Raw genomic sequence first — 59,016 nt, forward strand, 5'->3', positions numbered from 1 at the left:
GTTTTTAGAGACAGGATTCCTCTGTAGCTTTGGAGCCTATCTGAAATTCACTCTGTAGACCAAGCTGGCCTCGAACTCACAGAGATCTGCCTGCCTACCCTTGAGTGCTGGGATTTCCACACAAGAATTTTTAACTAAATACCTCATCACCTTTTCACCTGGGCCCACGTGAGTGAGGGATAAAAGCAAGTCTTTTGATATCAAGAGGCCAAAATAATACCTTGGATCACACTAATCCTACAACCTGTTCAGCACAAAGCCCATGGAGAACCATGAATATTAATTACCACTGCCCAGACCCATAAGAGTCTTCTGTGTGGTCACATTCCCTAGTGTGTCAGCCTCTTCTGTCAATCCATGTCTGTGTGTGTATGCCATGTATGTACAGGACCCCTGAGGACCAGGAGAGAGAAGGCATCAGATTCACAGAGCTGGGAGACAGCCATTGTGAGCACCCTGACATAAATGCTGGGAACTGAACCTGGGTATTGGAGCTGCAGGCTCTGTTAACCACTGGGCCATCTCTCCAGTCCTCAGTCCTACTTCTTTATGTCATAAATAGAAATATCGCCTGGTGGTGGTGGCAGATGCCTTTAATTCCAACACGAGGGAGGCAGAGGCAAGCGGATCTCTGTGAGTTCGAGGCTAGCCTGGTCTACAAAGCAAGTTCCAGGACAGCCAAGGCTACACAGAGAAACCCTGTCTCGAAAAACCAAATTAAATACAAATTAAATAAATAAATAGCGGCATCCGGTACTTGGAGAGGCAGGAGCCCCCTCCCCCCATATCTGGATGCTCATCCACTCTGCAAATATACCGCTCCTCGTAAAATTCTTCAGTGGCTGTCAGAGTGTGGTGGCTGAACAGCCCTGGTCCACTCAGACTCAGGCCCCTTCTATGAAGTGGTATTGCATTTGCATATAACCCGTGCACTGCCTCCATGGGCCTGATTATCAATAGGCAACCCGTCAGACACAGTACAGACCAAATGCTGGATAGGTTTTTACGGTATGCTCTGGGTACAACCATGAGAGTCTATACGTACACAATACAGAAGCTATTTTCAAATGACCTGTTTTGTTCGCCACACAGGGTCTCTAGTAGCTTAGGCTGGCCTCAAGCTCGTCAGCAGCCAAAAACGACCTTGAACTCCTGATCCTCCTGCTTCTACCTTCCAAGTGCTAGGATTAAAGATAAACACCGTTACAACCATTTGTTCATTGCTAGAGGTAGAACCTGGGGCCTTGGGCATGCTAGGCAAATGCTCTACCCTCTGCACCACATCCCAAGACCATCTGACATCGGTATCATTGTTTTTAAACAATTTCTTGTAGCCAGGCTGATCTCAGGCTCTCAGTGCTCCTACCTCAGCCCCCATGAGTTCCTGGGGATTACTTTTTAAAAATATTTGTGATCCCCAGTTGCTTTGCTGACTGGTTGAATTCACCGTGTAGGGCCCACCAAGGGTCAACTGCGTTTATCCTGAGAACAAGGCACACTGAGAAAGATTTTGTGGTGTGTTCCAAGCCTCTCTCTACCCAGATTATGGAGTTTGTGTGCAAGATGGGCATCCAAGCCCACGACTGAAGATAACCGGGATCCTTCCCACATACAGTCCAGGGAAATATGCTCCCTTTCCTTAACAAGGGCGCACTGGGGCCAGTGGGATGGGCAGGCAGGATGGGGCCTGAGAGTTCTAGCTCTTGTGGGTGCCTTTATCCAAGACGTGGAGTGGGAACTATTATTACCAGAGCTTTACAGGTCAAAGCCTGGGTCTTAGCAATCCCAACAAGCAAGACTCATCCAATTGACCCAAACACACCAATTGAAAAGACAGGCTATTGAAAAACATAGGAAATCGGGCTGGAGAGATGGTTCAGTGGTTAAGAGCACTGGCTGCTCTTCCAGAGGTCCTGAGTTCAATTCCCAGCAACCACATGGTGGCTCGCAACCATCTGAGAGGACTGAGCAGACACCATAAACAGGCTGCCCAGTCTTCTCAGAGATCAGGCCTCATTTTCACTTTGCTGAGACTGAACAAGCACTTTCTGAAGAAAAGCCACGAATAAAGGACAATCAATCTCCGACACCCCAATAGTGAGGAGGAGGCCTGGTACACGCAGTGCTAGGCCAGGCTGGGCCTGAGCCAATGTCCGTGGCAGCTCGCGGACAGGGCCTGGGACTTGTCCAGACCTGCCCAAAAAACTGCAGCCCTGACTAACTCCTGACTAGCCCTAGCAATTACAACATGCTAATGTGATTTCCACTTGCTTAAACCAATGATATCTAAAATGCCTAACTTCCTTAGATACTCCCCTCTGTAAAGGCTTAAAAGAAGCCCCCACCTCCTTCTTGGGGTCGCAGCCATCTTGTCTTTGTGTAGGCTGGTCAGCCCCAGCATGATGGAATAGTAATAAACTCTTCGCTTCCGCATAGGATCTGGTCTCTTGGTGGTCTTTGGGGGTCCTGACTCTGGGTACAACACACCTGTAATGGGATCCAGCGCCCTCTTCTGTCATGTAGGTATATGTATATGCAAGCAGAGCATTCGTGCACAAAACACATGAACAAGAACATAGACAGGAGGCTTATCAGTGTGACCGCACTGGGAAGAGGAAAAGGAAACAGGCCAGTGACCCTCAGTGTAACCTTGGGGAATTGGCATGGTGTTTAGGAGAGATTAGTTTGTTTATGTATTTATTTATTTTACTTATTTTCTAAGTGTATGTCTGTGTGTGGCTATGTGTGCATGCATTCAGAGGGCAACAGGTGCTAAAGCTACAGGCACTGTGACCCGTCCAACATATAAACAAGAGGTATTTATATCGAAGCAGTCTGGGTCAAGATGTGGTCCAGCCTGTCTCCACAAGGGCTCTGTAAAGCTGGCAGAACTATGTGAAATCCCTGTCTGTGGATTTGGTTCCTTCCACTGTTGGCTCCAGAGCTCCTGGATGAGGGGGTCATTTAAATTAATTGAGGCCAATTGTTTCAAAGGCCTATAAGTAGAAGGGAGAACCACAAGTGACCTTTTTTCTTTTTTACAATATCCCCTCCCCCACCAGGATGATGTGGATCTGCACAGCTTAGCCAGAGTACTAGTATGTGGCATTGATTGATGACTGGTTGATTGGTTGGTTGATTGATTGAGACAGAGTTTTTCTATGTAGTCCTGACTGTGCTGGCAGATGTGTGTGTGTGTGTGTGTGTGTGTGTGTGTGTGTGTGTGAGAGAGAGAGAGAGAGAGAGAGAGAGAGAGAGAGAGAGAGAGAGGAGAAAGAGAGAGAACCATTTCTCATTTTTTTTCAGTGTTGGGCCTCATATTTTTGGTGTTTTGGTGTTTCTCTGTATAACAGTTCTGGTTGTCCTGGAACTCACTCTGTAGACCAGGCTGGCCTCGAACTCACAGAGATCTGCCTGCCTCTGCCTCCCGAGTGCTGGGATTAAAGGTGTGAGCCACCACTCACCACTGCCAGGCTAACAGTTTCTTCTTCTTCTTTTTCTTTTTCTTCTTCTTTTTCTTCTTCTTCTTCTTCTTTTTCTTCTTCTTCTTCTTCTTCTTCTTCTTTTTCTTCTTCTTCTTCTTCTTCTTCTTCTTCTTCTTCTTCTTCTTTTCTTTTGGTTTTTTTTCAAGACAGGGTTTCTCTGTAGCTTTGGAGCCTGTCCTGGAACTAGCTCTTGTAGACCAGGCTGGCCTCAGCCTCTGCCTCCAAAGTGCTGAAATTAAAGATGTGAGCCATCACCGCCTGGCCAACTTCACATCTTAAAGCAATTCCTTGTGAAATGTGTCTGTACATATAGCCTCTATCCCTTTGACCAGGAAAACTTGGATGAGTGCTTTTTGTTGCTGTTGTTTTGTTTTGTTTTACCGTGGTGAAGTAAGCTGACAGTGGCCCTCTTAGCCACTGCAGTTCAATGACATTAAAAACGTCCACTGCCCAGATTTTCTTATCACCTTGGTTAGAAAGTCAGCATTCATTAAGTAAACCAACGGTCAGAAGAGATGGCTGTGCAGTTAACAGCACTGGCTGTTCTTCCAGAGGTCCTAGGTTCAATTCCCCTCACCCACATGCAGCTCACAATCATCTGTAGCTCCAGTTCCAGAAGATCTGCCACCTCTCTGTCCTGCCTGAGTACAGGTACACATGTGGTACACAAACACACATGCAGACAGAAAAAACACCCATATCTATAAAATAATAAAATTTTAATTTAAAAAAAAACCTAACCCCAATTTTTCTCCTTCCCCTTGACCTTGATCATCTCAATCCTAATTCTGTTTGATGAATTAATCTTTTCTATAAGTTTCCTATGAGGGTGAAAGACCCTCAACAAGGACCTCTTTTCGGGAGGAGACCTCCCCAACGCCAAGGAACAGGCCGAGACCACACGGATGCAAATCGCAAGAGGTTTATTGAGTAGACACAGGTACCTGTGGGCAGCAAGATCTCTCGGAAGATTTGCGCACCTGCCAACTGGAGGGCGGGCTTTTTATAGGGAAGAGCAAAAAGCAAGTTTACAGAAGCAAAAGCGTGGTTATCGATCGACTGGAATGAGGCTGGGGCATGAATGGTTTCCCCTCTCAGCATGGGTGTCAGCAAGAAGCAAGTTTACAGAAGCAAAAGCGTGGTTATCGGAATGCGGCGAGGGGCATGAAAGGTTTCCTCTCTCAGCATGGATGCCTGGCAACAATCATCCTGTTCCTATCTTATAGCTAACCTGCTTTGTTGACATCCTATCTTATTGACATCTTGCCTTGTAGTCTTCCTATCTCTATCTCCTGCTCTCTCAGGCACATGGGATGTTCTTACGGGAGCAGGCTGGCTGCTGATCCGGAGATTTGTTTAAAACAAACAGGACGTTCCCCCGGGAGCATGCTAGCTGCGGGTTTTGAGGAGGGGGTCTGTAGGGTCTTTCAAGGGGATCCTGTGGAATTTGCCCTCTTGTGTCTGGTTTTTCCAGGCATGCCACCCTCGGGGTCACCTTGCAGCAGCAGCAGAGGAAGAAGGAAAAGGAGGAGGAGGAGGAGGAAAAAGAAGAGGAGGAGGAGGAGGAGGAGGAGGAAAAGGAGAAGAAGAAGAAGAAGAAAAAGAAGAAGAAGAAGAAGAAGAAGAAGAAGAAGAAGAAGAAGAAGAAGGAGAAGAAGAAGAAGGAGAATTCACATTTTACTTGTGGCTTCAAAGCATTCTGTCAATTTTTTTTTACAAGGCCTAAAAGAAATTATTGGCCAGAATCATTATCTAGATTTTTTTTTTCTAACAGGCCTGGGAAACATTTATATCAAATATATTTACATCTCTTTGAAAATGTAAATATCAAGGAAGACCCCTGTCCCTGCCTCCCTGTCACCAGGGGGAGTTTAGCTGGATTCTTTGTTCCTAACTGCAACCACCTGTGTGATAAAGATTTGAAACGTTTTATTATTTCTTGATGCACAGCACAGTAGGCCAAGTTGGTGGGTCCCAGATGACTAAGCTAGTTTAGCATGGAGGTGTGAACGTGTCTCAAAGGAGGTCACGCCTTCTACCCAAGGGCAAGATATTGTGAGCCATAGGAATTGGCAAACAAAAGCTGGGTTCTGTGGGTAGCGCTGTCTGTATGCAGGGTGGGGTTGCTCCTGCCGTCTGCACACTTGCTACTCTGTCGTCTCGTGATCACCTCGTCTGTGACGGTGGCTCACTCTGTCACCTATGATCACCTCATCTGTGATGGTGGCTCACTCTTTAATACTTGTTCGATAACAATACTGGTTTCCTCGTCTGTAAAGGACATTCTGACTGGCAGATGTTTCTTTTCCTATCTCTGCAATGATCAACTTTGATCATCTCTGCTCATCCATGATTGGTGGCAGGCGGGCTGCCCACGGAAGGGACCCTCCTGACCAGCTCAGGGATCAGCAGCTCCCAGCTACAGGAAGGATGGCTGAGAATGGTTTACCCAGGTCTAAGCAGCACCAACGATGCCTTGCAACAGCTTAGGATCAAAGTGTCCAGCGCCACAGAAGGAACCAGGCAGAAGCAGAGGCCAGAGAGAGATGCGGTCTTTGGGAGCCATTTTTCTTTGAGAGTCCAGACTGGAGCCAAGTATCCTCAGCTCTAAGTATGTTATGACTGTACAGCTGGCTTCTGTTCCACCAGTGTGGGACCTACAGGGAGGTCCTCTATCCTACCTCAAATGAGAGCACCTGCAACCACAACCACTCTGGCTTGGATGCAGTACTGCACAACCTATGTGAATCTACTCATTTAACACCCCATCTGCTGCAGTAGGCAGGTGGGCCTTCTTCCCATTTTACAGATGGGAAAAACCGAGCCTCACGAAGGCTAGGTAACTTTTGCTAGCTCAACAACTGGTTAGATCTGTGCCTTCTGCACGAGTTTCAATTCTGTGGCTTTGATAAAATACTGTGATTAAGAAGCACCTCAGGGGGCTGGAGAGATGGCTCAGAGGTTAAGAGCATTGCCTGCTCTTCCAAAGGTCCTGAGTTCAATTCCCAGCAACCACGTGGTGGCCCTCTTCTGGCCTGCAGGCATACACACAGACAGAATATTGTATACATAATAAATAAGTAAATATTTAAAAAAAAAGAAGCACCTCAGGGGATAAAGGCTTTAAGCCACAATTCCAGGTAACAAGGAAGTCATAGCAGCAGGAATCTGAGACAGCTCCACAGGCAAGAGCAGAGAGAAATGAATGCATACCTGCTCGCTGTGCTCAGCGGGATTTCTCCACTCTTGCACAGTTCAGGACACACACACACCCCTTGCCTAGGAATGGTATCACCCACAGTGGGCTGGGCCTTCTCACACCAGTTAACTTAAAAGGTAAACCCTCCTCTATTCAAGTCACACCACAGGCTAACCTAATATGGAAAGTCCTTCACAGAAACTCTCCTCACCGGCGATTCTAGTCTGTGACAAATTTGATAGTAAAAACTATCACCCAGTTCATAGAAGACAATTATGAAGGATCTGCCACATGTGAGGTCTTTGCCAAAGAAGTTGGAATCCAGAAGGAGTCTTCTGGTCCTGAAGGGGCTTCAGATCAGAAAGGAGACACATGCTGAACAACGGAAGGGATTGTGGGAGTGAAAACATTGGCGAGGAGAGGAAGGCGGAGATCAGAGAAGCCGGGCCAGAGGGTCAGCAGCCGGGGAAAGGGAGTCGAGACTGAAAGTGCTTCCCAAGCAAGGAGAGGCATCCAGGAGGAGGATCCCAGTGGGGGGAAGGAGATAACAGCTATCTGGGCTCTGCTTGCACTGGAGGAGGGAGGACGGCCCCAGCCACGGACAGGAGATATTTGTTCCTCTGTAACAATGTCAGGGATTTCAGATTTATTTCTAAGGACAGTAGAGAACCATAGCTGGTTTGGAGGGATCCACCGAGTCGTTTCAAAAGGTTCTAACCCAGAAGATCTGAGTTAAGGGGAGTTCTTTACTGTGGCCTTTGTAAACCCTAGTCAGAGGACACATTCTTGATATTCAAGGACTCTGATTTTATGATATCTATGGTCCCGTAGACAGGATCTAACAGTGAACTGAACTCAGTTTTTCTTTTTTTCACTTGATTTTCACAAAAGAGAGATGGAGATTGCTCAGCAGGTAAAGGTGCTTGATGCTAAGCCAGATGACCTGAGTTCCATCCCCCGGACCCAATGGTGGAAGGACAGAGCCAACTCCTCCTGCAAGCTGTCCTCTGCCCTCCATATACACGTACCACCCACACATGAGCACACAAAATAAAGTGTGAATAAAAGGTGTTGCTGAAGATGAGACCCGAGGTTCTCCTCTGGCCCTCACACACATACACACATGCATTAGGAAAATAATAAAGCAAAGGCAAGCACTGAAACTACCCACTTACACCCAGTGACAAAAACCTGCTTTGGGGGTTCAAATCCAGGACGCAACCAGGGACTCACGTTTTTTTGCTTTTCTTAACTGCAGAATGGGTATGTGTATGGTAATTATTGTTTTGCCAGTGAGGGCATAAATGGCCCCAAGTATGAAGGATTGTTGAGTGGAAGACAACTGAAAATGGACACCATAATCTCTAATGTCACACAGTCACACACAGGAATGCTTCCCACTATGCTTTGATCAGCCTAAAATCTAAAAGGACTTAGATTCAGGGTTAATACTATTCTCCACATAAGCAGAGGGCTAGAAATAGGACTTCCCAAAAGGCAAATAGTATGCTTGACCCAGCACCCACCTGAGAGTGAGTTAGTCCTGGGAAAGGCCAAATTATTTTCAGAAAGTGCTTAACACAGATAATAGATAACCATTTTTGACAACTTAATTTGGGGACTAGGGGTGTAGCTCAGTAGAGTGCAAGCCTAACCTGCACAAAACACTGAGTTCCGCCCAAGAGGTGGAGGCAGGGAACCAGAAGTTCAAGGTCATGCTCCAACTCGTCTTTCAAAAGCATCCTGAACTACTGGAGACTGTCTCACACTGTAACTCAGCTCTTGATTCTTCTGCCTCAGTCTCCTCAGCTGGGATTACAGAGTAAATCATCATGGCCGGCTTTAATTTTTAGTTATTGTGTGTGTTTGTACATTCACGTCATGAAATGAAGGTGGAGGTCAGAGGACAACTTGCGTGAGTCAGTTCCTCCTCCTACTATGCGGGTTCTGGGATTGGAACTCTGGCTGGCACGCTTTCCTGCTGAATCATCCCACCGGCTCCCCACTCCCGACTTCACTTATTTATTTACGAGACAGGGTTTCTCTGTGCATCTCTGGCTGTCCTGGAACTCGCTCTGTAAACTAGGCAGACTTCGAACTCAAAGATCCACCTGCCTCTGCCTCCCTGGGTGTGCTGGGATTAAGGGAGTGCGTTGCCACCACTTGCCCCACACCGCTTCACGAATTTGCGAGTCATCCTTGCGCAGGGGTTCTGCTAATCCTCTGTGTATCGATCCCGTTTTCGTAAATGTGCAGCCAAAACGAGCACCTAGCCTAATTTTTTTTATGCTAATGCTGTTGGGATATTCAGAACCAGGAGAGCAGTCTCCGCAGCTTGAGTCTTTCCTTCCCAGGGCTCCAGGGGACCTGCTATGGGCGGGGCTCCAGGAGCCACGCCCCGGGTGGGCGGGACGGAGTTTCGTGAGCTCCCCATCGCGCCCGCGCGCGCGCGCCCGCGGAGCGGCCCCTCAGGTACGCGGACAAGATGGCGGCGGTAGCGGGGGATAGCGCTATGGAGGTGGTGCCGGCGCTGGCCGAGGAGGCCGCAGCCGAGGCGGCGGGCCCCAGCTGCCTGGTGCAGCTGCCGGGCGAGGTGCTGGAGTACATCCTCTGCAGCGGCTCCCTCACGGCGCTCGACATCGGCCGCGTGTCCAGCACCTGCCGTCGCCTGCGCGAGGTGTGCCAGAGCAGCGGCCAGGTGTGGAAGGAGCAGTTCCGGGTGAGGTGAGCCGTCCGCTCCGTTCCCGCAGCGCCCCGGGCCCGGGCCTGGCGTGGGCTCCACCCGCCACCCTCCCGCGCTCGCGCCGCCCCCTCTCAGGCCCCGCTTCCCACGGCCGCAGACAAAGGCCTGGGCCGGGGCCTCCGGAGCCCCGATGGGGTCGCCTCCGCCGCCCGCGACCCGGCCTCCCGCTCGGCCCCGCGGCTGCGGCCTCCCGCGCCTCCCGGCTCCGCGGCGCGCATCTTTTGTGGCCCGCTCGGTACAGGATGTTTACGTGCCGGCGGTAGTGCGTGCATTCCCGGCTGGCTGGGATGCCGGGATCGGACCTGCCATCCCATCTCGTGACCTTGGGGGAGGAAAGGGTGCCGTCCACCTCCCTTCTCGGCAGCCTGGGTCTTCCATTCCGTGATTAGACACCTTCCCCCTGTTTTGCTGCGTGGGGGAATCTAATGAGATTCCGTCCCGGATTGCGGGGCCTGGTGCTGAGGAGGCGCGCCATCAGTGCAAACCGTTAGCATCATCGCCGTGATTGTGTCCACCACGGAATGGGAGGGTGGGGGTGGAAACACTGTCTTCCCGTCACCAAGCCAAGGTCACCGCATCGAGTAGTGAGGCAGTGCGTGGATGCCCGATGGAGATTGCACCTAGAGCCGCTGCTCGCCCCCCCCCCTTTCCCGCAGGCTCTTCAGCTGTCAGGGGTTCTGCAGTCTCCGCTGCGCTGAGAAAGGTGTTTTCTCCCCTTTATAGGTGGCCCTCTCTGATGAAGCACTACAGTCCCACCGACTACGTCAATTGGTTAGAGGAATATAAAGTTCGGCAGAAAGCTGGCTTAGAAGCCCGGAAGATTGTAGCCTCCTTCTCCAAACGGTTCTTTTCAGAGCATGTAAGCACCTGTTATGTGGCTCAGGTTGTGTGTGTGTGTGTGCGTGCGTGTGCGTGTGTACACACATGTGTACACGCGCGTTAGCTGCTCGACTCTTACTGCCAGTTCCCTTTACGATGCTCACACAATCCCTTGCTTACACGGCTGTAAGAGTCATTGTGTCCTCTTCCCTCCCATCCAACAACACGGAGCCATTTGTCCCTGCCAGCCCTACTTTTCTAAAGTGAGAGACAGTGGGCTGTGAGGACGGGGAGGGATACACAGGGCGGTGTCCACTGGGTCCAGATAAGCCTTATTTTTTCTCAAGATTGTTACACAGGCTTTGTGCAAACCCCCCCCCCCCCCCCCCCCCCCCCCCCCCCGGCGTGATTTGAGAGCCATCAATGATTGGATACTCCAAAGCTCTTACACTTGTTTTCCCAGGAAGGCTGCCGAAATAAATGCGGCCCAAACTAAGTAGTGAACTGCGTTGTTTGTTAAGGTGCTGGGGTTAAAAACTGCCTATAGCCCACCGGCTAGCATCGGTTGCTCCCAGCAATTGAGAATTTTTGTTATCACTGCTGTTCTTTGTTCTGAGGGGAGTTTCACCATGTACCCCAGGCTGCACTTAAACTCTTGTCCAGCCTCCTGAGGACTGGAATTATGAGGAATCATCGCCAGACCTGGCTCAAGCTGCTTTTTCTTCATTGGCTTAAATCTTTTCCGTTTTGGAGTCGGTTGTTTGCCCCTTGTTCAGAATGTCCCATGGAAATCCGTGTCTGTTCCTGATGCTGCTTTCCCTAGGGCTTTCCCGGTTCTCCACAGACTGGACATCCAGTGGAGCTGACACTCTTAGTTCTACTCTTCTGGTGTGATGGAGGGTGTTTTCTGAAGATTACTTCTCATTTTCCACTCTGCTGTTAACGGAATTTATGAACAGTGTTTTCAAGGTGTTTCAAGTTTCGAAAGGGCAGATTTGACTTTCAACACATTCTAACTCAGTCCCCTATGGGACTGCATATAGACATTCTCCAATTTGTTTATATAAAATGCTTATTAGTAGCAGCATGAACCAAGGTTTTGTTCACCCTGCAACAGTGCCCTAGCCAGTCTATAATCACACGTGTTCAGTACTGGCTTAAACGTGTACATGCACACAGGTGTTCTGGTGCAGGACATGTATGATGCGCTTCATCACAGGCTACTGGTTCACGGCCTCTACTTGTAAGCCAGCTGGGTTTGTGTGTGCCTTCAACAGTCTGCCTTTGTCTAATCACGGTGGGTTGGTGAGCTTTTCCCTCTTCCTTTCCTCTACCACTGCTTACTTAATTAGAAGCTTGTGGAGGACTTTGAACACAGCAGGGGCATACTTAGGGTGGACTCACAGGTGGGTGATTGATTGGTATTCTTATTTTCTCCATGTGTACACAGTCACCATGAAACACTGTGGCTGCTCTCATAAGGAAAACTGGGGGACATCCCAGGACTTTAACCCCAGAGTCTTAATGTGCCGCCACCTCAATAGCTATTGCACCATTACCTCAGCATGCGTGTGCCTCCACCTCAGCACACATGTCTCATTGCCTCTGGGTACAGAGCAGAGTGCACAGCCAGGGAGCCCCAGGAGCACCTCTGTTTCAGACTAAAACATCTTGCCTCTCCTAGTTGTGTGTAGCAAAGACCTTGGAAGACTGGAGACTTGTAGCCTCAGCCTGTATGAGCTCTTTACCGCACATGAGAATCTGGCACCAGCAGGCTCAGAAACTCCCCGACTGTGAGAGTGGGGTGTGTGTGACTCAAGTGCCGGGGCCTGAATGTGCTGTGATTTCTCTGTTGCTTTCTGCCCTGATGGCCCTAAGAGATAGTGTGCAAGAGCTTCTGTCACTGTCCCCGTGTGCAGCTGCTCTCTCTCAGTTGTGGCTCAGCTGTGTGTCTGCCAGTGTTAGCCGTACTAACTCTCAATGACTGAGGCCTCCTGTGTGTGTGTTTCCCATAGGTTCCTTGTAACGGCTTCAGTGACATTGAAAACCTCGAGGGGCCAGAGATCTTTTTTGAGGATGAGCTGGTGTGCATCCTAAACATGGAAGGAAGGTAAGCCATGGCTCTCTCGGGGTCATCATCATGATAACTGCAGAGGGAGAGCCCTGGTGTTTCCAGATACTTCACGTCTTGGCACAGGTATCATTTTGAAAAGCTGTGGATGTGTGAAATGAGCACACCAGGACAGTTGGCACACTGTCATTCCCTGCAGCCATAGGCGTCTCATCTGTGGATTCAGCCAACTTTGTATCAAAACTATCCAGAAAGCTATGCATGGGGGCTCATGTCTATACTTACAATACTCAGGATGCTGAGGCAGGGAGAAGCAACAGGTTCAAGAGCTACGTAGTGAGTTGCAGAACACCCTGGACTACGGAGTGAGACCCTGCCTCAAAATAATAAAATCTTTAAAAAAATATGTCAAGAGGCAGGGAAATGATCAGTTAGTACAGCTTGCTCTGCAGGTGTGACGAGCCAAGTTTGATCCCCAGTGGCATACACTTGCTCTTCTCGTGCTGGGCTTGATGGCCACCAACTTAGCCAAGTGGTGAGCACAAGGCTCCAGAGAGAGATTATCTGAGAAAGTGTATATGACTCTCAAGGAATGACACCTGAGATCCACCTCTAGCCTTCACAGACGCTCACACCTGTGTGCTCACATGTGTGCACACATGCTTGCACACACACAGATTGTCGTTTACTGAGCATCTGCAGACCCTTTTTCTTGTTGTCTAAACAGTGACTACTTACATTACACTTAGTGATGTAGGGGCGATTTAAGGTGCAGGGGAGCGTGAGCTTGGGTTCTCCGCAGATGCTCTCCTGGAGGTCCTGGCTTCAGTTCTCATCACCCACGTTGGGTGACTTGCAGCCCCCTATAAACCAGTCCCACAGGATCTGATTCCTCTCTTGACCTACTTGGGTGCCTGCATTCACATGCCACACAGGCACAAGCTCACACACAAACACATCATTTACAATAAAAATAAACCTTATTCTTACTGTTTAGAATGGTATATCTTATATTTTCTGCTGGAAAGCTTAATTTCCAGTTCAGCAGTGACTTGCCATGCAGCCTAACCTCCTGTGGGAGAGATCCGCTGTCCTAAAAGTTGGAGAAAAAGATGCATTGAGAGAGGTCACTGTAAAAAGTCCTGACCAGGAAACAGTGTTTTATGGGGCTTTGTGGGGAGAGGTTCTAGGTCTGGGTGCTTCCCCACCCGATTCTGTGTGTAGGTTTATGTAAGCACTGGAGTGTGAACTGACAGTCTTGTGTGGCCTCATGATAGTTTTTAGGCATGGCATGTATGGAGAAGGGTTCAGGGTGCACTTTATTGGCTTTAGTTTGTGTGATGTAAACTTTATTTCTTATTTACACTCTTTTCCTGTTCTTTCCACTGCTGCTTTTATGTTGGCCTTTCCTGCCTCCACTTTTTGCTTTTCTTTTATAGTGTTGGATGCCAAACCCTGGGTCTTACCCTGAGCCAACTGGGTGTTCCACTCCTGAGCTCTTAGCCCCACCTGTTTGGTTTTTAATAGCTAGCTACTTTGTCTTTTATCCTAATCCTAACTACATGAGAAAGGGGAGGGGATCATTGCTTGTGGGAGACAGATCCTGCTCTGCTTTGTCTTAGAATTACCACAGGGATCTGTCCCGTCAACTTCCCCAGGAGGAGCTCCCTTAGCTAACAGCTACCCTGTCTTGCAGATTGGCTGATGGACAGCCACTTGCTGTCTGCTTTAGAGGCTTTGGTTCTTAGTATGTGGGTTCTCGGGAATAGGTTTCCTAGGTAGTTGCAGTGTGTTGAAAACGTGCGAAAATTAATATACTATCCAGTGCTGCTCCAGGTAGATACAAAAAAAGCAACGAAGATTTGGGGATGGGAAGGTCTTTATTTTCTTAGTTGCTTTTCCACCTGGATAATGTTGTCATAAAATAAGTGCAGAGAAGTAAATCTACAGGAAGAGCCAGAAAAAAAAAGTGTGTAAATGAGTGTAATGGGAAGCTTGCAGCATGAGCTGGTGGGGCAGAGTGTGAGGGAACTTGTGATCTCAACAGAGCTCTGTGGGAACGGACATGGACAGGATGCCAGAGGAGTTCCCCAGTAAGAGGTTGTTGAGTAGGGAGATGCGTGGAACTGGATGCCCAGCTGGAAACCAGCAAACTAGCCTTCTACTCAAAACTTACTCTCAAGAGTAACAGCCCACACCATAAGTCTGTGACTGGTAGGCCAGGCTGGGAACCGGCGGTCCTTTGCAGAACTTGCCACGCCCAAGGGAAATGGGCAAGGCAGCAGTTTTAAGGAAACACCTTGGAATTCACTCTTCAGAGGAATGTTAAAATCACTGGGAAAGACTGCCTTTTTGTGCTAGTCAGGTCATCAGGAAAGCTGAACTCGTGTAGCCAGTGGAAGTATGTATTGTGGTTGTTTTCAAAGTAAGTGTTGTAAGCATGTTGCCCTTGGTGGGACAAGTGTAATGGCAGGGAGTGTTCTGTCAGTGTGCACGGTGACCCTTTCTGCTTCCATTAGTGCTGTGGAAAGCAGTGGGAGCAGGCAGTTTCTGTAGACAGTCAGGTGCCCTCTCTGGGTGTGTGATGACTACCTGTGCTGTTCTGTGTGGTCTGAGAAAGCACAACCTGCAGGAACACTGTACTACAGCACGTTAAAGAGCTTGTGCTGTACCTGAGAAAGGAACCTGGGTGGCCAGTGCCCAGCCAGACACTTGTAATAGAGGTCCTGGATTTTAGACTCAGAAAGGGCCTTTGGGTATCCAGGCAAAAGAGATGAAGTCACTTCTGTACAAAAGAAAGACTGATTTCAACAGCAGCACTTTATGCCAGAGGAAAAAGGTATTCCAAGGCATAAAGGAAATGCCAGCCAAGGATTTTTATATCCAGCTGAACTGACTTCCAAGTATAAAGGCTAAAGACAGACTTGTCAACTTGGAAGATCTCAGATTTTGGGCTCGTTCTGACATGTCAGCTAGAAATGGAGTTTGAAACCCAAAACCACAGAGATAGTCTGACTCAGGTCTACTGGTGAGCACTGAATGGACATTAACTTGATGTCCTGCCTCCAAATGAGAGCTGTCTAGGAGACAGTACTATGTATGTGGTTAGGGCAGCTGGAAGAACATTGGGCAGTGGTCTGGCAAGATGTTCAACAGGTACAGGTTCTTGCTGCCAAGCCTGAAGACCTGAGTTCAATCCCTTGGATCCACATAGTAGACTCTGCAGACTGTCCTCTGGCTTCCACATATGCCCCATGGTCTGTATGTACACATGCCTAGGTAGACACACTCACTTGCCTACACAAGATCATAGATTACCCAGCCTCTTTATTTTCCGAGAAATGACAGGAAAACTGGTCATTACACTCAGGCCAGACTTGTGTGTACATGGAGATGCGTGTAAAGCCAGCGAATGACTGTCATGCCATCTCTAGTGTCATAGAGGGGCAGAAGGAGGTCAAAGCTGTATATGTCTGAATTTGAGTCAGAAGTGTTAGTATGAACTCATGACCAGCCCAGTAGCTACCGCTTCCCCCATGCAGCCAGGATCATGGAGAAATGGCTGCTTCTCAGGCCTGTTTCAGAAATGTATAAGGTGAGTCCAGAACCAGACATTATGAGTACTTACAGTCCCTCCCTTCAGTGTGGGGCAGCAGTGTGGGAGAGGCAGAGCATGTTAGTCTGCTCCAGAAAGGTTAGCTCTGTGAGTCCCCAGTACTATTTCAAGACATTCCTTGGTCTTTGAAGGAAAATCAAAAATGAGTGAAAGGGATAGGAAGAGCATTTGTCCTGTTTTTGCTACGTTTTATTCCGTTGGGAAACTAGAGAATAGATGAGGGTTTTGCAACAGTCTTTCCAATAAATGAAGAGGGGCTGGTTCAGTTAGAGATATCTGAAGGAGCAACAGTCCTGGACACTGAGCACAGTGGCTGCTAATACTGCACAGGGGACAACCAATCATTGTCATCAGCTCCATCCCACCTTTCTTTCTTTTTCATTAAGACAGAGTCTCACTCTGTAGTCCAGGCTGGCCCTGCTTGCAGCCTCTGCTTCCTGAGAGGATCATAGGCATGAGCCTTTTTCTTGTGGTGCTGGGGGGTAGAAGAAGGCTGGCGAAGCAAGCATCTGCCTCTGGCCTGCATCTGCAGGTGGCTTCTGGTGGAAGACTACCCCACCTTCTGGAGTGGCAACTGGCCACACAACTGGTATTTGAATTTCACAGAGCCTCTCCAGCTACTTAGTTGTGAATTGATTTTGTGTTCTTGTTTGTTGTGTTCATCTATGTATATGTGAGTAAAATTGTGCCACAGTGCATGAGTGGTCAGAGGACAGCTTGTAGGAACTCGCTCTTCCTTTCTCCCAGTGTAGATCTTGGGGATCATGCTCAGGCTTGGCGCCTTTCTTGCCAGCCTTTCCATCTACTTAGCAATAAGAAATTTGGAGCAAGGTAAAGCTTAGATGGACATATTCTGAACTTAGGTAAGCTACTGTTAGACAGTGGGGAGACCCTGTAGATGACTGAGACTAAAAGATCCCTGAGCAGTTCAGGGATGTGTGCGGGCAGTCACTCTAGAGAGGCTCAGGAGATGGCCACAGAGGCATGAAGTGTGATTGTGCAGCACCTCAGAGCTGTGCTTCTTGGCTTGCATGAGGAATGCGACATTTGCCGCACACCTTTGTTGGGGGTGACTTTCCGCAGCAGAGGTTAACGAGCAGCTGGAACCGACAGCTCTGCTGACTGTCACTGACCTCTGTGAGTGGAGGAGGCCTTACTGTTCACACCATAATCTCGTGTTTGGGAGACCTGATGAAGTGCTTCACACAGAGTCTTCTACACACCCTCGGTGCACAGGTGCCACTGCAGTCTTCTACACACCCTCGGTGCACAGGCGCTACTGTGGCCACTCAGGGTATAGCTGTAAGCAACCCCACATCCCTGCCTTCACAAGCTCGCAGGGTAGCAATAAAAACACACAAGCTGTTGATCTTCTAGGAAGTGGCACGTGCTGGGGAAATGCTGAGTGAACTAGAGTGTAAGGGTTGTGGGGCACCTTTTGAGGTAGGACAGCTATGGAGATGCCTGACTTGGGCCATCTGAACAGAAAGCCAAGAGGAAGTAAGAGAACAGACTGCAGACATCCAGGGAAGGAACATTCCACTGAGGAAGGTGCCAAGGTGACACAGACAGGTCCTAGGTTAAAGGGACAGTGGGGGCAGTTGGAACTGAGATTTCAGAGGCTATGGGGATGGGATGAAAGGACGTGTTATGTCTTTACTAGAAGTTGGGCTTTTAGTGTGAGGAAGTAGAAACTGAAGAAGGGGAGCAGAGGCCATGGCGTTGTAGGTGAGCATCTCTGGAACAGTGCACTGCGTGTCAAGAGGTGATAAGGGAGAGGATGGAAGCAGGAGCTAAGGAGGAGGAGGGTACTGAGACACCCACAAAAACTGGGCCAGCTTTGCCAAGTTAGTGGCAGATGCTCATGTTAGGGTGTTGGAAGAGGGCACTCAAGACATTCAAGAGGTTTGACCCTCATGGGCTAACAGCTTACTGTGACTTTGGGAATAGTGACTCACTAGGAGGAAGTCTTGGGATGCCCCCCAGTTATCTAGGCAAGTATGGAGTAGCAACTGCATGTGCAGATTTGAGTTCTTTGGAAAACTTCTTCAGAAAGTAACTTCTGGAAAGGTGGCCGTATCAGATGCACCTGAAGCCATGGGGTAGAAGGACTCCCTGAGTGCACCGAGCACAAAAGGAGAAAGGAGCAGCCTGTGTCCTGAGTGTCAGAGCAGGCCTTGGGGACAGGACAGCACAGTATACCTCACCTCCCAGGATGCCGTTGACAGCCTTCCTCCAGAGACAGGGTGTAAATGTCTCTGTGCCATTGAACCATCAAGTCAGGGTGCAGAGCACTCTGCCAGCAGCAGTGCAGATGTGTGTCAGCTGTGTTTGTCTTGTTAAAGTGGGGTATATGATATGAAGGGGGGCTGGGCAACTGAAGTTCTTAGTGGCTTGATTGATTGCTTTCCAGGAAAGCTTTGACCTGGAAATACTACGCAAAGAAAATTCTTTACTACCTGCGGCAGCAGAAAATCCTGAACAACCTCAAGGCTTTCCTGCAGCAGCCCGATGATTATGAGTCGTATCTGGAAGGTGGGTGTTTCCGTGCCTGTGAGCAGGGGTCTTTGGCAGCTGAGCAACCTTTTAAGAGCTTGTGACAACTGTCCCTCCTGGTAGGGGAGAAAGAAAGCCATGCCAGTGGGCTTCAGGAAGTTGGATCACAGAGCACACAGCACTCAAACTTCCAGCAGATTCCAGTGGCATCTTCTGCGTCAGCTCAAGTGATCTAGTGTCTTGAGTCATCACCAGCTTAGTGACAGTTGAGGACTGGATGCTCAGTCAGGAAAGCACTTACCACACAGGTGTGAGGAGTTGGTTTCTGCCCCAGGACCCGTGTAGAAAGCTAACTTGGTGCGTGCTTATAACCGCAGCCCTGGGGAGCTGGAGACAGGACTCTTGCAGTTCTCTAGTCAGTGAGCTTGGCAAAAACAAGATGGACAGCTCCCAAGGACAGTGCTGAGGTTGACCTCTGCCCTCAACATAAAGAACATGGCCTGCAGAATGAGTGACCTTTGGCTAGTGGAACCAATTCTTCCCGCTCAAAACTGTTACTTCAGATGTCCTCTTGTCCTATTTACCTGTGTCCTGAAGCAGCTGGGGATTAGTGAGGACAGGCAGCGCCTGGGAGTAATGTGGCCTATGGCCTGAGGCATGACCTGACTGGGGATTAGTGGGCTCTTAGGAGAATAGTAAGAAAATGTGACTTGGCTTTTTAAACACTGTCTTAATTCTTAGGAAGAAGCCTCCTGTGCTGTGGTTGTGAAGTGTGTGTTTATGTAGCCTCCCTGCTCCTGGGGATCACTAGATCGGTTGACTTCCCCCCTCACTGGTGTTCTAGGTCACAACCTGTCCAGTATGGTTCTCCAAGCACTCAGCAGCCTCTCCGAGGAGTCCTGCCTTTCCCTGGGCATCACTGCCAACTGTCCTCCAGTCAGCCAGTGTGCCTGACCCACTTGTCCCCATCGCTGTAGGACCTGCCTCATGTTTTCTGAATGACCGCTTGCTTCTCAGGGCCCTCTGTGGTCTGGTCCTCCCCTAGTGTCACACCTTTGCAAATTGTTCTGTGGTGTTCTGCTTCTGAATCCAGGCCTTTGCCTGGAGATGCTCAGCTTTTCTTCCTCACGGTGGCAGCACTGTTCCTGTGGTCCCCTGCCCTTCAGCTCAGGGCTCACTTCTGTGAGGTTCAGCTGATCCCTGCAGAGCTCACTGGCTTGAGCAGCTGGGGCTGCTGTGACTGTCACAGGGACTGCTGTACCCCTTCTGTGTCCAGTGTAGTCACTGTATTTCTTTGCTTTTTGTTTTGCTTGAGATGCAGAGCACAGCCTAGCTGTCAGCCCGTCCTCAGAATACTAGGTATGCCCAGCCCTTTAAGTGGTTTGTTATGTTCCAGGCCTTGAGTAAAGATCTCCACAGCCCACAGTGCCTAGTGGAGATACATGCTAATGGTTGAAGGTCTGATCTTGACTAAAAGGAAATAGAAAATCTTGTAGTTAAATGGAAAGAAAGTCATAGCCGTCCTCTTGTCTGCTTCATACTTCGGAGGGCTGGAGTTCAGTTCTTTTGAGGTGTTTGTTGTTGTTCTCTTTTGTTTCAGGCAGAATCCTGGCTGGCTGTGTTGACCAGACTGACCACAAACACACAGAGATCCTTCTGCCTCAGCCTCCTGAGTTCTGGGATTAAAGCTGTGCCATCATGCCAGCTTTCATTTAACAGTTAAGATTAGTAAAGCAGTTTTCTTCGTTTTTGTAGGTTTATATGAAAAATAAATACTTGTTTTACAGTTTTCAAATACAAAGTTTCGGTTTTCACAGTCCACCCAGGTCACTAGAAAGGCAGTAGAAACCTCTTGAGTGGCTAGAGGGGAGTGCTTGTTCCAGAACCTCAACCCTGGCTAGACTCCAGCAGCCACTGAAGCATGAGCAGTGACTTACAGACAATCCCTATAGCCTAGGCTGGGTCTCCTGATGCCCTGAACTGCCTTCAGCTTCTTAAGAGTGTTGGTAGAACAGGTAGGTCCTGAGGTAGCCTGTTGTATCTTGAATTTAAAAGATCACTGGAAGACTTTCAAGTAAAAATGTTCTGTGACCAATGATGACTTAGGCATGGTATGAGGTTGGCTGAGCCTGAGGCCAGCAATGAAATGGGCCTGCTCTATGTAGGCCATCAAATCTTCTTTAATGAGGTCTCTTTGACGTTCCTGCTCCCAGCTTAGTTGTTAGGAGGAATTGCCTTAGGAAGTCTTTAGTGGTAGGGTTTAGAGTGTGGGAGATGAGTGGCCTGAGGGCGTTCTTGCAGGCATTTGGCACTCTTCACAATAGGACATGGGAATCATGACCTCCAAAAAAATGGTTTGTTTTGTTTTCTTAGTGGTGTATGGAGTGCTTTGTGGTGAAGGCATCTGATCTTCCCTTGCTGTGTTAGGGTTTTGCCTGGCATCTAGGGTGGGAGCTGGTGTGGTATGAGAAGTCACAGCCCCAGGTGCTGGTTCAGTAACACGCTACTACCAGTCAGGTAGAAAGCAACACTGACTGCCCTTCTCACCCACAGGTGCCGTTTACATCGACCAGTACTGCAACCCTCTCTCCGACATCAGCCTCAGAGACATCCAGGCCCAGATCCACAGCATCGTGGAACTTGTATGCAAAACCCTCCGTGGTATCAACAGCCGCCACCCCAGCCTGACCTTCAGGGCAGGTGTGGAAATGCTGTAGCTGACCCTGGGGGTGGCTGTCTGAACGGTGTAAAGCACTGTTGCCACCCTGTCTCCATTCCCAGCCCGGCAGCACTTGACTGTCTCGCATGCCCTTGCCAGTTGCTGTGTGTTCAGGGTGTGCCTTGCTTGTGTTTGGGGTGTGAGTGTTTGGGGTGTGCTTGTTCATGCTTGTGACCCAGAGGAGATCTCTGTGCTGCAGGCGAGTCCTCCATGATAATGGAGATAGAACTCCAGAGCCAAGTTCTGGATGCCATCAACTATGTCCTGTATGACCAGCTGAAGTTCAAAGGGAACCGCATGGACTACTACAATGCCTTGAACCTGTACATGCACCAGGTATGTGTGGCTGAGTTCCCTCCCACAGCTGTGGGCTCTGCAGCATCCTCTGTGTGCTCCCTGTAAAAGCACCATTAGATGCCTAAGCCTGCAAGTGTGCACACACATGGGGTTCAGACACTGTTAGGGAAAGGGTGGGTGTGTAGGTTCTGTGCCCCTACTTTCTGCATTTGCAGATTTTGGTGCTCCAGGGTGCTCCATCCCTGGCTCCCTTTTAGGTAGACAGGAGTGACTGTGTGTGTGCAGGCACATGTCCTTTGGACTCTGATGGGCTGTCCACTTCCTACTGACAAATGCTGTTGTCTTTCCCTTGTCTCAGTGAAGCCTGTTTTCCTCTGTCATAGGATAGCATGGTGGGTTAGATCTGCTACAGGATGTTTTTTAATTTAAATTTTATATATATATATATTTTCCCCCCCACCCCGAGACAGTGTTTATCCGTAGCTTTTTGGTTCCTGTCCTGGAACTAGCTCTTGTAGACCAGGCTGGCCTCGAACTCACAGAGATCCGCCTGCCTCTGCCTCCCGAGTGCTGGGATTAAAGGCGTGCGCCGCCACCGCCCGGCTAAATTTTATATATATTTTTTAAAAGGTATCAAATCCTATTATAGATGGTTGTGAGCCACTATGTGGTTACTGGGAATTGAACGCCCTGGTCCTCTGGAAGAGCAGCCAGTGCTCTTAACTGCTGAGCCATATCTCCAGCCCCTAGGATGGCTTTTTTTAAGCCCTGTAAATGGAAATAGACATTTCTGTGTTTCAGTTTGCTCAGTCTATGATTGTGAGTGTTGAACCGCACAGCCTGCCTCTGTTGGCCTGGAAGCCTATGGCCCAGCTACATCAGCCACACACCTTTGATGTCCATTTCCTTATCTGTCCTGTTATCTGTAACATGGTTTCTGTTGTCATATCACAGACATTTTTACACACTTGCTTTCTGGTAGGAGGAGGCCAGCAGGCTGCCTGTAAAAGACCTGGCAGTAAGTCAGTCCAGGTTCACAGGCTATGTGGTCTGTGTGCTCAGTTCTGTCTTACTGGGTGAAAGGGCGCAGGCAATTGGAATCTTGGGTGGCTGTGCTCCCTTTGTGCCAGCAGAGCTATGTGGACATAGAACGTGCTGGTTACAGTTCTTTGCCAATTTTGAGATAAACTCTCACTCGGTAGCCCAGGCTGGTCTTGGACTGTCTGTTCTCCTGCTTAGTCTCCTGGGTGCTGGGATTATAGGCATGGCCCATAGGACCTGGCTTCTGTTATTTTCTTGTCACAAATGGTTTTGTTTTTAGAATATTTTAAAAATTTGAAAATTCAGGTATGTGTAACAGCTAAGTGGTGGGACACTTGCCCAGAGTGCACAAGGCTCCAGCTTCCATACCTAGTCCTGAAAAAACAAATAAAAGCTAAAAGCAAGGAATTGGGTGTGGGGATGGTACACATCAGCAAGGCCAGCACTTGGAAGACTGAGGGAGCAGGGTGGCTTTGTAAGGAGACCCTGTCTAGGGGCTAGGAGAAGAAGAGGCAAACTTCTGCTGACTGAGAAACACCCAGTATGCTGGATTCGGTCCCTGATCTAAATGTAGCTCTGGAGCTAGCATGGGGTGCCAGGCACTTCGAGCCAGCCCCTGGCCCTCCTAAGCCTCCGCAACCTTCATCCCTCAGGTATTGACCCGCAGAACAGGAATCCCCATCAGCATGTCTCTGCTATACCTGACCATCGCCCGGCAGCTGGGTGTCCCGCTGGAGCCTGTCAACTTCCCAAGCCACTTCCTCCTGAGGTGGTGCCAAGGCGCAGAAGGGTGAGCCATCTTTACCATGTTTAACGGGTGCTGAGGAGCCAGGTTCTGGTGTTAAATTAGGTATTACCAAGCAGGCATCTGCTTCTGAGGGACCATGTTGAGATTCTGGTAGTGATGCTGCACTGTAGTGATGCGAGGCCTTAAGTGGGGGGTGACAGCCCTGCTCTGGATGCTTCTCTGTTTCTTATACAGGCAGGCATAGGAGTCTATAATAGCTCAAAATCCTAACTTACAAAAAAGGTCTGTGGCTGTTATAGTGTGAAGGTAAATCCCGTCAAAGGTTCTTCCCTTTTCCCCTCAGCCGCAGAAACAGCCTCCTCCTCCCACACTTGTGCCCATCTTAGAGAGAGGAGCACCGGAGTGGGTTGCTTACAGCCTGGCTGAACTCTGTCGTGTTCTGGGAGTGCCCTGTGTCAGCTCAAGTCCTCTGCCTCTCCTAAAGAGAGTCTTGCCCAGGGAGAACAGCTCTCCTCCACATCAGGGGGAAACACATCCCGATGCCCTGTCCTGGACTCTGGGGTGAGCAGTCCCTGAGCTTTGAAGCCAGGTAGGGCTTCTTCGGAGCCAAACAGGGCCAGTGTTCTCTGTAAACACTGGCTTGAAGACTTCAAGGACAGCTTTCACTGCATGTGTGCTACACACACACACACACACACACTTGCCCTCTTAGTCTCCTGCTTTGTAGAAGAGAAGTGCAGCTGGACTCCACACGCTCCTCAGTTTCAGAAGGCATTTCATGACGTGTGAAGCCTCCCCCCAATCCATTACTTTGGGTTTCTTTAAATTACTATAGACTCTCATTATTTTCCAAATGTGTGGTCCTGTAGGTTAGTGTTTGCAATCTATTAAATACAATAGGATGTCTACTTCCTATTGTATTTAATAAGAAAACTCATTTGCAGCCCTGGTAAGCTTACCTATCTCCTTGTGCATCTGTAAGATACCCATGTGACATCCACTAAGGGTCCTGCATGATCTGAGCATTTCTGGCTCATTTCATTTCTAGTGTAAGGCCCCTTATGCACGTTAGTGACTTATTAAGGGCAGTCTTCAGTATGGCAATAGTATTTTTCTGTATAACACAAATGAGTAGAGTTTTATTTTTTACTGTGTCGATTCTTTGAGACAATGACTCACTGTGCTACCCAGGCTGTCCTGGAACTTGGAATCCTGCTTCAGCCTCTCACCTTGAGTGCTAGTGTTACAGAGCTGAGCCACCACTCCAGACTTAGACAGTGCAATAATTTGTTAGTACCTGAAGTCCTGTCTGCTTGGGAGGCTGTGGCAGGAGAATCACTTCACTCAAGGATAGGGAACTGTAAAAGCCTGAGCCACCAGTGGCGATGCTGGCATATGCACAGCTCTTGTTCACAGCTGGGCTCCGTCCTCCCTGTCCATGCTGTACTCTGAGCCCTCCTACCTGGCAGCACAAGACCCACTGTTCAGATCTTAAAGTGCTTTGGCTGTTCTTAGCTTTCAGTTTTCCATACGGATTGAGAATCAGTAGCATAGGAGGCCTGTGTGGAGTGGGAGGCTGAGGCAGGAGTTTGTGGCCAGCCTGAGCTACAGTCTAGCCCCTGCATCAAACAAGAAAACAAACACAAAAATTCTGCTTGAATATTGATTGAAGCTCAAAACTGCCTCTGACTGGTTCTAGCTGGTTCTGGCTCTAAGGTGAAGATCCTGCAGCCTCCTGCTGTCTGTGATTCTGGTTCTGGAAGTCCATCACCAGGAAGTTGTTTACCCTTTCCACACGACTGTGTTAGGGTTATCCTGAGCTACCAAGTGTTTTGTTTCTAGCTTTGGCTGGTACTTGTATACAGGCCTGGCCTTCAGGGCTTGGCTGCGTGAGTCTTCCATACAGATGGTTTGTAGGTCTGGCTTTTAGTGACACAGCACAGTATCTGAACAGTGCTGTTCTGTTTTCTCTAGCTTAGTATGTTGGCTTTGTATGCTGTTGACCACATAGCAGTGCCCTTGCCTCAGGATGATTTTTGAGGATTTTTGTTGTTTTTTGTTTTTTAACTCTGTGTGTGTTTCGGGGGGGGGGGTGACAACTTGTGGGAGAGTCAGTTTTTTCCTTCTGCTGTTTGGGTCCCAGGATTGAACTCAGGGCCTTGGACTTGGCAGCAAGCACCTTTACCACTGAGACATAATGCTTCTCCCTTCCACATTAGCTTGCTGTTTGGTGTGACATCTTTCATTGGTGTCATCAAAACTGCCTTCTGAATTTCTAATTTTGTAAATTTTTGTTTGTGGTGTTTGATGTTTTGCATATTGAGACATGGTCTCACTCTATAGCACTGGCTGGCCTGGAATTTGCAATATATATCAAACAGGCCCCCAAATCACAGAGATACTCCTGCCTCTGCCTCTGCCCTGGGATTGAAGTCATGCACTACTGTGCTTGGGTAATTTTGCTGAGTTGTACACATATATAGACATTAGATTTTTTTCAAGGATGTATTTTTTATTATCTGTACATGTTTTTCCACTTGGTCTTTATGTATAGGAGTAGCTGTTTGGATTTTGTTGAGGGGCTTGATTTGTGCGTGTGCTGCAGATTGAACTATGCCTTATCACTGAGGTTTACCTGTCCCCGAAATGATTTGTGTCCAGCTCTATATTCCTGGGGCACAATTAGTCCAAATATTTATATATATATATATATATATATGCCCTAGCACTTAGCCCCATGCACATTTTGTCTGTGTGTTTTACATCGTGATGACCTCGGCTTGTCACTCTTGTATGCTTATCATAGGAAGTTCTGGCCTTGCAGCAAATGCTGACAAGTTCTGTGCTCTTTTAGAACATTTATATAAGTCTCAAGTCTTTGCCAAAAGTGGGCTATGAACACAACTCAGGAAAGAAATCCAACTGAGACAGTTAGCAGCCAAAGAGAAAATGTTATGTGATTGTGGTGGGCATGGGATCAAGATTGCTCAGAAGAAGCTGCTGTCCCCAGCACTCCTTGAGCCTTCCAGAACACACTTGGCAGTGCTATGAGAATGTGAGCAGATCCAGCCTGAGGTTGTGTGGGCAGAGGAGGACCACATCCTGGGCTGGGACTCCTTAAGTTTTCTTAGGTCCATGTAGGCCCCAGATCCCCAGACAGGCTGCTGTTTGCCACTTGGTTGTTAGCATACATCTTGGTCATCATGTCTCATGTCTCTGTCATTGTTCTTTGAACTCCTGACTCAGGGCTGTAGGGCTCTGGCCAGCTATCAGTCAGTAAGCATGTTTCCCTCTGCCACCTGTTTGTGTGTTTATTATCACTGTGTGTGCATGCACAGCATACATGTAGAATCAAGGACAGCTTGTTAGAGTCAGTTTTCTCCTTCTACCATTTGGGTCCTAGGGATCAAACTCAGATGGTCAGGCTTGACAGCAAGCACTTTTATCCACAGAGCCATCTTCCTTGCCCTTCTGCTTCTAAAGAACAGGGCAGTATGGTCACCACAGCCAAGACTGTTGAGAATCGGGTTTAAAACTCTCCAAGGCCTTGATGTTATTGGTGAAAGCAGTAAAATGGTGCTGTGACCTCCACCTTGGACTCCTCCTTCAGGGCTATAATTGTGACTTCTTGGCTCTCCTTGGGCAGGGCAACCCTGGACATCTTTGACTACATCTACATAGATGCTTTTGGGAAGGGCAAGCAGCTCACAGTGAAGGAGTGTGAGTACTTGATTGGCCAGCATGTGACGGCGGCATTATACGGCGTGGTGAACGTGAAGAAAGTGCTGCAGCGGATGGTGGGCAACCTGTTGAGCCTGGGCAAGAGGTGAGGGCCTGGCTTCCACTGCTCCTGCGCAGTGTGGGCCTTCTTTCTAGGGTTTGTGCAAAAACGAGAAGCTTGTTTAATGAGCTGCCCTGTGGTAACTGCTTCTGGGACATCAGCCATGCATTTGTTGGTGCCGAGAAGCCACCCTCTGATGTTTGCAGTGGACTTAGCTCTGCTCAGACACTGAAGGCATTTTTTGGAAGTCAGTGTCTTAGAGTGGCAGAGGTGGTATCCTCCTTTCAGGTGCTATGATCTCTGACCTTACACCCTCCTGTAAGAGAGCAGAGTCCGAGGTTAACTTTGCTCCATAGTTCAAGGAAACCTGTTTTGGGAAAGTGTATGATGCAACCAGTTTCCTGATGCCTAATAGGATTTACCAAGCAGAACCCGTTTTTAATAGGCTGTTTTAGAACAATTGTCAGTTGGTGCATGAGTGAGCAAACGCAGAGGGGTCTGTCACCTTCTGTCCTCATGTGAATGGAGCTTGTCCACTGCCCAGCCCCCAGCACCAGAGCAGACACTTGTTACCAGTGCTGACCCCGGATTGACAAGTATAACCAGGGTCACGTCTATTGGTGTCAGCTCTGCGAGTCTGGACAGTGTCACCCTGGGTAGCTCTACGGCCCTCGGAGCCTCTGCTCTGCTCTGCGGTTCTGGATCTGTGTGTGCTGCTGAGGTGACTGCATGACGAGAGCAGGTTTGACGTGGTACAGGACTTATGTTCAATGTGGGTTCTGTCAGAGCTTCACAGTGCTGAGCAGTGGAGTCAGAAAGCCTTGGGAGTCTGTATCAGTTGCTTTTAGACTTCATTGGGAAGCCCACACTGAGGCAAAGGTAATTTCTTCTCCCCCAGGGAAGGCATTGACCAGTCCTACCAGCTCCTCAGAGACTCTTTGGACCTGTACCTGGCAATGTACCCGGACCAGGTGCAGCTCCTGCTCCTCCAGGCCAGACTCTACTTCCACCTGGGCATCTGGCCAGAGAAGGTAATTATCTTACTTTGATGCTCAGCCCTTGCCTTAGAGAGGAAAGCTACAGCTGCACCAAGGTCATCCTCCTGTTCCAGGGAGTAAGTTCAGATTTGTTCCATCTCCAGTCCTGACCCACTAATGAAATGTTTTTCTGTCTTCTGAGAAGCATTAGCTCTGTCACCAGGAATGATCCCTGAGCACTGGACACAAAGTTCTGTCCTGCCTCTTCCCCTCCCCCCATGGTGCTTTCCTAGAGTCACCTGACTCTGCAGGGAGAGGTGGGACAAGGTGCTGGCTTTGCTGTAGCTGTTGGGCACGGGATGATCCAGAGGCCGGCTGAGGCTTCTTATTGTCTGGTTCTGGGTGCTCATGCTATAATCCCCACATCTGGCAGTGAGTGCCATAAGGAAGCTGCCCATGGAGCCCAGAGCTGGCTTTGGGTTCCCTGCGTGCATTCTTGTGTGCGTCTGAGTGTGCCAGAGTCTAGACCATTCCCATCCCATCCTTGGTCTGGAAAGAGGTCATCAAGCCATTTGTTTGTTCACAATGCCTGTAGAGGGCATTTGTTCTGAACCTCCGCTGGAATGTTCCCCAGAGTTTAGAGATGGAAAGGGTCTTTCTGCAGAAGGTAAATCTCTGGGGGCTGGAGAGATGGTGCAGCTATTAAGAGTACTTACTGCTCTTGTAGAAGGCCTGAGGTTCAGTTCCCGCGTGCACATGACTGCCCTCAACTACCTGTAACTGCAGCTCCAAGGGATCCAGTGCTCTCCTCTGGCCTCACACCCCCACACAAACATATCCACATAATTAAAATCTTTTAACATTTATTTTTAAAATGAAAGCAAGTGCCCTCATGAAGTGTCTATACTGGGTCATCAGTTCATGGCTGTAAAGATATATACTGGGTCACAGGCATGGGCACTCCAGATTCCTTAAGAAAAGATGTCTCCCATGGCCAAGCAGACAAGTGCTCTGGAGGAGTGCACCCTGGGGACTGTCGCCCATGCAGCAGCCCAGGGTTTAGTCCTTTGAGTTTGTTCAGCCAGTTCTGTTTGTTGAGGGATTTCGGGAGCAGTCAGGAAAGAGAGAGCAAAGGTCCTTCACTGAGCTGTCCCAGTTGAATAGCAGGTCCAGTCATAGGAATAGCCTGTCCCTGGGTCTTTGTGACTGAAATGCTCAGTGCTATCTTCATAGTCTACAACTGACTTGCATAGTTCCCCTGGGGACCCTCCCACTGGGGAGCAGCATCACTCAAACCAGGTCCCTTTTTCTTCTGGCACATACTGCCTGGTGGAACATCTGGACCCAGTCCTTTTGTTCTGAGCTAGGACCCCACCTCAGGTCATGGCAACCAACTTAGGAAATTAACACCCAAGACCACCAGAGAAGTCCTTAGGTGCCCATGTCATTAGACACTTCTGGAGGAGAAGGAGCTCAAAGGGTGGTTAAGCCTGCAAGAGGCATGGGGGAGGGGTGTATCAGCCTGTGGAACATGGGCTGTTTGTTACAGGTGACCTGTCCCTGAGCAGGACACCTACAGGTTGCCTCACTTTTCTCTTTCTAGTTTGTGAAGTCGGGAAGAGCTGCAAAGCCCATCCTCTTGGTCCCTGAGGCTGTGGTGGGAGGGTAGAGCCAGGTGGTCATGTTTGTGAATGTCACTGCTTCTGCTGAAAGCCGCCCTCTGTCCTCTCAGCTGTCTTGTGTTTTCAAGTCTGCAGTGCACTGAGTCTACCGCAGGGGTCACCCTGAGGGTCACCATGGCTAAGGAGCAGCCCCTGCACTGAGTGCTGCCAGAGCCCCAGTGCACGTGACTGTGACTCACGTGCTTTCTATGCAGCGCAGGAAGCGCCCCTCCTCCCTTCCCTGGGATGAGCCCTGTGGGCTCGCCTGTGGCCACCCTCCGATCTACTCCCTGCCTGTTTACCACATACTTGTCCATTGCCCCCCACCTACCTTTGCTTCTGTATCTCACTCCCAGCCCTCCCTCAGGCTCTGTTCTGGCCAGCCACTCTTCTGTTGCTGTTGCAAGGCCAGGAAGTGGCCATGCCCTTTCTCCTGCTTCTTTGTTGCTCCGCCTGCTACATGGCCACTGGTTCCCAGGCTCCTCTGGTCTTTTCCTGGGTCTCCTTGTGAGGCTTTACACATAGATGCTCCCTAGGAGTCCTCTACCCTGTGGACTGTCCCAGGGGCTTCCTTCAATGCCTCTTTTATACCTGGACAGGGGAGGGAAGACACAGCCACTGGTCTCCCTACTTGCCTTCTTGTTGTGTGCATGGCAGTCAGGGTCTTGACAGGACAGACTGCTCTCTGAGTGGCTTCCTGCTGCCCTAGGGACACTTTTCTTACCCTGCAGTGTGACTCACAATTCTCCGTGGTTCCGTCCCACCTGTCTGACTGTCCATGTCCCACATCTGTGTGGTGTGTGTGCATGTGTGCCCGCGCCCATCCCCATGCCCCCCTTAGGAGGAGTAATGCGCTCCTGCTGTGTTCACCTTGCACATGCTGCATTCCCCTTTGCTGACCCTGCAACTCCATTGCTGCCCCAAGCTCTTTACACTGAACCAAGTTCTCCCAGGACAGGGTGTACACAGTGCGCTCCCCACTAGCCATTCTCTGTGCTCCCAGCCTGGTCTTGGCATGTAAAGGCTGCCCTGAGAAGTTCCTGTTCAGGAGTGATTGGGTGACTGTATGTAGTTCCCCTGGATGTCAATGAAAGAAACTCCCAGAGCTTACAGACTTTCCAACGCGAGGCTAGCGTTCTACTCCAGAAGTGGGTGTTTAAAGAATAGGCTGTTTGGGCTGGGAGAAAGTGCCATGGTAAGCTGTGTAGAACTGGCCTAGGACCACCCAGGGCAAGCAGCATTCTGTGCCAGCAGACAGTCTACCAGCAAACAGCTAAGGGGAACCAAGAGCTCAGAGTGAGACTTTGTAGACAGGTGGGACTCATGCACACAGGGCAGTGGACTCGTGGACTTGGAGCTGCCTGTCAGTGGATATGTGGACTTGGGGCTGTCTTCTGTGGGTGCTGAGCCACAGCCTGTGTTGCTGTGTGGCCAGAGGAGGAGTGGTAGAAGGGAGTGCCCCTGAGCAAAAGTGCTCCTCCCAGCTCTCTCCCTGAGCTTCTGAGTTTTTGTTTTGTTTTTTATTTGGGCTTGTTAATGTTTTTGAAACAGGGTTACAGTATGTAACCTGCTCTGACCTTGATCCTACTTCCCAGTGCTAGGATTATAGATGTAAGTCACTGTGTTCAGCCAAGGCCTGTAGCTTTGGCTGGGAACATGATGTCCACTGTCAGCATTGTCCTTTGTAAACACACCAGGTCCAAGTCACATGTACCCTCACTCTCAACCTCACACATCCATGCAAGGAGCCAAAACTCTCTGTCTTATAGTCTGAGTGTGGGCCACCTTTGTGCCCTGAAGAGTCTATGTCTGGCTGTGTGCATAGTGGCAGAGGTGCAGCTGTTGTTCCTGGCAGGATCCACAGAAGCTCACTGTTAGATGGGTGCTCTCAACTGCAAAAGACAAATGCCCTGAGCACCTCACTTTAAGAGCGCCCCTCCTGGAGGTGGGATATAAACGGGGGCTGGCTTCTGATAGATTTTTGTTGAAGCAAGCTTTGGGGTGTTTAGGGTACTGACACTCCACCTGCTGTTTTTCATGTTAAGTTTCATCACAGTAATTAAAATGATTCTATTGTCATTCCCTGGCACAATGGAAGTTGAGACCATGGGCCAAGGATCATACCCAGGGCCACGTCTTTGTAACCATCTGACCTCAGACCAGCATTTAAACTCACTGAGCCAAATTTCTTTCTTGCAAATCAGTAGTGGCTGTGCAGTACCACACCTGATAGGCATCCAGTTCTTCACCAAGAATTACCAGGAGCCACTACATTGCTTTGGAAGGTGAGGGTGGACTTCAGAATAATTGCAGAGGTACCTGGTTGTCAGTGTGACAGGAAGCAGCTGGTTGACTGGTGTGGGCCTATAGTTGAGGTTACCTGTCCTGTTAAGCCAGTCCAACTCAGAACTCATAAAACAAAAAGGACTGGTGTGTGCTGTGCTCAAGCATCACTGGGTGTGGGTCCAAGCGTGTTGGTGCGCATCCCCATACTGTGCTTGAGCCTGACTTAAGGGAAGCACTGTGAGCAGCAGACAGACCACAGGGCCAGCTCTGCTCCCGCTGCCAGCCTCAGTTCTACAAAGGTGACTGTTTAAATGCTGCCATCCGGAGGCTTGTAAGCTTGCCTCATCTCGTGAGTGACATCTAATTAGGAGCGACTTGCCATGCACCAAGACAGTTCCGCCAGGCATCTTTTTGCCTTGGTTAAGGGGTCTAGCGGTTTTTTCCTCTTAAAGCAAGAATGACAGGATAGAATGGTTTCCATACTTTGGGCCATTACGACTCCTGGTTCACAAGTGGCATGCTGTCGCTGGTCTTTGTCAGGCTACATGGGTAGGTGTCGATCCTACGCTTCGGAAAAGAAAAGGCCTGGCGAAAATATTATCTCCTAGTCTTTCTGTCTTGTCTTGAAGGTGCTTGACATCCTCCAGCACATCCAGACCCTCGACCCCGGGCAGCACGGGGCGGTGGGCTACCTAGTGCAGCACACACTAGAGCACATTGAGCGCAAGAAGGAGGAGGTAGGCGTGGAGGTGAAGCTGCGCTCTGAGGAGAAGCACAGAGATGTCTGCTACTCCATCGGGCTCGTTATGAAGCATAAGAGGTGAGTACCTACTCCTGGCCTCTGTGACAGCCACACCGCAGAGGGAAGAGGATCCCAGAGGCACACCCTGGTACCTCCGATCATTTCACCGAGCACCTACCACAGGCGAGACAGCATGGCCCTGTCTGCACCCTGCTTCTAACTGAAGTGTAATGTCTTTCATTTACTCTAATTGCTCCTAGAGTTTGTATGGGGCGCTGAGAGTTGAGCCTAAGGACTGAACAAGCTAGAAACTCACTGAGCTGTGATCTCAGTTCCTCCTCCTTTTGCTGTCCCTTCTCCGTTCCCTGCCATCTCTGATTTGGGTTAGCAGGGCTTTCCTGAGCTCTAGTCCTGCCCGTGTCTGTTGACCAGGCAGAATCTAACTCCAGGGTGCTGGAGCTGTGGAGCTGTGATCACTACCCCGCAGCATGCCCTGGGTGTGCTCATAAACCCAGCAGCAGGTGGCACTAGGTCTTGTTTTTTCCATCTTCAGGATTCCCTCACTGGCAAAGGTGGTTCTTTCTGGCCACATGGTCTTCTTTGCTGACATCTGGCTTCTCCCCACCCCTCCATTATCTTTGTGAGGATAACCAGCAAATGCTGTGATTTCCGTTCATTTAGTGAATGCTTTCTTCTTAGCTCTCTTAGGGAAATTTCCAGACATGTAAGAGTGGAGAGAAGGGCACATGAGGCAGCTTAGCTCCTGGTGTCCTGGCTTCAGCAGTGAATCACCTCCTCTTCCTCAGTTCTGGACTATGAAGCTGACATTGCGCACATTGACCCCAGCCATTCAGTTGGCCTCTCTAAAGGAGGGGGAGGGAAAAAGGACTCCCTTCTTACTCTTACCCTCATCTTACCTAAGATAGCCTCTTGCTCTGCTTCAGAGTTTCTCTATAGCCAGGCATGGCAGTGCACGCCTTTAGAGACAGGCAGATCTCTGTGAGCTTGAGGCCAGCCAGGGCTACATAGTGAGAGCCTGTCTAGACACAAACAAATAAAAAAGGTTATTTTCCAGATAAAGTGCTTTGTTGGTGGTAAGAGGAGGATTTGTGAAGAGGGTCAGGGTGTTCTGAAAAGTGACTTCCCTTGGGGTAAAAGCAGGTAATAAACAAAGGGCATGAAAGATCCTGAGCCAGGCTCTTCTGCCTCCTCCACAGCCCTGAGGTCCCCCAGAAGCCCACTTACCCTCTTCTGATGCTCCACAGATACGGCTACAACTGTGTGATCTATGGCTGGGACCCCACTTGCATGATGGGGCACGAGTGGATTCGCAACATGAACGTGCACAGCCTGCCTCATGGCCACCATCAGCCCTTCTACAATGTTCTGGTGGAGGATGGCTCCTGCAGATATGCAGCCCAAGGTGAGGTGTTTGCTGTCCCTCCACCTGCGCCTGGCTGGCCATGCTGTGGGAAGAGCTCACCAGTGTGTTCAGCAGCTGTCCACAGCTAGTCACACACAGGCACACACCAACATGAGGTCCTGGCTCTCTTTCCCAGGCCAGCATTCTAGCAGCGCTGGCCTCAGTCGCCCTCAAGTGGCCACAGGTGGAAACTTCAGTCCCCTGTACAATCCCTGTGTGTTTGGTGACCTTTGGTAGGCATTTGTGGCCATGGCCAACCTGACGGGCCAGCCCCTGAGCTGGGGATAGATGGAGTAAAAGAGTCAAATCAAAGACTGCAAGTGAGCCTTTGTCTGTGTCCCTTTTGACTTTCATACACCTGACCAGCAAGGAGCACACAGGATAAGAGGGAGTGTGTATACAGATGTGATAAACAGTGTGCTCTCATGGGTGCTGAGTCTGTTTGGGACCCATGCAGAACCTGGAGTGTGCAGGCCACCTCCCCTTTACCCATGAGTACCTGGAACCAGAAGCTTGGTGATAAGCTATGGCCTGAACCATTAGGCTTGCTCTACACACACAGTGCTAAAAGTACTGAGGGATGGAGTGTCAGGGTTTCAGAAGGCAGGAAGAGTCTCCACATGAGTGATCGTGACCTGTCTGAGGCCAGGAGGACCTGTGTAGTATGTCTGCGGGCACCTCACCTCCATGGGTTCCTGGGCAAGGTAAAGGGGCTGAACAGAGGCTCCCCCAGGGCAGTGTTCAGCTTTTGAAGCTGAGTCAGGTGAAATTTGAAACTTTCCTTTTCCGAAAGTCACCGTGATTTAAAACTGGCCTGGGGTTTTGCTCCGTGACAGGTGAGGAAGCTTTTGTCATCAGTCATGACTCCTGGCTGTGGCGGTACCCGGTGCAACAGTTGTCTAGCCGGTACAGAATAGGGGTGAACATCTTTAAACTGGGGACTGAGGTTTCTAGAAACAGTTCCTGTAATTTGTTTTCTTGATGTAGTTTGTAAACTGGATACTCAGCTTTAGTTGTACTGAAGCCTCAGAGCATCTCACTTCATTTGCGGAACACATGGGACAGTAGTTTGCAGTCAGTGTTGGGAAACCAAAAGAAAATAATGAAGTCTGTGGCCATTGACCCAGTGATGTTGAGTGGCTGTGATTGTGTTAGCTCTGGCTGGGTTCCAGGCCCTTCAGTTGGCCACAGGGCCATGGCCTCTCCTGAGGGAGGTGACTGGGGTGCAGAGGTGACAGAGAACTCCTTCACAGCCGCTCAAGTGCACTCCTCACCTTCCTGGGCCAGCTCCTGTCTCTAGTAAGCTCAGCTGCTGCTCCGCCCTGCCTGCTCCTGCAGATGCAGCCCACATGGCGCCCCGTTCACAGGCAGTGGGTGCCTCATCTATATCTGTTTCATCAGTGACTAGAGATGCAGGCCTTTTCGTCAGTGTTTGAAGGGACATTTCATGCTCCTGCCTCATGGTGCGCTAGGAACGCGGCAGCACACCAAACCATGTGGCTGCTAGCTCGTGTTTCATCAGCTTTCTCATTGCCCATTGTCACCACAGGATGGCCCTTTTCAGCTTAACCGGCTCCAGCAGATAGCTCTGCTGGAGTGCACTCCCTTTGCAAAGCCTTTTGCCCAAGAACGACTTCACTGTCCATCTCCAGGCCCTGGTTGCCTTAGGGTCGTCTGAGCTTGTCTCTTTACCTGTTCTGTCTGTGGACGGACAGTGACATCTGGGGCCTGACCTCCTGGGTGTCCCTGCCCCACCAGAATGCTGTGCTTCCCCTGTCACTGCACTCAGAGGAACCGGGGCTCTACCCTCCGTGATGCTGAGCTCAGCCAGAGGTAACTCAGCTTCTGCCATCAGCAGGAAGTCCATGGGATTGTACTGTGTTCTGTGACACTGTGGTTGCCCTAACACCTGGACGACTGATACAGGAGCGTTGTAGCTTGGGGAGTGTCTGCTGCTCTTGCTCCCTGTCCAGTGACTTGAAATGCTTTTCCCTGCTGCCCCCTCCTCCTTTTATACTCCAGCCTCCACTTTCCTCCCTCCTGCTCCCTGGCAGAGTCCTGATTCTTATTCCAATGTGTAGTAGTCACTGGAGACAGTTTGATGCTCACAGCCCATAGTTAGCCATAAGATGGACACCTTGAGCTAGACTTTTAAATTTTTTTTAGAAAAATTTATTGTTATTGTATGTTTGTGCCATGAGCAAGGAGATACATGTTCCAAAACACATGTTGGAGGTCAGAGACTATGTTATGGAGTTGGTTCTCTCTCACCTTTATGTGGGTTCTGGGGACTGAACTTAGGTCCTCAGGTTTGCACAGCATATGCTTTTACCCACTCAGCTATCATCTCAAAGGTCTGAGAAACTACATTTTTTTTAAAAGACTAGTTTACTTTTAATTATGTGTTTACATGTCTGTGTGGGTTTGTGCAGTATGAGTGTCGTGCCTACAGAGGACAGAGACCTCGGATCCTCTGGAGCCACCACATGGGGTCCTCTGGAGCAGGTGCTTGTACCTGCCGGGCTGTCTCTGTGGCCAACAAGCTACACTTGTGAACTCCTTCTTAGGTTTCCTTCCTTCAGACATTTCTGGGTTTTTACTTGTATTATTTGTTTCACTTCTTTTGAGCTGATTGTAAGTGATTCTAGTTCCCCAGTAGAGGCCATTAGTGATGCCTCTCTAGTCGGCAGCCTCCAGGGCAGTGACTGGCCTGTCAGAATTCCTGAGTCTTGTGTGTGGCTCCCTGCTCCCACTAGGGGGAGCACGCTGTACAACCTGACTCCTGACCCTTAGTTCAGGGCTGCTGCTGCAGTGCAGTGAGAGTGGCTGTTGGTGATCACAGGAGCCCTAGCTGGGTGCAGTTCTCCTTCCATAACTTAGCACTGCTCCTACTCCCCAGCCCCACAGTCTGCTCCTGCTGCCACGCGAGGTACTGGGGCGAGGTATAAAGTGACGCTTGGTCATTTCAGGAGGCCAGTTGGCCTTCTCTTGTTTAGGTTCTATTTGGTAAAATGGCCATCAGCGGTGGTGTGCATGGAGAGAGAAGAGGACAGCTTGTGGGAGTCGGTTCTCTCCACCACATGGGTCCCAGGCACCATATTGAGGTCTTTGGGTTGGTTGGTGATAAGTGTCTTTACCCACTGAGCTGTGTCATTGGCCTGCCATTGTCTCCTAAGTGGTAAATCCCTCAGGCATACAGTCGTCTACCTGGTGGCTCCACCCCATGGCCCCTTGACTAGAGACACATCCACATTTAGTACCAGGAGGTTTGTGGTCCCTGTTGAGACAGTGGAGCAGTGTATGTCTCTAGAGTGCTGAGTAGCAGACAAACCCGATGCAGATAAATGCTTGGTGTGCATCTAATGTAGACAGCAGCAGAAATGAATACCATACTTCAGGGTGTGCAGGACATACCAAGGGTAAAAGGACACACTCTGCTGTTGTCCCCCCAAGAGGGGCACTGGACCAGGCACCCATAGAGGACTCAAGGTGGTGTTTCCAAGTGTATGTCCACAGGTTTTCGATTAAATAAGCAACTGTATTTCTCTGAAAACCGTGAGTGTTTGTGATTCTTAGAGTGCGTTATATTAGGGGTGTATCATGGAACATGTTCGCTCCAGATGCACAGGCACCAGCTTCTTCACTCTCTTCTCTCCTGGAAGAAGTCGTTTAGTCCCTGTGTCTGGGGTGCACAGATGTGGGCCCTGCACTTGGGAGGCAGGAGGGACATTAGTTTGAAGCCATCCTGGGCAACTTAGTCTCAAAGTAAACATAAAACCTGGCTGGGGGTACAGCTTGAGTGTAGCATGCTCGCCTGGCATGCACAAGACCCTGAGTTCAGTCCCAGAACCACAGAACAGACTGGTTTAAGGTCTCTTCTTTTGCTCCACAGCAGGCCTGAGGGCCAGCAGGCCAGGGCACAAGTCCAGCTGGAGGTGGGCCCCAGACAGCCTGGAGCTCGCACTGTTAGCTCCCAGGTTCTGACCATGCTGATGCCTGGGCTTCCAGAGCAGCCTCTTGTTAGAAGCCATATTCAGAAGCCTGCAGCAGCTACCTGGCTGTGTCATCCCACAGAGCTGCGGCCCACAGAGGCCAAGACTCCCTGCTCGGGCCTCTGTTGAGCACCTAGAGGATGGCAGCTATGGGCAGAGCTGCACAATGCAGGGGTTCCTGTGGAGCAGGACGGCTCACCTGAGCTATGTGCCATGAACAAGATAATTGCCTGTGGTGCTCGGCTTTCCCTGACCCAGCACCCTCTGTCCTGGTCTACACTCATCCCTGCGTCCACACTAGATGCCTCAGTGCATTGGTGACTTCACAGCAACTTCTTGTGGAGACCCCAAAGCAGTGCATCCGCAGTTTCCCCAGACCCTTAAAGGGAAACACACAGTGGTTGGCCACCCTGCCCACCTCTCACAGAGAGGAGTGCAGGGACAGTCCGTTCTAGGAGGACCTCTGGGTGTCTGGGCTGTCCTGTGTGCTCCTTTCTGGAGTAGACATGGCTCTGCCCTGGCCTGGAAACGAATCATGGGGAGTCTGCATGGCCACCTCCTCTTTCAGGGAACTTTCACAGCAGTAAGGCTTGCTTTATTTATTTATTTGTTTATTTATTTATTTATTTTGTGTACAGTGTTCTTTCAGGCCAGAAGAGGGCACCAGATTTCATTACAGATGTTAGTGAGCCACCATGTGGTTGCTGGGAATTGAACTCAGGACCTCTGGAAGAACTACCAGTGCTCTTAACCTCTGAGCCAACTCTCCAGCCCAGCAGTAAGCTTTCTGGGCCACTGACTTCTGTTCCTGACCTTTGGCTTTTCAGTGAGACACCTGAAGGATCTGTTCCTCCACTGTAGACATCTGTATTCTGTCCCTTTCTCCTGTGGCAAAGTCAAGATCGGGGAGAAGGCACCCAGGCTCTCCTAGGGGCCAAGCAGGGTGTGGGTGCCATTGCAGCAGCCCAGGAAGTGTGAGCCCCAAATCCAGGAACTCTGGTGGAGAAGAGTGGCTCTGTGGCAGGGGCTCTGCTCTGTGGCAGGTGTGGCAGGTTTGAGACTTATAACCAGATGGTAGGGCAGTTTCTGAGCAGCCAAGTTCAGGTGAGGCTCATCTCTCCGCTGCTCCAGCTTCTTGCTAAGCCAGATGAAGGCACAGTTAGTACCCCAGAGGCACCGCTGGGATTCTTGGAGCCAAATATCCCACTCAGAGAATAGAAAGATGTCTTCTGAGCAGAGCCATGGGGAAGGGGACCTGTGTCACCATTCCTCCCTCCCCACAGCAGCCACCTCTGCCTTTTCCTCTTGAGTCACTGTAAAACCAAAATGTTTCTAGTGGTAACCTTTGCTCTGTTTCAAAAGCGCCCTGGAAGGGGTGGTGGGAGGGTTTCTGCAGAGAGCACTGTGGAGAGGGAAATGCTAACAGCGGTGTCCGGCGCCTCTTTACTAACAGAGAACCTGGAATACAACGTGGAGCCTCAGGAAATCTCACACCCAGACGTGGGACGCTACTTCTCAGAGTTCACAGGCACACACTACATCCCAAATGCAGAGCTGGAGATCCGGTACCCCGAGGACCTGGAGTTTGTGTATGAGACGGTGCAGAACATTTACAGTGCAAAGGAGGACACGGCTGAGTAGACTCAGGACATTGCACCTCTGCTGCTGCTGCTGCCGCCTTCTAGGGGAAGGATTCCTGAAGGACTAGTGCGGTCCCCTTGGAGTCAGCACAGGACAGCCACTTCACCAGCAGCCTTGGCTGCCTCCCCAGTTTAGATGGTGTGTGCTCCTCCGGCCACAGAGACAGCGCTGCTCTCCGCTACACTAGTGAATCAGTTGAAAGGCACCGTGTCCAGTGGCATGGCTTGTCTGCTTGTCCCGTGGTGACAGTGTGTGACATTCTGTCCTCATGAGGTCTCACCGTCCACACTCTGTTCTTTCATCCCCCTCCCACCCTTGTCTCCATTCACACTGTGGCAGCGTTTCTCCAGCTGGACAGATGGGGTCCACATTTCCTGCGCTCTCTGGAGCTTGGGCACCCCGAGTCAGGGCCACCTGCCCCTTTGCCTTGGGGTGGTTGTATTCAGAAGAAGGCATGGAGATGGGACTCAGAACGAGTAGAATTAATTTTTTTTTGCTAATACATGAAACACATATTTTAAGTGTTCCTTTTTCCCCCTTTTAATTTAAATTGGGAGAACGAACGGCATTGTCTCCTTTCTCCTCCACTGGAGTCTGTGCACATTTCTGCCCGTCGTGAGCTTCCGTCTTCTTCCTTTGGTTCTCTGAGCAAATGCACAGCAATGCCTTTCCCAGTTCTCCACCGTCATCAGCTGCTGCTTTACTACGACTACTCGTGTAATTGTGAGCGGATCTTAAGTCGGTTGGTCATAGGCCCGTTTCCCTAGTGCGGCCTGCAGGCCAGATGAAAATTGCTCTGAAAACTTGTAGCTCCTGGTCCCCAAAGACCAAGAGAATGGGTTTGTGTTGCGATCAGGAAAATGAACTAGAGAAGCCTAACTTGGGGAAATGGGTTTTCCACCCCGTCACCCCTTAGACTCTCCTGTCCCATCAGACTCTCCATGGGGAGAGGCATGCATGCTTTGGGCTTCGAGCTGTGTCTGAAGGCTCCAGGACACTGTCTCCAGGACAAGGCCTAGCCTGGGGCACCCTGGCTTCTGCCTGATGCTCTTGGTGAGTGTGAAAGGACTGACCCTTTTACAGATCCTAGTGGGGGCCACCGGGTTCTCAAGCAAACTGGCCCGTCCATTGGGCTGAAGGCACTTCTGCCTTGCGTTTAGAATGCCGTTGCTCTAGTGAGCAGGGCTGTGGGGCTGCCTGCCTGCCTGCTTCTGCATGTGTATTCTCACGGCACTCTAGATGACTGTCCCCTCCTTGGTTGCCCTTCGCCAGCCCCAGGATGACAGGGAGACCATAGGCAGTCTCTAGAAGGACAGGAAACCTGAGACTCTTAACAACTGATGCGTCTCTTGTCTAGCGTCTGTTTCTCACCAGTCAGAACTCAGGCGGGTTTGAACTCGCATTTGAAGTTGGACCAACCACTCAGCATCTGCCTGAGGTTGGAGGATTTTACAACCACTCATTTCAAGGTGAAAATCCACCCACACAGATCCACACTCTTGTGTCTTGTTATAAGCAGCCACGGAGCATGCTGGGAGCTCCCATTGTTGGGCTTGTGCTTTGATTTCCGTTTTCCTAGAGAAACATCAAAGCTGACCTGATGTAAATATGTACCTAGACTGTTTTTAAACGTGTTTCTTCACGAAGGCTTCGTTTGGCTGAGGGAGCCTGTATCACCCGTGTAAGTTGGTAGTTGGGCACTTTATATTTTTCTAAAAATGTGTTTTGGATCCTGTACTCTAATAAATCATAAGTTTCTTTTTAAAAATTTTTCCAAAAGTTTTCTCCATTTTCAAAAGCCCTGTTATAAAAAGTAGAACTTTCACAATGTTAAAATACTAAATATTTGGTGATAGCAACTTCTCTTCAAATGAATGCCAAGGGTTTTTTGTTTTGATTTGGTTTTGGTTTCTTTTGTACAATTAATAAACGAAGTTACCAAGAGAAACCACACCAGTGGCCTGCCCACCTTCATTCAGCAGCAGCGAGAGAAGAGAAAGCAGGGTCTTCCTCCTGAACAAAGTGGGGGAAAAACAGCAGATCCTAGTTTTCCTTTTAACATCTGACAAGTGTCTTACTGACACTTGGGAACAGTCAGAGTGTCTGGTTGTCAGAGGAGGGACGCCTTCTGCCTGTGAGCTGAGAACTGCAAATCCAAGGACAGAAAACCAGGACCGTGGTGTCTGTTGTCACTGTCGGTATGGTAGCTGCACTGCACAGCACTCGGGTGTCCTGCTGTGTACACTGGGTGGGACGCCCCTGTACCTGTAGCCCCAGAGACCAGATGAGGACGTTTTCCTCATAGGACCTGGAACTTGCCCTGCACACTCACCCAAGGTCCAGTGTCTACAGACATACTCAGAAGTAGGAGCAGAGAAACTTGAGATGTCCAAGGCTAGACCATCCCCGTCACTCCGGTTTGCCATGACCTTGTTTATGAGCTTGGAGCACCTCCGTGGACTCAGTTATGTCTGTCACAGCAGCTGCTTATGCTCTTGTTCGGAAGTGTTTGTGTCTTCCTTGCCCTAGGAAATGGAGCCAGGCCAGCAGCAGGTCCCTCTCCTCTAAAGTCAACTGTTTGCTCTGGTTCCAGCTGGAAGTGGAGGGGATTGGATGGCCAGAGGCTTCATTTCAGAGCATCTGTGGCTGTTGTCACCCAGATGTGACCCACGCTGTCTTTGTTTATCTGACTTTGTTTGGATGGAAGAAAGGAATATGTATGGAGGGAAAATCCAGAATCCACTAGGCTCTTGATGGGAGGGTTCCAATTGTTCTCATGGGTGCATTGGCTAAACAGTTCTGTGACCTCATTGGTGATTGGCCTTCACCAAACACCTTGGCTACACTGGGCGGCATCCCTTGCTTGTCTTTTGATTTGAAAGGAATGAGGGTCGTTGTCCCTCAAGGCTGCTTAGAGGCAGGCCGCCGCTGGATTAGGCCCTTGCTGGGATAGGATCCTGCTGTGTAAACCTAGGCCAGGCTGTTTGTGCAGGTGGGTGGATGGGAGAACCACCCCTTAGCCCAGCCCCTCACAGCCATGCTACGGACACAACTACCTCACTGCACTGCTTCCCAACCTGTTCTAAGCATCCTGCAGCCTGGGAGTTGAAGAACATTCCCTTCCTTGGATAAATACTCTGTGCAATTACAGCATCAACATGCGGCAGCCGAGTAGTGATGATTGTATCAGGTTAACACTGCTTCTGAATAAACAAACCTCAAAACAGGGAGACTCAAGCACTTCCGTGCTCTGGGACGGCTGGGGAGGAGGAGGCTGGTATCCAGAGGCCCGTGACTGCAGAATGACTGCCAAGGATCCCCTGGGGTTCCCCCCCATCCAGTCTGAGGAGAATAAGGGTGGAGGGACACGTCTAGATGTTCCCATGAATGGATCAGGTCAGTCTCGTCATACAGCACGTGAGGTCACTGCATGGTAGCTGCCACAGGTCACCCCTGCTCGTCCTGTCCCACAGCAGAGCAGCCAGCAGCGTCAACCCCAGCCTTATGGGCTGCCCCTTACACAGCCAGTACCCAGTGTAGATGCTGTGGGGAGCTGAGAAGGGTCTCCTGGGGTGGCCTCTACTGGGCATTCATCACTAACTAGGATCTTTGTCCAGGCGGGGCGGATGCCTGAAGACCGAGGAGCTTGCACACTGAGAGTTGGTTGTAGTAGGATTTGTGTTGTCAGTTCTGGAGCAGCAGAGGCTGCAGGATCCTGGGGGGGGGGGGGGGGGGGAGGCACGTGGCCAGCCAGCCTAGCTGACCTGGTGAGGTCTAGGCCAATGACAAACCCTGTTTCAAAGGAGGTGTACGGCCTGAGGTGGTCCGCTGGCTTCCACACACAGGTGCACAGGTCAGTACGGGCACATACATTTATTTTTTTTTAAATATTTATTTATTATGTATACAATATTCTGTCTGTGTGTATGCCTACAGGCCAGAAGAAGGCACCAGACCCCATTATAGATGGTTGTGAGCCACCATGTGGTTGCTGGGAATTGAACTCAGGACCTTTGGTAGAGCAGGCAATGCTCTTAACCTCTGAGCCATCTCTCCAGCCCCACATACATTTATTTTTAAAAAATGTATGTGCACTGGTGTTGGCCTGCACATATGTCTGTGTGGGGGTGTCAGATCCAGGTGTGAGCAGCCATGTAGGTGCTGGGAACTGAACCCGGATCTCCGGGAAGAACAACCAGTGCTCTTAACCACTGAGCCTCTCTCCAGCCCCTACATTTGTCTGGGGAAAAAAAGGCCTTAGGGCCACTATAACTTATAACTCCAGAGGAGCCTGGGAGGCATGTCCCTGGAGGGATGTAAGACCAGACCAGTGGGCACTGTGGTCCTCATGTGTCCACAGCCAGAGCCCTTCCTGATCCCTGTGTCCCCACACAGTTCTCCACCCACCATGGGGACCAGCAGCCTGCAAAGTAGTGACCAGGGCTCCAGCTCCCAAATCCCGGCTGGGTGAAATGACCAGGTTTGCTGCAGCCCCAGAAGCCACCAGTCTTCAGGAGCAATGGAGGTTTTGAGTAACCCCACTGCTCTAGGTACCCGTTCCTGTTACCACACCCATCCAGAGGCCCTTTATCATGCCTGCCTGCCCGGTTACATCAGAAGGGGGGGGCATGTCAACCTGCAGCCAGCCAGGAGGCCAGGCCCGATCTCCATCCCGTAGTTTTTAACATGATGTCGCTCTTCCGAGTGACACTCAGATCTCGAATTGGTTACCAGATAACGTACACAAATGGCACTGGGAGTTCTCGTCTGGAACATTCTAGCCTCTCTGGTGGCCTTGCGCTGCATGCTCAGCTGATACCCACCAAGTCCATCTGATCATTTGAAATACATTTCCAAAACCGTTGTAGCTCGAAGATCTCCTTGTCTCTCTTTGTAGCTGAACACTGCCTGTATGCCATGCTTCCTTTATCTGTTTCTCTGTCGATGAACACCAAGCTGATTCCCTTTCTTAGCTGTCTGGAATGCAGCAAGGCACAAAACACAAGACACCACAGACTAGTCCATGACACAGCACCACCACTCTTTGCGGCCACTTCAAGATGGCGCCCGTTTCTCCCTGTTCAGCCCCGATGGCTAGTCTCTGTTCCCGTGAAACCATCTCCTGGAGATGTTGGCCATGAGACTGCCTGGACTCAGAATCCTTTTGTGACTGCAGCTGGGAAGGAGTGCATGTGTGGCAGGCGACACTGTTCTTCTACCTGGCCGTTGATGGACACTTGTTCCCGCCTCAGCCGTTGGGACCAGCATGCCATGAGGCCCCTTGAAACCTCCGCATCCTGGCACAGCACAGAGATGGTTCTTGCTGACCTCAAGAACAGTTTACCTGCTGAGGGTTGAGGCTGTCCCACTGAGAATGTGACCTCTGCCTACCAGTGCTGATGTCTGTCTTGCTCAGCCAGTATTGAAACTTTAAGGACTACAGATGACTCAGCCTTAAAGTAATTTGTCGCCAAGCATGGTGACCTGAGGTCCAGTTCCTGAACACATGCCGGATGAGAGAACTGACCCCAGCAGGCCTGTGTGCACGTGTGCACATGTGCACACACACACACGCATACATTTACATACAAATATATAAATAAATAGATAAATATGGGGCTGGAGAGGTTAAGAGCACCGCCTGCCGTTCCAGCAGTCCTGAGTTCAATTCCCAGCAACCACATGGTGGCTCACAACCATCTGTAATGAGATCTGGTGCCCTCTTCTGGCCTGCAGGCACACATGCAGAAAGAACACTGTATACAAAATGAATAAATAAATTTTTAAAAAAAGAAGTATAAACCTTTAAAAAAATAGATAAATATTTTTTATCTATCTGCTTTAAGATATTTCTCAAAAAATGAAAATGCGGCAGTGGGGGAGCCCAGCCACAGACCACACACTCAGCCTGCAGAAAGCCTCGGGTTCTGCTTCCAAACTCGACAAACCGTGCACTGAAGCAGTATAATCGAGAGCCGAGCCCCCAGTCACCCCTTCCCTCTTCCCACATCCGTGTGCATGTCTATGTTCCCTCTTGATCTCTCGGTGCCAGGCACCGTCCCTGATGAAACCAGCTGGTGCTTCTGCCTCACACCTGTGACACCTGCAGGATCTGGCCCCTCCCGCAGCATCATCCTCCTGCAGAAACGGACATGCTGGAGAAGTGGCCTTACACTGCGCATGGACAAGGTTCCGGCAGCACTGTGCGGCTACCAAGGGGCTTAACCTTCCCCCCTCTGCAGCACACGCTGGTCCCCAGCCACAGTGAGTGACCTAGATGTTGTCTGGAAAATGCAGCCCAACACTGTGAGTCACGTTAGATTCCAGAATGTTCTTTTGTTCCAGGTATGAAATTCGAAGGAAACAGTTTATATTATTCCTAACGGGGGGCCAGGGGAGCAGCAACCCTGTCTTCCCTTGACCAGCAGGAGCCTTGGCGATCACTGAGTCACAGGATGATGGGGCAGACTAAGACGCAAGGTAGCATCGTCACTCACAAATGCCAGATGCCTGTGTGTGGTTTCCTCTGGGCCTCTGGGGTTTGGTTTTGTTTTAATTAGTTCCTTTTTCCTTCCTTCTTTTCTCCCTCCCTCTCTCCCTCCCTTCCCCCCATTTCCTTCTTTCCTCTGGGGGTTTTGTTTTGTTTTAATTAATCCTTTTCCTTCCTTCCTCCCTCCCTCCCTCCCTCCCTCCCTTCCTCCCTCCCTCCCTCCCTTCCTCCCTTCCTCCCTTCCTCCCTTCCTCCCTTCCTTCCCTCCTTCCTTCCTCCCTTCCTCCCTTCCTTCCTTCCTCCCTTCCTTCCTTCCTCCCTTCCTTCCCTCCTCCCTTCCTTCCCTCCTTCCTTCCTCCCTTCCTCCCTTCCTTCCTTCCTCCCTTCCTTCCTTCCTCCCTTCCTTCCCTCCTCCCTTCCTCCCTTCCTTCCCTCCTCCCTTCCTCCCTTCCTTCCTTCCTTCCTCCCTTCCTTCCTTCCTCCCTTCCTTCCTTCCTCCCTTCCTCCCTTCCTTCCTTCCTCCCTTCCTCCCTTCCTTCCTTCCTCCCTTCCTTCCTTCCTTCCTCCCTTCCTCCCTTCCTTCCTTCCTCCCTTCCTCCCTTCCTTCCTCCCTCTCTCCCTCCCTTCCCCCCTTTTCTTCTTTCCTCTGGGGGTTTTGTTTTGTCTTAATTAGCTCCTTTTTCTTTCTCTTTTTTCTTTTTTCATCGCCAAGTGGTTTTGTGTCCTCATTTGATCTCATGTTTAGCCCCAGGCTGACCTGGAATTCCTGATACCATCCCTCAGTCTGCCAGGGGCTGGAGCCTGCGCACTCCTTTGCGATCTCCGTCCGTGAGGGGCAAGACAGTTCCCAGCAACTTTGCCAACAAAGAACATAGCAATCTTCATCCCGTGAGAGCTTTGCATGATGCAGAGATGCTGACACACAAAACACAGGTGAACACTTCTAGAATGTTCTGTAACGTCACTTTATCGTCCCGTGACAGGACACTGGCAGAAAACACATGTCTCCTGTGTTGTGGCAAATGAATATATTTGGAATTCTTCCAGTTCCTACCAAAGGAAATGAAGGCTCAGAGAGGCTGAATAACTTGTCTGAGATGCCACAGTGCCGAGAGACAGGGCTCAGGGCTCAGGGCTCAGCCCAACTCTGCTTGGTGCCCAAACCAGCTGCTGTTCACATTTCTTCTGGTCTCATCTACTTAAACACCTCACCTTCCTGGGAACAGCTAAAATCAAGCCATCCCACCCCCACCCCCGAAGGTGCCTGCGGTTCTCTGTGGCCTGGTGACAACCATAGCAGGGACAATATGACAGTTTGGTTGTTAGCGAAACACACAGAAAGATCGACAGGCCAAGGCACAGTTATGTGTGCAATATCATTTGCCTCCGCAGGGATCAGAAGCTGCCCATCCGAGATGTTCAGAGGCTGGCCTGCTGGCTCCTTGGATTCTCAAGCTGGCAGCTTGGTTGCTTTCCTCCGTGAGCTGTCACCATTCACTAAGAAGCTCCAAGTAAGAGCCTCCTCTTGGAGCTGGGGTGAGCATGGTGGTTCCGAGCAGGAGGCCTGGTTCCCTAGTTCCCAGGTGAGCACAGTGGGTCTGTGCATTGGAGACGGCCATCCCAGGCCAGGGCGGCACTGCATGCAGGGGAATAGAGACAAACACATGGTGCCAGGGTGAGGGCACATGGGCACCACCATGCAGTTCACCAGCACCATCTGGGCATGAGTCACCCCAGCGTGGCCCCCTGGCAAATCAAGGCCAGCAGCATTACCCTCCCCGCCCCCCATAGAGCTCCTTAAGCCCTGGAGCCCGGTGACCTAACAGGAGGAGGTCATTGAGCTGGGAACACAGCCAGGAGCGAGCCAGTGCATAAGATGAACCAGGCACCCCGCCAGCTGGTCACATGGCCAGGGCTCTGCTGCTCCCTCCAGGGAACCCAGTTCCTCTGTGGGGATGAGGGTGTGGGGGCAAGGTAAGTTTCCACATCCTCTCCAGGGCCTCTGTAGATGGCAAGCCTGGCCGGTGAAGTCACTGCTTCTCCTGTGGCTGCACAGCACAGAGGGAGGCCAGAGAGACAGGTGCCTGTGCACCTTCCCATGGACAGGATCCCTCTGCTCTGGAACCTCAAGGCTTCCGGAAGCACACATTTGCCTGGGGATGACGGTGCTACTATTTTTAGGAGAAACATTGTCAAATCTCCAAGGCCTGGGCGCATTGCATGTCCCTGAGGCCAGTGGTGCCTCTGAGGTTTGAATCAGGGACCCACCAGGGTCTAAGGAAGCTTAGGAGCCAGCTGTGAGCTCAGCAGTCCTGTCTGAGGGCTGTGAGCACTTCCTCACCAGGAGGGAGTGATGAGGAGAAACAGATGGTGGTTCTCATCCCACCTGAGACCAGGCCACAACTTAGTTGTTGCCAGGAGCAAGGCCACCACAGACCCAGAGGACGCTGATCCCAGAGGAAGGCAGAGGACTTCGGGGTGGACACTGTACTGGGTGGGTGCTGTAGGCTGGTGGCTGCCTAGAGTAGATGGAGCCTGGTGGTTCAGCTTGTCACCCAGCACTCGGGAGGCTGAGGCAGGAAGATTATTGCAAGTTCAACTGGGCGGTGGCGGCTCACGTCTTTAATCCCAGCACTCAGGAGGTAGAGTGGCCATCTCTGTGAGTTCGAAGCCATCCTGGTCTACAAAGTGAGCGCTATTATATATATGACAGCCAGCACTATTATACAGAGAAACCCTGTATGGAAAGCAAAATAATAATTATTATAATTATTATTATTATAAAGATTGCAAATTCAGCCTGACCACATAGACTATTAATCTGGGCCGGGCACAGCCTGATGGTAAAGTCACGCACAGACCAAGTTCAGCCACCAGCCCAAGAAATATATTAGATATATTAGATAAAGATATTCTACACCGGGCATGAGAGACAGTGCCTGTGATCTCTACGTCCTGGAGGGAGGGGAGCTAAGGCAGGAGGATTTCCACAAATTCAAGGCCAGCCTGTGCTAATGCTCTGCATGCTGAAATACAAACACAGCTGCGGTCCTGTTGCATCTGTGCCCGTGAGGGGTTTGTTCTAGCCAGCTGGATTTTATGGGCGTCACCAAGCATCTAACTGAATCCCCTTGAGCACATTGAGTTCGCTAACAGACACACTGGGTCCATGAGCCCTTTAGTTATGGTGAGGCGGAGGGTCGGTCCCTTTACAAACTCAGGAAGATTCTCTTGAAACGTTCCAAGTCCAAACACCTGACACTGCATTCTGGGTACTCCCCTTCCTCAACCATATACTTTAAAATGCCTGCCTGCCTCGGTGGGTGAGAACGCTTGGGGACCAGCCTGGGGACTTGTGGGGACCAGCCTGGGGACCTGTGGGAACCAGCCTGGGGACCTGTGGGGACCAGCCTGGGGACCTGTGGGGACCAGCCTGGGGACCTGGGTTCCAGTCCACAGAAAAAGGTGGAAGGAGAGAATCAACTCTGTGAAGCTGTGCTCTGACTTTCTAACACACTGTGGCATGCACATCCACACATATACAATAATATAACTAAAAAATAAAGAAATAAGTGATTAGGTGTGGCATGTACCTATAACCCCAGCTTGCAGGGGGTGGAGGCAGGAGATTCAGCAGATCAAAACATCTTCAGCTTCAGAGTGGGTTTGACGCCAGCCTGGGCTACACTGGGACCCCCTACTCCGAATTCTTCTGTAAGAGAAGCTAGCACACCCTTCCACCTGGGCTCAAGGCGCCTCCTCAGATAGCATGCCACGCTCTCGCCCCAGTACCCAGTGTCGTCAGCTTCCCATGTGACACCGTCCCTGACCTGACTTCAGGATGTAGGTCACTCAAGGGTCACTCCAGGAGGCTGCCCCAGCCTGCAGACCTGTGACCACTCAGCAGGCAGTTCTAGGTACCCATGGCTGTCACACGGGTCTAGCCAAAGGGTGGCCTCGTCCACAAAGCCGGAAGGGAAGATGTGCCCATTCACCACAGCCGCCTGCTGCAGACATCTCACGCTTCCTCAGGAGCCCCACGCACGCCCAGCTCGGGCAGTCATAAAAACCCTGCAGAAGTCGGTAGACCTGCCTGTGACAGGCAGAGGTGTCTTCTGTAAACTGAGAACAGTGGTGGGGCCTGGCAGGGGCTACCTGCCTGCGACATCATCTGGGAGCAACCACCAGGCATATGACACCCCACCCCACGCACATGCACACACACGCACATGCACACACACACAGCTGTCCCCCAGAGGTTGCCTGTGCCTTCCTTGCAGAAGGCTGAGTAGAGACTGGTCATCTCGGCAGGTGGCAGGATAGGACAGAAGCCATGGCAATGCTGGCTGAGGCTGGAGGTTCTAAGTTGTCCCTCTCCATGTACTGCTATTTGCTGGCCACCTTGTTCGGCCTAGACCCTAGGCTGCCCCCTGCCTGCAAACAGGATGCTCTGGGTTCCTCAAGCCTGCGAGTCTGGGACCTTGGCATCCAGAGGAACCACTGCAGCTGAGGATGTGTTCAAAACCCACCAGGGGACCGACGAGATGGCTTCAGCAGGTAAAGGCGCTTGCCGCAAAGCCTACAACCTGAGTTCAATCCCCGGGACCCACAGACAGAGAAAGCCAAATCCTGCAAATGGTCCTCTGACCTCCACGTCTACACCGTGGCATGTGTGCATGTACAACTCACACACACACACACGCACACATACACACACACACACACACGCATTACACACGCTGCTCCAGCTGAATTTGACTTTTGACCTGCAATTTTCTAGCTAATTGTGGATTCAAAATTGTTTTAAACGTGTGTGTGTGTGTGTGTGTGTGTGTGTGTGTGTGTGTGTGTGGCTGTGGCCCTTGGCCACACAAGTGCCATGGTGTATGTGGAGGTCAGAGGACAATTAATGAGACTCAGTCTGACCTTCCGTGTGGCTCATGGGCTCAAGCTCGAGTTGTCAGGCTTGGTGACTGAGGTATCAAGCTGGACATATTGGACATCTAGAGACTTAAGCTACTAAGCCATCCTCCTGTCTCCCACCATGCCTTATTTAACAGGGGTGAAGGCACAACTGAGCCGAAGTTTTAGCCACTCCTGGGAGCAGCGGTTAATGGGCAACGGTACCTGAACGTGCTTGGGGTCAAGCTCTTTTGGTGGGGGCTCTCATCCCCTAGTCATGGGGACCACCCACAAGTCCCCAGAAGGAGGCCTTACCCCGTAACTGCTTCAAGGTTTGTGTGACTATGGGGAAGTCTGTGAGTTTGGCTGGCCCAAAGCAGTGGCCCCTGGCTATGCCCTTTGGTGGGTGTGTGGGAAATACTGTCAGTGAAATGGGGGGCTCTCCATTCACCATGTCACTGTGTGGAGCAACCCCACAGCCATCTCACTGTGACCTCTGTCACTGTCCCCACTCAGGACAACTAATGCCTTCTGTGCCATGGGGCCCAGGGGGCCGAGTTCTCACCTGCCACCACCCTCCTCTGTGCCTGGAAATCCCAGGTCTACCCAAAACCCTATGACACCTGGTAGTTGCATCCATGCCAGTCTTTGTGCGCTTGTCTTCATCCCTCTGTGGTGGCTGTTCCTGGGACACGGGCTGAAGGACAGCAGCTAAACTGTCCTCCTGGCGGTTACCCTCCTCTGTCCTGTCCTCACTGAGATGCACCCGGGATGCACAGCTGCCCCTCGGCATCCCCACTCCCCAGGCAATGACGACAGAAGTCACACCTCTCCACCAAGCCTTGCCTGAGCGGCCCGAGTATGAGCCTCAGATGGGTCCTGAGGCTCCAAGGTGAGGTCATATGTCCCACTTGGCCCACTGGGGTCCCCTCCCTCAACCCCAAGCTCTAAAGGCGAGGCACTGAGATCCTTGTGTACATTAAAACGTAGGAGCCTCCATATGTCCAGAAACAAGCAAACTAGTCTGGCCTAAATAGCCGCCTGGCCCAGAGATGCCTTTGGAGGTCACAGCCCTACTGTGCACACCAGACCAGGGTCTGAGCCTAGATCCAGCCCCACACTTGCTGGGGACGACTTTGACCCTCGGCGGCGTCTTTCTCTGTGCGAACAGCAGAGTTGGGCTGTCTAACCATGAGGGGCTTTCATGCTTGTCTGGAAGCAGGAGGGGGAGGTACCCCCCCCAAACACACACACTCCAGACCCCTTCATCAGCTCTATGATCCTCACCTACCTCTGCACACAGCTGGGGGCTCCCAGCTTGGCTCATGTTGGGGCCACCCTGAGTAGAAATGACCCATACCCCACACCTCCCACTGACTGATGGAGGAGGAGTGGAATTTTCTTCCTTGTGCTATTGCAGCCCCGGAGGGTTTGGGCACCAGCGAGAGTGGACAGCTGGAAGGCAGTTCGCCTCTCCTTCCCTGCCTTGTCAGCACCCAGCAGTGGCCCGGGTTCTGCTGAGTCAGTATGGCTAGGCTGGGTCTTGGCTCTGCGGCACCTGCCTGGGCTGGTCCCCTGATGGAGGCTCTTCTTGCTTTATTTCAAATTTCACCCTGTGTAATGCTGTACCCCACCCTGTGTTTATCACCCTGCCTTTCTGTGCATCCCATGGGTGCAGGTGTCTATGGGGGAGGAGGGAGAGAGGAGGGGACCCCACAGGGCTAGGAAGGAGGAGGCCGGCTCAGCCCACACAGCGGTGGTTTTGTTTTCACCTTGCAGGACAGCTCAGGACCCCTAGATACAGTCTCAGCCTCCTGCTGACTGCCAGGATGTCACGATGGAGATGGGAGCCTGGTTGAAGGCCAGACATCCAGGGGCAGTCACCCCAGCCACGGTCTGCACTCCTGGGCTCCTCCTCCCTGCACCCATTTGTGGTCTGTTACAGAGAAACCGTGAGGAGGGCTGCCCCTGAGTCCCAGGGCCAGCACCCCTGTAGTGCACATCTCACAGTATACTGCAGAGTCCCCGAGGGGAAGTGTGTTGGACCCCATTCCTGCTCCAGAAGTCCAGTGGGGACCTGGCCAGGGGTGGCTCCACTGAGGGAGCAAAGCCGTGCATGCTGGGAGCAGGGGTTCGTCTCCAGCTGCAAACACCAGGCTATATGACACTGACCTATAATCCTAGCTCGCCAGAGGCAGGAGAATCGGAGGTTTGAGGTCATTTTCTTTTCTTTTTTTTTTTTTAAGATTTATTTATTATGTATACAGTGTTCTGTCTGCATGTACACCTGCAGGCCAGAAGAGGGCACCAGATCTCATTACAGATGGTTGTGAGTTACCATGTGGTTGCTGGGAATTGAACTCAGGACCTCTGGAAGGGCAGCCTTAACCTCTGAGTCATCTCTCCACGGGGTCATTTTCAAACACGCAGTTAAGAGTTCAAGGTCAACCTGGGCTACTTGAGACTTCCTCCAGGGTTGCCATGCCCTGTGGAAGGGAGGAGTAACCATTTGCATCCTGGGTCATATGTCCTGTGAACTTCTAGGTAGTCACAAAATGGCCAAATGGCTCCGTGGGTCTGAAGAAGTGTTTTCTATTTTCTTATCTGCTAGTTGGGTCACCCTGGTGGCTGAAGGCACCTGTCAGCAGTCATGGACTAGTGATGGGACCCAGCAGGACTTGGTCACCTGCTTACCGGGTGAATGGGAGCTGGAGATCTGAGCCCCTTGAGCCTCAGTTTCCACATCTTTGGCATGGGATGAAGGTGGAGTGCCTTCCCATTTGACCATGCTGGCTGAGATAATTTAAGGAAATTCACTGACTCGTGGAGACACTCCTTGTCCAGTAGCCCCTCCCTTACCCTCTGCTGGGACCACATATGTGACCCTGGCCTTGGAAGTAATAGAAAAGGAAGAATGTCCCCCTGCTGTGAAATATTTAACTATGCAAAGATGTGTTGCATTTGTCTGTGCTGCATTTAATCATGGAAAGATGTGTTACTATGGTTTATCCTGTGGAATGTTACTTTAACTGTGTAAAGGTTGTTACATTTGTTTCTGCTGTGGAATGTTACTTTAACTGTGTAAAGGTTGTTACATTTGTTTCTGCTGTGGAATGTTACTTTAACTGTGTAAAGGTTGTTACTTTTGTTCATGCTGCATTTGTTTAACTATGGAAAGATGTGTTGCTGCTTCACCTTGCCTGCCTAAGGCACCTGATTGGTCTAATAAAGAGCTGAACAGCCAGTAGCTAGGCAGAAGAGAGATAAATGGAGATGGCAGGCAGGCAGGCAGGCAGAGAGAATAAATAGGAGGAGAAATCTAAGCTCAAATGAGAAAATAAGAAGGCGAAGAGAGGGAGAAAGAGAGGGAGGGATACACCCAGGGCCAGATGTCAAGTAACCATCAGCCAGCCAGACACGAGAAACAGGAGAGTAAGCTACGCGGAAGGAAGAAAGGCAAGAAGCCCCAAGGCCAAAGGTAGATAAAGAGAAACAGGTTGTGTTAAAAGAGCTAGTTAGAAAGCTAAGCTAGGTGGAGCGTTCATAACTAATAATAAGTCTACGTGTCATGATTTGGGAGCTGGTTGGGGGCCTAAAAGTCTGGTTTACACCCCTAGCCAGCATATTTTTGTGTCTCCAAATATGATCGTGACCGTGGCTCAATCTGATCTTTGCATACCAATGTTCGCAACAGAGTGAGTCACAGCAGTCAAAAGATGGAGCCCAATGAGTGCCCGTCATCCAGAGGAAAGGAGCAATAGAGCATGCTACAGCGTGGATGAACCCCAAAACACACGTTATGTGGGATCAGCTAGGCGTGGAAGGCTACCCCACACACAACTCCATTTACACGGAAAATCCAGAGTTCGTAAGTATTAGGGGACGAAGGGGAGGGATTCTAGGATCATGGCTGAAAATGTGAGGTGTCTTTAGGAATGAGACATTTAAAAGTGGCGGCAGTAATGGTCACACAAGCCCCAGGAAGAAACTAGAACCGCCCAGGTTGCCCATTGTCATCAGGGAAATCAATGAAAGCACACATCCTCTGCCAGTCTGCCTCAGAACCATCCGGAGTTCAGACTTGAAATGTCCACGTCCCGACTTCTGAACTGCGATGTCTGGACATGGGAATCAGAGTTTTAAGAAGAACCTGAAGCAATCTTCATGCGCGCGCACGCGCGAGCTCACACACACACACACACACACACACACACACACACACAAAGCAGAATCAACACCCGGATCAACAACCCTGTCCCCACCATACCCACGACCCTGGGGGTCTTACAGGCTCAACTCTGTCCCTGTCGCTGTTTGTTCTTCTTGTTTTATTTTGTGATGCTGCTGTTCCTAGTCACAGCCAACTTTGTGGCTTAAAAGAATACAGTTTATTTTCTGTTTCTGAGAGCTGGGGTCTCAGTGGGCCAAGCAAGGCGCAGGTTGTATTTCTCTAGCAGCCTGGGGGCATGGGTCTGTCTTCCTGCATTTTTCAGACTCTAGAGGCTGTATTCCTTGGCCCATAGTCCCTTCTTCCATCTTCATAGGCAGCCATGGCTGGCTGGGCCAGTGTCCCATCTCTTGTTACTCCCTTTTCCCTGTACAGGGCCCCCGCTGTGCTTACAGGGGACCCATCTGGACGGGGGCGGGGGGGGGGGGGAGACCTGTCTGGACAGCACAGAACAGCCTCAAGGCTTCTCTCTGCAGCCCTGACTCCCACATCCACGACCCATCAGTCCCAGGTGCGAGGGAATGAGATGGCGCCTTGGGGCTTTCTGGTGATGGAGGAGGCTCCTCAGAGCCCCTCACAGGAGAGCCACCTGCACCAACCCATGTGCCTTGGCTCTCGAGGACTCCCGTCCTTGACCCCAGAGCTCAGTAGATGGACAGTGAATTTGAAATGGATCCTGGGCCCTGGCCACGTCTCTCTGCCTCTCAACTCCAATGCGGATTTGAAGCCCATCCAGGAGCAAGCCTCCATTTGCCGGGCCGGCTCCTAGGATTGGTCACTATTTATAATTGTGTGATAATGGAGAAGTACACGCAAGCCGCCCTCCCCAAGGAGACCCGCTCTCCTATTTTTAGGCCCCCTGGCCCATGGAGTTGTGTCCTTTTGAGGTCTGTCTGTCCAGGAATTAAGGAAAAGATCCTGGGGGCTCAGTGATTCTGCAACCTGGAGGGGTTCGGGGTTGGGAATGAGAGGTCTGAGGTTGCCACCCAGAGGGACCACAACCCAGGTCAGCAGGGTGACTTGGGGGGGTTTCAATGTCCCTGGGGATGGTAGCAGGGACTCCTAAGGTCCCCCTGTTGAGCTCTGGTCCCTAATCAGAGCGTGGTTTAATACAAAAAGGTCTGGTGAGGGTGGGAACTGAGAGTCTGTTCTTGACTGAACTAAAGAACTTGGCTGCACTCACTAGGCAAGGGAGTACACCACAGGGGGCTCCCTCCCTTGTTTGAGAAAGGATCTCACATAGCCCAGGTTGGCCTTAAATTCTATGTAGCCTAGGATGGTCTAGTTGCTTGACTCTCCTTGCCTCCACTTCCCAAATGCTGGGATTACAGCAGTACTCCATCATGCCTGGTTGATGCTGGGCTGGGGGTGGAACCACGTGGTGCTGACAGCCTCAGACCCCTTCCTTCTCAGGGACAAGGTCTCACTTGTATCCCAGGGCTGCCTGTGCATCCCCAGCAATCCTCCTGCCTCAGTCTCCTGGGTCTGGCATCACAGGCCTGAACCAGAACACCCATGTCCTTGGAAGCATTTGGCAGGAGCCTCAGTGAAGGTTTCCTGACTGGCAAACTGACTGTAGTCCCTTCTGATTTCTTGGAGTCAGTGGTCTGTAGGCTAAGAGCGCCCTGTGCCCCTGCGGCGCATGCAAACCTTGCGAGTCACCCCACTCTCACAGGATCATAGAGATGGCTGCTCAGAGTTCAAATCTATGTTCTGATTCTAACTCAACTCATTAGGGTCTCCCACCAATTAAACAGGGATGTACCTGGTGTCTCTCAGGCCCCTGCAGTGTGTGGTACCCACTGGAGAGCTGTGGTGGCTCCCCACATTGCTTGTTTTCACAGTGGGGGTCCTTAGGATCGCCGGTGCTCCTGGCTTTCCATAGCCAATGCACAGATGCCGTCACAGTCCATGGCGGAATATGCCAGGTATGAGCTGGCCTATGCAGTTACATAGAAGGGATCCTGCAAGCTCCTTGCTGAGTTACTGCTGCCCTGAAATCGGCCCTGTGGTCATTGACGGACTTCCTAGAGGGCCACTACTAGCAAAGTCTGGGTGTTTGCTGCGGGCATTGTCATTTCCGGCACTCAGAGCAGATGAATCGTTATTTGACCCTGGAAGTCACTCCAGGAAGACAGCACTGTTGCTCCTGACACCTTACAGATGGGGAAACTGAGGCTTCAGGAGGTGAAGTCACCTGCCAGGACAAGCGTGATCCCACAGCAGGGCCAAAGGCTTGACATCTCTGGGCTCAGCTGCCGCTGGTTTCCTAGGGACCAGACTTGCAAATCATGCAGGCAGGCACAGAGACAAACAGGTTTGTCTGCCTCTGGCTTTTAGCTCCTCGGGGGACCTGTGCCCCCAGGGAGAGGCAGTTACCTGGTGACAGAGACAGCCCTGGGGAGAGAAGTCGCCCTGTGTTGCAGCAGGAGGGAGCCCTCTTGGCTCCTTGCAGGGCAACCACACCCAATGTCACGCTCCAGACTCAGTCCAGCCCGAATGACGCCAACAGGAGCATTGGTAAAATTGAATGAAAGCGCTGGTGTCCTGGACCAGCGGCAGCAGGCTTCATGTGGACAAAGCCCTGCTGGGTGCTCACATCGCTGCCTGCCGAGGGCGGGGGTGGGCGCTGCTGCAGCACCCACGCAGTTTCCTGGAACCATCTGTCTCTGTGGGGCTACAGGTGGGGACAATTATGGACTCGGAAGCTCAGTTTGGACATTCCGATCTCTGCAGTCCTCCCGAGAGCCCACGCCCACCCTCTCTCCCTCCCAGTCCATCTGGAGTGAAGGTGATATTTTGTCCCTGTTTGCAGCTTAAAACCCAATCAGGCTGGGCGGTGGTGGTGCACACCTTTAATCCCTGCACTGGGGAGATCTCTGTTGGAGGCCAGCCTGGTCTACAGAGTGAGTTCCGGGACAGGCTCCAAAGCTACAGAGAAACCCTGTCTTGAAAAACAAAAACAAACAAATAAAAACCTAGTCAGGACCCTGCACACAGTAGGCCGTCAGCAAACGTGCACTAAATGAGTTAACAAACACCCAAGTTAAACTCTGTCACTCTATTTCCCGACTCCTGAGGACTCCTCGCAGTTGGGGGCGGGAGGGTGGGGGTGGGGGTGGGGAGCTCTCCTTGGCGACCACACCCCAGCCTTCCTCTAGGTGGCTGGTGTCTTGCTTGAGAGCAGCTGGGAAAAACAGGAGGATCCCTGAGAAGAACTCTCTGAGGATGTCTAGGAGGAAGAGGGGGTCTGGGTAGAAGGATCGAGCCGGCAGGAAAGGCATTGTCAGTTCGGGGTGCTGAGGGTACTGGGCAGGGGGGCCGCGACCCTGAGAATGCAGCCTTTGACAGGAAGCCTCAGCTGGAATCCAGACACAAAACTAAGTTGCAGAAAGGTATAGGTCATGGCGTGTTTTAGGAGCCCCAACACCCCGGGATCCAGGGATCCCTTTCCAGACCTCCACACCCCACAAAGGTCTGTTCGGATTTTTCAAATTCTTGAGTCCACAGTCCCCCAGAGGCAGTCCAGCCCAGTCAGCAGCGATACCCCACAGCCAAGCTTCCCTGGCCGGGAGAGGTCTCCGTGAGCCCTGGGCAGCTGCGGGGAGGACCCTCAGGGAGGATCTTCACGAGCTGACCCGGCTCCCCGGGGAAGGGGG

General features: G+C 50.8%; 1 protein-coding gene and 1 pseudogene across 2 annotated transcripts; one reads left to right on the top strand and one right to left on the bottom strand.

The window, feature by feature from the left end:
- Positions 1–8,854: 8,854 nt before the first annotated feature.
- Positions 8,855–8,953, bottom strand: LOC121446662 (annotated as a pseudogene).
- Positions 8,954–9,127: 174 nt separating this feature from the next.
- On the top strand, positions 9,128–41,687 carry Fbxo21 (F-box protein 21). 2 transcript variants are annotated; one of them, XM_041648174.1, is made up of 12 exons: positions 9,128–9,408; positions 10,151–10,286; positions 12,262–12,356; positions 18,347–18,468; positions 20,983–21,129; positions 21,348–21,484; positions 23,140–23,276; positions 26,881–27,060; positions 27,914–28,046; positions 32,548–32,759; positions 33,947–34,104; positions 39,550–41,687. In XM_041648174.1, the coding sequence occupies exons 1-12, from the start codon at positions 9,170–9,172 to the stop codon at positions 39,735–39,737; spliced, it is 1,884 nt and encodes a 627-aa protein (XP_041504108.1). In that variant the 5' UTR covers positions 9,128–9,169; the 3' UTR covers positions 39,738–41,687. The 2 variants fall into 2 exon arrangements, with proteins under 2 accessions (XP_041504108.1, XP_041504110.1); XM_041648176.1 differs by having other exon boundaries at positions 9,129–9,408; positions 32,569–32,759.
- Positions 41,688–59,016: the final 17,329 nt, after the last annotated feature.

The sequence above is a fragment of the Microtus oregoni genome, unplaced genomic scaffold, assembly GCF_018167655.1.
Source record: "Microtus oregoni isolate MIOR12 unplaced genomic scaffold, Mior012 000003F_ref0000135, whole genome shotgun sequence".
Lineage (NCBI taxonomy): Eukaryota > Metazoa > Chordata > Mammalia > Rodentia > Cricetidae > Microtus > Microtus oregoni.

Bases quoted from the DNA above. Each gene is read 5' to 3' on its own strand.
- Fbxo21 (XM_041648174.1), top strand. From the start codon at position 9,170: ATGGCGGCGGTAGCGGGGGATAGCGCTATGGAGGTGGTGCCGGCGCTG. The intron at 9,409-10,150 runs GTGAGCCGTCCG...TCCCCTTTATAG, and splicing joins AAGGAGCAGTTCCGGGTGAG to GTGGCCCTCTCTGATGAAGC. The intron at 34,105-39,549 runs GTGAGGTGTTTG...CTTTACTAACAG, and splicing joins CTGCAGATATGCAGCCCAAG to AGAACCTGGAATACAACGTG.